Genomic DNA, 63789 nt, shown 5'->3' with positions numbered 1-63789 from the left:
GGAAAATAAGAAGAGACTTGATTTAAAATTTGAATCATTAACCTAGAGAAATTAATCTACATTTTCAAGAAGGATAGAGGATCAACAAGAGAGGAGTATTTTCTTACTTTGCCATTGAGAAATTTAACAAGAAAAGAAACTCCAATTGAGAGGTTTCATCCACTATGTTTATATTAAACTATCTCATTTCAAATGACAAAAAGTCTTGGAAGGAGGAATGCAAGAAGGGATGTTGGTTCTTTATGTGTGAACCTTGGGCTCTATTTGAAATACCCAAATTTTTTTCGATTCTACAAACTATAAAGGGATTTTACAAACAAAACTCAACATGAATGACAAGATTAAAATATGTCTTTAGTTTACTCATGGAATGTAAGGCCTAAAGTCTATTTTTCCATCCATACTCTAACTTCCCCTTTCTTGAGGTATTTTTCTCACATCCCAATTAGATCCTAGGCTCTAAACATAGCCTAGAGTATTATTTTTAAAATATCATTTTTTTTCTTTTTACTTTCCCTTTTACAAACAAACACTTGAACATTCAACACTCTTTCTTATTGGGCCCTACATTCCAACATGAACTCCGAACCTTATGTTTTAGTTCCTTGATCCCAATCTCATCATCTATTCAATCTATCTACATATTTGATCATAAGTCCTATAAAATGCTTGGAATTAAATACCTTAGACAATAATATCCTATTCCCTTTTAGAGTTTTACCCCTACCAATTATCTAATTCTCATCATTTTTGATAAAGTTTGTTCCAAGAGGGACATGGCACATAAAACTTGAGGTTTTAGTTCAAATTTTTGATCCACCCCTCAACCTTATACCTTAAATTTGATCTTAGATTTCCAAGTGGACATTCTCTCTTATGGCTTAGAACCTACTATTATGGTTTTCAATTATTGAATATTTCAAATATAGTCCTAAGCTTAGCCTATGTATTTCAAAGTTCCTTATTCAACTATGAAAAAATTAAACTATCAAATTTAATTTTAAATATTAAATATTTTAAACCCGCGTTATTGAAAAATTAAATATTTTAAACTATCAAATGCATTTTACCTATTTAAAGCCAAAATCCTCAAGACACACCCAACATCACAATTTTTGGGTTCCTTTTGAAATGTGACCATTGCAAAAAAACTAGTATTAAACTACATATTTTAAGAATACATTTGATCATAATTTGATATATATCAATGGTATATTTTCTTCCACCTAGCCACACTTACTGTAATTGAGTTCACCTAGGTCCCAATAATGAATGTTTATATTTTCTTCCATCCTTGATGTTTGTTACAACAAAATTAAGACATGGGCTAGATGCTATTTTTTTGTATAGGTAATTGGTTGAAGCCTAGATTATTATTGTTAAGAGTAATTATTATTGTGTTAATTTCAAGTAGATTTGAACCCAAGACCTCCCTGATGAGAGACTCACAATTTACCCATGTGTTGTAAGCTCTTTCCTATGGGCTAGATGTTATTATAATAACACTAGTTAGGGATTTATTTTATAGTTAATAAGGGAATATTATCTTATCATTTTTTTAAATTGGCTCAATGCATTTAATATTTATATTTATATTGATCTGAGTATGAGTATCATAAAAAGTTAGTGAAAGAGAATTGAATTAGATGCAACAAAAAAAAAAGAATACAAAAAGGGAAATTTAGCTCAATTTCTTATAAACAATATGATTGAGTTAAATAAAATATGTATTTGGTATAATGGGAATAATAAGCACTTTTAGGTAACTTGTAGGTTATAGCATATGAATTTTAGAAGCTTTATTGGGAAAAAGGGAACAACTTTGAAGATAATGGCTTATGAAACTCATATTTATTTTCACCATTTAAAAAATGATATAGAGACTTCCTTAGGTTGTGAATTTGTAACTACAATCCAATTGTCCCAAAAAATATTCTTGAGAACATTTTGAAGAGTTGGGCCAAATGCTACAAAATTCTCTATTAAAGCATGTCTCAATTCTTTTTCAAGATCAAATTATTTCATTTTAGGCTTCAAAATAAGCTTTTAGTGTTTTTTATAAACTTCTTGAATATTGTTTTTGCTTTATTTCAAGCTCTTTTATGTAACTATAATAGTAATTTAATAATTATCTTCACCTTATTTTGTTGAAATAATCAACAATTTGTATGGTCATGTGGGTTAAATGCATGATTGCCCAATATAGAGAAAACAAGGAAGCTATCAAAACTAACAGAAAGAGTAATTCTTAGATTAATAGATAGAAGTATATGATCTTATACTCTTTTATAATTCATCCTAGTTGTATTCCTTCTTATTATTTGTTGAACCTTATCAGAGTCAAAAAGATAATCATTATAAGTGATTAATGTATAACAAATGAACCTAGTGATCCAAAAAAAAGTCTTGTGACCCCTTGAAAAAAGAAGAATATTTTTTAATATTTCCAAGACTTCAATATTAGGTAGACAAAGAGAACTAAGGATCAAAGTTATAAAAGTTGCTAAAATTGGATCTATAAAACTAGCATAAGAAATTCTCATAATATTCTTTAGAAATTAAGTGAGAGGGTGGTAAAGCAATATATTTTAATCTTGTTACAAAACTATTCATTCAATCAGATTTGCAACTTTAAAATAGTCTTTTGAAATATTTTGAAATATTAAAATTGAATTAAACATTCCATAAATAATTCATAGTATTGAAACTAATTAGTCTAAATTTTTATATATAGATTTATTCAATTATTTTAATATAACTATAATTAAATGCTATTTTCCTTTGTGCTATCATTGTGCCATGAAATATTATAAAGTAATACAAGGACACATCATTCCATCACACCCATATATAAAAACCAAAACACAACTCTCTCTTTTTTAGTTCAATAGTTATGCATTCATGCCAGTGCTAATTTGACATTAACACTGACCAATCAAATCAAAATATTTAAAAGATTATATGAAATTTCAAATGTTTATATCTTTTTCTAATTTTTCATTATTTTATAAATCACATTTTTCATTCATTCTATTGGTCCATACTATTTTTGGTGGGGGAGAAAATTAATTTTCTTCAACAAAAATACAAATATTTTCTAACAACTTCATCATTCATTAATTACAACTTTATCTTTTCCACATTTGTGACAAGTTGATAAGATTTTTTTTTTCAATTATTTTATCTTCCACCTCACACAACATGTCTAATCAGTATTAATTATCACAATCTATTTTTCTTAGCAAGTTTAAATATAGAGTTAAATATTTTTAATCTCTTATTTTACATATATTTATTATTAGTTTTACATTGATGTTTATTTTTGACTATTTGATATGACTTGTTTCTAAAACTTCATGTAATGCATAAGTTAGATTATATATATATATATATATATATATATATATATATATATATATATATATATATATATATATATATATATATATATATGTATATATATGTATATATATATATATATATATATATATATATATATATATATATATATATATATATATGTATGTTATATCTTTATATTTGAATTTCTAATTTTTTTAAAGTTTTCTTTTTTAATAAAAGTAGTTAAATTATTACTATTGTTTTACTTTTATAAAAATTAATTAAACAATGTTATTTTTTAATTATATTTTATAATAGTATTTGTAATATGTATAATTGATAAGTGTTACAATTTATAAACTATATCATTTATTATTATTAATATTTTTTATTTAAACAATTTATCATTTAGTTTAAATATATTTAGAACTTAAAAATATATTTTAATATTTAATTAATAATTATATTTTATATTTAAAAAAATACTAAATGAAATAACTATAAAAAAAATAATTCAATTCTAAAATTTATATAAATTTTTATTAAGTTTTTATAAACTATGTATTAAATTTAAATAGTTATATTCTAGTTCTCATTTATAGAAATGTGAATTTTAATATAAAAATTAAATTCTTAGTTTCATTAATTAAAATATAATATATTTTTATTTTTTTATTATAACCATGATTTTATTTTAACTATTTGTTTTATTAAGAAAAATAATTATATTCAATTCTCTCTCACACACACACAATTTATGTTGATATCACTATATCTTACTATTGTCTCTCTCTTTCTCTTCCTCCTCTATATTATTTATCCTTTTTTCCTTTGCATATAGGTTTATGTTGTTATTGTTCTATACTGCTATTTATCTCTATCCTAGTTTTTGTCCAGTGCTAATGATTAAAAATAGTGTGCATTTCATTTGATAATCAAGATGAGAATAATACATAGTTGGGGAAGTTTTTCCAACTACTAATGGTTTTCTAGTAGCATGCATGGTATGCTTAAACATATAATGTGATACTCCAAATGCTTCATCACTTCCTCAAGTTCTATAATTCAAATATTGGTATGGATATCTTTCCTCATTGCACATATTTTAAGTTGTCAATATAGAAGGTGCAAATTTGTCTAAAGCATATGTATTGATCATAGTATGATATTAAGTACTTAGTGCCATGCTAGGGACTTTGGCTTCTTATTCTTGGGCTTAAATGCCCAAAGATATAATAATATAACACAAGAACTTAACAACAAAATATGAGCCATCCTATTAGATCACAAGTGCATTTCTAGGATGAGAATTTAATAACAAAATATGAGCCATCCTATCAGATCATAGGTGCATTTCTAGGAAAAAATTAATGCATTCACAATGTTAATTTAGAACTATTTAACCTTCTTCTCACTCATCTACACCTCTACAAGAATTATGTGTTAGGCAGGAACTATGACGCATTGTGTCTCTTTTTGAATAGTGATAACAATAATATTTATCTAAATTAGAAATACTGACCTTATCATCATGAAAAAAACCTCATTGGAAACCCTTATTTTGGACAGATAGTCCAAATTATTATTATTATTATTAAATATAGAAGTTAAACACACAACTTTTCAAAACTCTCCACTCCATTTTATTTAAATCTGTATATTTTTTATAATGACATAGCTATCTCGGCATGCGGATTATGATGTCTAGATCTGCTAAAGGTTACATCAGAAATAGAATATATTTGAGTGGGCCAATTTCTAGGATGATTTCAGTACAGACAAGAAAGTCCTGCCAACGGCAATTTGTATGCCACAATGTGCTTCCTTACAAGCAGGCCAAACGTCATATAAAACTAAAACTAATCAGGAGTCTTCACATCCGCAGAAAGATTAACTATTCCCTCAAAAAAACTTATTCACCTCCTTGCACTTAACTAGAATATTTCCCACCAGTGTAAGTAATCGATGGTGTTGTTATTATTATTATTATGAAATACTACTCACCATGTTGAAAGCTACACTATAATGTAGTGTTTCATTTTCAAGACATATACATATCGCCCAGTTAGTTTCACATTTACTAGTTCTGCTAATTTGTTAAAGGTGAATCGCTACAATAAAGCTAGTTTGCTAAAGTGATGCATTTAACTGTTAATAACGTCGACGTCGTTTATACATGCAACCGCTATTGCGTGGGTGTTTCGCTTTAGATGTAAGCATCCCCCTCTTAGTATAAATTCAGGCTTGCTTAATCAAAGATATATTAATAATATAAATTATACAAAATATTACTATTTTAAATTATAAATAAAAATTCTAATAATTCATTTAAATTTAATCATAATGTAAAAAATTTAGTGATGGAAAATTAAAATGGCAAGATTGTTTCATATGTATGATTAAGTTTTTTGAATTGTGATTGATACAAGAATATAAGACCGAAGTAATATTTTTACATCAACCATAATCCTAAAAATTTAATCATAACCAAACCTATGGAATAACCTTATCATTTTAATTTTATAATCAAGTTCATTAGTTTTATCTATTGAAAATGAAAAGTAATGATGCTAACCTTAACATGTAAGAAACTTCTATAATTATTATCATAATTGCGAGTTATTATAAATAGAAAAATTATTGTACTTCTATTTATACACATCATTCTAAATTTATCTTATTCAAACAAAATTAAAGGATAGACAATTGGTGAAATTAAAAATGATTGATGTTGATATTGGATAACCTCTAGACTAACAATTAACAAAAATTATAAATTCAAAATCTCACATCTAACTTTCAAACAAAAACTTGATGTATGCCAATTTAAGAACAAACAAATAATAATTAAAACAATAATTCAACAATAAGATAAGAGATAACATATCAATTCTAATATCTAACAAAATTTAGTATCGCTTTCAAATTTTTAGAAATTATTACAAATATAAAATAATAATTAAAACAATAATTCAATGATAAGATAAGAAATAACATATCAATTCTAATATCTAACAAAATTTAGCATCGCTTTCAAATTTTTGAAAATTATCACAAATATAAAATAATAATTCTCATTGATCTTTTAATATGAAAAATGATGATAAATTGACATTTAAAAAATTCAAAATAATGACTTGTTGACTAAATATAGGTAGTGATCATTTTAGAAATTGTCCTTAAAGATAGGAGCACTCAAAGTAAGGAGCACTAAGAAATATCACAAATATAAAATAATAATTAAAACAATAATTCAATGATAAGATAAGAGATAACATATCAATTCTAATATCTAACAAAATTTAGCATCGCTTTCAATTTTTTAGAAATTATCACAAATATAAAATAATAATTCTTATTGATCTTTTAATATGAAAACTGATGATAAATTGCATTTAAAAAATACAAAATAATGACTTGTTGGCTAAATATAGGTAGTGATCATTTTAGAAATTGTCCTTAAAGAAAGGAGCACTCAAAGTAAGGAGCTCTAAGAAATATCACACATACAGATTGAAGGGATACTGTTTTCCCTCCACAATAAGTAAATTCAACATTGGCATCATCTGATCTCAACAGAACCCGAGGACAATTAAACATGAAAATCGGTGTCAATACTTATCATCCTTCACAAGGATTGAGAACCAGTATAAGTGGTCAGAATATTGTGTATCATGTCGTCAACATCACGCATGGACGAGCCTTTGTCGATTCCATCTCCATGGTCCATTACTGCTCTTCTGGCAGCATCTCTCATGGCCGCTGCTCTTTCTCTCAGTCGCCCACCTCTCTCTTCCGACATCAACATCTTCACCATCCTCTCCACCTTCTCCTTCCCCAATTCTCCCTCACTTCCTCTGCACATCTCCACACACATGCCGACCTCCTCTAGAAGCTTCGAATTGAAGTATTGCTCGGCTGCGATGGGCCATCCAATCATGGGAACTCCCTGGCTCAAACTCTCCAATGTCGAATTCCACCCACAGTGACTCAAAAATCCTCCCGTCGAAGGATGGGACAAAATCACACGCTGGGGCGCCCATTTCTTAATAACCAGTCCCTGATTCTTGGCCCCCATTCGCTCTCCGAATCCATCCGGAAGAAACTCTGAGGAAAACTCTGCAGTCAATGGCACCCCAAGCGGGGGCCGTGATGTAGAGGCTAGTGGAATGTTACGATTCCTTCATAGTTTAATAACTTCTTTCCTTCTTTGTTTGATAGAAACTTTCCCCTTCTCCAATCACTGATCACTCTTGGACCCATTCCGCTCTATAGACCTATCAAAGGTCAACTCCGAACACTTTAGACTCCACTAGACTCCACATACTAATTTCTATACTATTGGAAATCTTCCTCTCATGCAACAATGCATATTTGATCATATGTATTATGACTGTCCTCGGAATACTATTGCTTCAACTTCTTCCAAAGACCTATCCACTAGAGTCAATATCAATGGACCCACTATTCCTTATCACAAATTAGGATTCTCTAAAGATCCCCATACAACATCTAATCCTTTCACAAAACTCCCTTAACACATTCATGAGAAAAGTCATCACAAATCGCCATGTCACTGCCCCTTAGATAGACCCGACAACAGTCATTCATAACTTTTGAACCAAGCTTTATTTGCTCAATCTAACCATTGATATTTGGTACAATTTGTCTTTCTCCAACATATCCAAAATTTGGCAAGATCCAACTGTTAACTTTGGAGAAATGACCCCCGCACTGAACTGCAATTTACTGAGACAAGTATTCCTTCCTCCTGCGACTATCCAGTCACTTCTCTACCCTCCAACATGACCAACCTCTCTTATTCTCCTGCAAATGGGGTTCATTCCTTCATAATCATTGTTAGAAAATTATATTACAAGTGTGGATCCATCCCCAAGAAACAATATGTACAAAAGGGGATGGATCTCATGAATCCATGACTGGCATTAAAACAAAAATTAGAGATTTCTACAAAATAATCAATCTTAATGATTGAATCTGGTATTAAAAATCACTTGGAACTAGATCTAATGGAATTAAAAAAAATCATTACACATCTATCTCCAAATCAATAGGTCAATACAACATCAAAAGACTTCAAATTTGTAAGAAAGCAACTATTATTAATTCCAATATGGACACAGTCCGTACAATCTAAAACTCCAACTTCCACCACTGTACCCTCATACCTGTTGAGGCTTACATATACTTAAAATAACTCCCTTAACCGATCTAAAGTAGTTGGATCCTCTAACAAAGCAACTAATCCTTATTTGACTATTACTTTTCAAATACTTAAATTTTAAAACTTATTTCATGTGTTCCATGCCCCTAAAATCAAACATTATGTGCTCATGCCAAGCATTAAATTTGTTAGTCTTCATGTTTATATTCCCATAGATGTGTGCAAAAGCAAAACTTGCATGGTGAACACTATCAAACTCCGACAATCCTGTCACAATAGTGTTAGAAACAAAAATAAACAAGTTTTTCTTATGCACCAAAACATATGTTTGGCAAATTGCTCCCTCCATTAGATTCACTACTTCATCCTCCTCCTCACGCACTCCTTGTGAGATTTTTTTCCTTGTAGAGAAATATGATTCCAAGGTCTCTCCATGACCATCCTCATGCCCCTGTCCTAGGCACTCTTCCACTACACCACCCTTCATTTTCCATTCTTCAACTATGGCATCCAACTCATCCCAAAAATCTATCTTTTTATCAAGTCCTTGTAGACTTGCTACTCCACCATCTTCAACACAATGTTTTACCTCACAATCATCCTCTAGAACCTTTATCTCAGTAGGTTCCCTTAGCAACTTCCTCTTCTCAGTCAGCCTCTTAATGGGCCAAACAATCTTTCTTGTCATCTTCATGTGCCAACTTGTGGCATTCTTCACCATCTCTGTTTCCAAGAGTCTAAACTCTTCATCCCTTAAGGTCCCTGTCATCCTTGAGACCTTCTTCAATTCATCTTCCCTATGCCATCCTTCTCGGTACTCAAACATGTCATCTATGGCTTGTTTAATAGCCCTATCTTCTCTATTTTTAACAGCAGCATATAAGGGACACATGACTATCCCAACTTGGATATCTCCACCCATACATTCACTCATTACCCTGGTATCTTCTACAATCTTCACCTTTATCCCTATCTTTTCGTCTTTTTGAGCCTCTCCTATTTGTGGCTCACCTATCACCATTTTCACTGTCCTATCATCTTCATACCCTGATTGCTCTTGGTTCACCTTCATAGGCTTTTCTGCTTGCTTTCTTGGCTCTTCACATGAACCTTGCTCATCCACTACTCTCTCCTCCAGGATCTTTATTGGATCTACAACTCCTTGTGCCTTATCATAGGCCTGATGTATCAAATCAATTGCTATCTTGTTGTCCACCTTGTCTTCTTCTTGTTCCCTTTGTCCTAGGAACCCCACTCTTTCAAACAAAAAATTTGTTGGCATCCTCCATGATGTTGCTTCTTCTTCCAAAGATCTCAGTATAACTTGACTTCCACCATGCTTGAAGGTGTAACTATTCAATGCCCCATCATATAATGTATGCTTCTCTACTTTCCATGACCTCCCAAGGATCAAATGGCATCCTACCAATGGAATAACATCACATAAAACAGAATCCTCATAGGTTCCAATGCTGAAAGGAACATATACTTGCCTTCTAACCTCAACTTGGTGTCTATCATGCAATCCTTGTACCATGTAAGGTCTTTTATGCACTAGTTGTTGTAGGTTCAACTTCTCAACCATCTCAATTGAAACAAAATTGAAAAATGAGCCACTGGAAATGACCATTTTGCAAACCTTACCCATACATCTGCATTGTGTTCTAAATTGTGAGTATCGATGAGTCTCAAAATCTGTAGTCATGATGGCTTCAACTTATTTTACCCTTCAATCCGACTTCCTCTACAAACTAAGATCCATCCAACTTTGAATCACCACCTTGGAATACTCTTAAAGGATAATTCAACTTCAAGGTTCAACAAGGGATTCTAAGTCTTCAAAACCTTAGTTTGCCTTCTGCTCTTCTCCCAAAGAATCTTCTGTGCTCTGATACCAATCTGATGCAGAGGCTAGTGGAATGTTATGATTCCTTCATAGTTTAATAACTTCTTTCCTTCTTTGTTTGATAGAAACTTTCCCCTTCTCCAATTACTAATCACTCTTGGACCCACTTCGCTCTATAGACCTATCAAAGGTCAACTCCGAACACTTTAGACTCCACTAGACTCCACATACTAATGTCTATACTGTTGGAAATCGTCCTCTCATGCAACAATGCATATTTGATCATATGTATTGTGACTGTCCTCGGAATACTATTGCTTCAACTTCTTCCAAAGACCTATCCACTAGGGTCAATATCAATGGACCCACTATTCCTTATCACAAATTAGGATTCTCTAAAAATCCCCGTACAACATCTAATCCTTTCACAAAACTCCCTTAACACATTCATGAGAAAATTCATCACAAACCGCCATGTCACTGCCCCTTAGATAGACCCGACAATAGTCATTCATAACTTTTGAACCAAACTTTATTTGCTCAATCAAACCGTTGATATTTGGTACAATTTGTCTCTCTCCAACATATCCAAAATTTGGCAAGATCCAATAGTAAACTTTGGAGAAATGACCCCCGCACTAAACTACAATTTACTGAGACAAGTATTCCTTTCTCCTGTGACTGTCCAGTCACTTCTCTACCCTCCAACATGACCAACCTCTCTTATTCTCCTGCAAATGGGGTTCATTCCTTCATAATCATTGTTAGGAAATTATATTACAAGTGTGGATCCATCCCCAAGAAACAATATGTACAAAAGGGGATGGATCTCATGAATCCATGACTGGCACTAAAACAAAAATTAGAGATTTCTACAGAACAGTCAATCTAAATGATTGAATTAGTATTAAAAATCACTTGGAACTAGATCTAATGGAATTAAAAAAAATCATTACACATCTATCTCCAAATCAATAGGTCAATACAACATCAAAAGACTTCAAATTTGTAAGAAAGCAACTATTATTAATTCCAATATGGACACAGTTTGTACAATCTAAAATTCTGACTTCACCACTGTACCCTCATGCCTTTTGAGACTTACATATACTTAAAATAACTCCCTTAACCGATCCAAAGTAGTTGGATCCTCTAACAAAACAACTAATCCTTATTTGACCATTACTTTTTAAATATTTAAATTTTAAAACTTATTTAAATAACTTTCTAGACTTTAGGACTTAATGTTTTTCCATGACTTTGTCAGGGTGCCCTGCACCAGGCCGGACTACCCAGATGAAGGGCTGCCCACTTGATTCCAAACCAAGTGCCAACTCTTTCATATTCGACGCAGAGATCGTGTTCTGCGAGCCGAAGGAAACGTAGATCACACTACGAACTTTCTGAGAATTGAGCCACGGCAAGCAGGAAACCGCATCGGTGGTTGCATCCTTACCTTGCAATAACTCATCAGACATAACATGGGATTGAGTGGAAGAGAGAAACTCTTGAGGAAGGAGAGGGCCAACCGCCCAGACAGGCCTGCCGGTGGATATTCTGAGATGTTCCAAATATCCGTTCTCGAGCTGTTGGAAGGAGTTGCATATAAATCCCCAGCTGCGCATATTGCGGGGTAACTGGCGAGCCTGAAACAAGCTCCAGGGATCCGTTCCTGTCGCCATTTTTATATTAGTGGGAAGCTGAGATCGGTGCAGCGAAACGTGAGGCAGATCTGGGAGGGCGAACTCTTCCGAGTGGGTCTTTGTGTGGGGCAGATGATTCCACATAGAGTAGTAAAGCAAGGTGCCATAGACGCCGCAGGTGAGGAAGAAGATTCTGGGTATTCCAAACGTGTCGGCGACGTCTTGGGTCCAGCCGAGGAACATGTCGCTGATGATGCAGAGAGGGGCGCAGCCATCTTCTTCCGAGATCTTACGGATCAGATCTTCGAAATGGGGCTGCAAATGCTCTGCGGCTTCCATGAAAGTGACGAACTGCGAATAAGGCAGCGAATCTAAGTTCTCAGTACGCGGTGTTAAGCCATGATCGGCACTGGAGAAAGGGAGCTCCGCCAGGCGAATGTCAAGAGAGGGGTCAGATTGAATGGTGGGTGCTAAGGCGTGAATGTTGAATGGTGGGTGTTGACGATGGTGATGGTGAATCCGGTTCGAGAGGCGAGGAGTTTGGAGAGGTGAAGGAAGGGAATGATGTGGCCCTGCGCCATGAATGGAAACATCACCACATGACGCCTTTAGATGTTCTCGCCCCATGGAATTCTGGAATCAGATGCAGATGCAGATGCCCCATGGAATTTTGAATTTATATGTAAACTTGATGGTAGCATTAACAAGTATATCCCCTCATGTCGGGTGTAATGTAGCGATTTATGGGACAAATAGGTGGATATCTTCATGTTTAGTTTCCCTATCTGCCAGTATTGTAGAATGGTTGCATTCTATTTTTGTTTCTTCTATAGGTAAATCTGAGTTGAAAGTGCTTGGCCAAGCCATTTTATTCTTCTAAATATTGCATATGTGACACATGTTATGGCCACAAGATCTAAACGAAAAGTTGGGTCGAGCAGTAGTGCACGGTTTGAAGAACCTAATGAGAAGTTGGATCAAATTATGGCACTATTAACCCAACAGGGGGCTTTGTTACAACAAAAAAGCTAGCGGATGGACAACCTAGAGCAAGGGGCTCGAGGTAGACAAGCCAAAGAAGAGGCCAGAAAGCGTGAGGAGGATCAACACTCTGAAGCCTTAAGTAAGCAGGAAGAGGAGCTAAGGAAGAAACGTGAAGATGAGCACATGGTTGAAGCTCTTAGGAGGTCTGAAATAGAGCAGAAAGCGTAAGCTAACCGTCAAAGTTCTCTCCTTAATTCTAATAGGATTCAGATAGTTGCTGATTTGAGCAAAGATCTCAAGAAGGTAACTCCACCCACCTTCCATGGAAGAGCTTCTGGAGAAGATGCAAAGGCTTGGATTACTAGCATGGAGAAGTACTTTCTAGTGCGAAACTACATTGGGAAATCTAGAGTAGTATGGGCCACCTATCAGCTAATGGGTGAAGCAGTCAACTGGTGGGAGAATGTTATGGCTAAAAAGAGATTCCAACATGGAGAGGTAACTTGGGAGGAATTCTTGCAGTTGTTTCGCAAATGATGGTTACCTCAGCTTTATTATGACAAGAAAACAACAGACTTCTATAAGTTAGTACAAGGGAACATGAATGTTACTCAATATCATGAGCGACTTTTCCATTTGGTGAAATATGTTCCATAGTATCAGCACGATGAACTCTTTAGAACGCGGAAGTTTGTAATGGGCTTGTGACCTAAAATTTATAGTGAGGTTGAGATGCAGGAGCCTGAAACCATGGACTTTGCATTGCGTAAAGCACTTAAGCAAGAGTAGAGGTTGAAGGATGCTTCATCCTATAAATCCTTCAACCAAAACTATAAGAGGAAGTTTCAAGATAGCAGGACATATCAGGATAACAAAGGGTATCGAGATGATGGAGCAAAAGGAAAGGAAAAGAAACAACAAATCAAGAACATGAAAGACAAAGGACACAAGAATTTTGACAGGAATAAAGAAAATTGGAACAACAATCAAAATTTTAGAAATGGTGGTGGCAGGAATGGAAACAACCGAGGAGATCAAAATAGAAGAATGCCTAGGGGAGGCTGCTACATATGTGGAGGAAACCATTATGCTGCTAAGTGTTCACAACAAATTGATAAGAAAGACTTTCCTTAGCAACATCGTATCCATGCAGCAATGGATCACTGATAGGCAGATTATCAGGCCACTCCCATTCAGATGACTAATACACTTTTCAGTTACCCTATTTCTATCTTAATAGATACTGGTGCTACTGAATGTTTTGTAGATCCTAAAATATTAACCAAGATACCTGTTAGGGCTAGTTTTATGGTAGAACCATGGATTGTAGAGTATGGTAATAGGGCTGAATGCAGGGTAGAGCAATGCTTATCTTGCAGCAAGTTGGAACTTTCTAGTTTCCGAACTGAGGTCAACTTGAATGTAGCGCCTCTAGGCTCATATGATGTCATCTTAGGTATTAATTGGTTAAGTGAGGATAAGGCCTTGGTGGACTATCGAGATAAGGTAATTAGATTTCTTGATGACTCAGGTCATTCCTTGACACTAAATGGTGTCAAATGACCTTTGGAACTGAGGCAAATTTTAGCAATGCAGTTGAAGAAGGCCAAAAGGAAGGGGTGTCAGTTATACATTGCCCATATTAAAAATCTGGATGAGACTCCACCTCAAATAGAGGATCATCCTATTTTACAAGAGTTTAGAGATGTATTTCCAGATGATTTTCTCGAATTACCCCCTAAAAGGGAGTTTGATTTCTCAATAGATCTCATACCAGGAGTAGAACCTCAATCGAAGGTTCCTTACTGCATGACATCTACAGAAATGTATGAATTGAACATTCAGTTACAAGAACTTTTAGATAAAGGATTCATACACCCTATTGTATCACCGTGGGGAGCTCCTATAATTTTTTTCAAGAAGAAGGATGGTACCTTAAGGTTGTGCATAGATTATCGTATGTTGAACAAAGTGACCATAAAGAATCGGTACCCACTACCCAGGATTGATGAACTCTTTGATTAAATGAAAGGGGCAATCATATTCTCCAAGATTGATTTGCGATCTGGGTATCACCAACTTCGAATCCGAGAGGAAGACATACCTAAGACTACATTCAGAACAAGATATGGCCATTATGAGTTTGTAGTATTACCTTTTGGACTCTCAAATGCACTAGCTTCTGTTATGAACCTGATGAATAGCATTTTTAGAGATTGCCTTGATAAATTCATGGAGATATTTATTGATGACATATTAATATACTCCAAGAATTTGGAAGAGCATGAAGAACACTTGTGAATAGTGTTGCAGTGATTAAGAGACAAGAAACTTTATGGGAAACTCTCTAAGTGTTCCTTTTATCAAAAGGAGATCCATTATTTGGGACACATTTTGTCAGCCAAAGGCATCGCCGTGGACCTTGCAAAGATCAAAGCCATCCTTCAATGGCCAACTCTGCAGAATGTCAGTGAAGTTAGGAGTTTTATGGGACTTGCAGGATATTATAGGAAATTTGTTGAAGGTTTTTCCTGCATAGCAGCACCAATTACATCTCTTTAGCGTAAGAGAAAGAGGTTTGTGTGGACGGAAGCATGTGAGAAAGCCTTTCAGTTACTCAAGGAAAAACTTACTCCAGCGCCTATTTTGATTATTTGAGACCCAAATGGGTATTTTGTTGTCACCACCGATGCCTCAGGGGATGGACTTGGGGGTGTTTTGATGCAAGATGGTAAAGTTGTGGCTTACAAATCCAGGAAACTCAAATCTCATGAAGTAAACTATGCTCCTCATGATTTAGAGTTGGCTGCGATAGTTCATGCCTTGCAGATGTGGCGACACTACCTATTGGGAAGGCCATTTGAGCTAAAGACTAATCATATGGGGTTGAGGTAAATTTTCACTCAACCAAATCTAAATGCTCGACATAGACGATGGCTCAAATTCCTCAGTGAATATGATTTCGGCATCGAGTATATAAAGGGTAAAGAAAACAAAGTAGCAGATGCACTTAGCCGCAGAAGACATATTGTTGCTATCTCTACATCTCAAACACACATGAGGGAGTATATCCTCCAATATCTTCCTGGGGATACTCATTATGAATGGGTAAAGTCAGTCTTGGATATGGATGTTGTTGATCCAAGATTTGACAACTATTCTTTGGATGAGGATGGTCTACTTAAATATCAAAACAAGATTTATGTTCTTGATCGTGAAGGATTGCAGAAAATTATACTTGAGGAAATGCATAACACTCCATTTTCAGGGCATCCAGGGGTAAATAAGATGATGGCTGACTTAAGGCCTTTGTATTTTTGGCTAGGACTCAAGAGGGATGTGACGAAGTATGTAGCCCAGTGTTTAGAATGCCAACATGTTAAGGCTGAGCATGCTCATCCAGTAGGTCTTCTGTACCCCCACAAGATTCCACAGTATAAATGGCAGGTTATTAGCATGGATTTTGTATAGGGTTTACCCATGACTCGAAAGAGGCATGATGTTATCTTAGTCATAGTTGATAAGTTGATGAAGGTTGCTCATTTTATTCATGGTAGCCTAAAGGACGAATCTCCAGTATTGGCAAGGAGGTTTGTTCAAGAGATTTTTCGACTGCATGGTATTCCTGAGACTATTATTTCTGATAGAGACACCTGGATGACTTCAAGGTTTTGGACAACCTTGAACGCTGCTTTAGGTACACGTTTGAATTTCAGTACAACATACCACCCTAAGACTGATGGTCAAATAGAGCGGGTGAATCAAATATTGGAAGATTTACTACACATGTACTGTATGGATCAACAGTACAAATGGGAGGAATATCTTCCATTAGTGGAGTTTGCCCATAATAACTCTTATCAATCATCTTTGGGTATGGCCCCATTTGAGGCTCTCTATAGACAAAGATGTCAGACTCCTATCAATTGGGATAAGGTTGAGGACAGGATTATTGTAGGTCCTGAGATGCTCAGAGAAATGGAAGAACAGGTATCTCTAATCCGCATTCGGTTGAAAGAGGTAGCAGATCAACAGAAGAGTTATGCAGACAAGAAATGCTCTTTCTGCCAGTTTCAAATTGGGGAGAAGGTGTTTCTCAGGGTTAGGCCACAAAAAAGTTCAATCTCTTTTGGCAAGAGTTCAAAGCTTGGCCCAAGATTTGTTGGTCCGTTCGAGGTTCTAGAAGTCATCAACCTAGTTGCTTATCGACTTGCTCTGTCGCTTACTTTAGCCCGCATTCATAATGTTTTTCATGTATCGTTGCTTAAATCCTATCATCTTGCTATATCTCACATTCTTGACTGGCGTGCCTTACAAGTATAGGATCCAGGGGTGATGGTAGTTCAGCCCACCCGAATCATTGAGCAACGTACCCTTAGGGTACGAGATAGGGATGTACTCTAGTATAAGGTCCAATGGGACCAGTTCAGGGTGGATAGTGCCACTTGGGAAGATGCTGATGATTTACACAAATCATTTCCCCATTTTTTTAAAACTATTTAAAACTGGATACATAATAGTTTTGGTATGTGTAAAAAAAAAAACACCATTTTTTTTGTGCAAGACATCGGGACGATGCCTTTTCCTAGTGGGAAAGGATGTCACGTCTCACCCTAGAACCTTTTTTTTTCTTGCTTATGTGGCTATGTCGAGTTGGTCAAAATTAAGACTTAATTAAAAGTTAAATGAAAGTTAATGTTTTAAATTTCTAATTGAAATGAATTATGATGATGGATACGTATGAAATATTAAATTCAATGATGATGTTATTTGATGTAATCATGATGTGATGTTCATAGTTCTGATTCAGTTAATGTTATTCTTAAAAGATGATGCAAACAAGTTGTTAATAATGATTGATATTGACTCCTTGTTATGGTTGTGAGTGTTTGAGTGGATGCAGGATTGTAATGTCCCCTTTCTAGCATTCATAGCATGATGTTGTCGTTAGCCTATTTCCCCATAGTCCTGTAGGCTAACTAGGACATTAAAGGGGCTTAGAGGCCATTTGGCCTAGACAGTTTCAGTTGCAAGTCTTTCTAAGGGGTTCTGGGGCAACTTTGGGCATACTTACTATTTATAGTAAGTCATCTTGGACATGGCCGGACATTCAGTCATAGTGGTATGTCGATGGTAATTGTTTAAAATCGACAGAAAAACTTATTTATCATTAATAAGATTTGTTATGCATTGATAAAGCCATTTTATAAAGTTAAATTTAAATATTTAACTTTATTAATGCATAGACTATAGTTTGTGGGAAATATTTAAATTAAAAGAGTTCCCTTTATTTTTATAACACAGACATAAGGTACATAAAGGGAGTTATGTTTTATCCCACATTGAGAAAACGAAGGATTGAGCTCTTGTGAGAACACTATAAAAGAAATGGAAGAGCTTTTTTTTGTATGCTTGGATGAAGATTAATGTTATGTTGTTGGATATCTGATTATCGAGCTTGGAGGATGGAATCCCTCTTTGCTAGCATTCTCTTCACTGTTGGAAGACACAGTCAGGAGGATCAATGGTGTTTTCACTTCAGGAAACACACTGGGTTTCATTTGGGGCGTTCACATAAAGAAATTTACAAGGGTTTGAGGTGGAGATCTGAAGTTAGTTATTGCTATAGTGCTGCATGAACAATATTTTTGCTACAGTCGGCATGAACAGTATTTCGCTACAGTATGGCGTGAATAGTGTTGGTATCAAGTTTACTTGTTTTTTCGGCTGATTAGAAGTTTGGAAGGCTGCCGACTACATCTGCAAAATACTACGGCAACTAATTCCAGGTTTCCTCTGTCAAATTTTGATACTTTGCATAATAATTGTTGAATACAAGTCCGAATAGTTGTTGCAGCCTTTAAGGCAGCTGTAAGTGCACATCTACATTTAAAAATCACCCTTTATCAGCATATTGAAAGAGTTTCCAGATTTTTCATATATTGTTGAATGTGTGCCAAGTGTTTTTGAAAATGTTATGATGGGTATTATGCATTTTAATGTCACTTCATAGTTGTTCGTAAACCTACTCATTGGAAAGCAATTTATTGAGGAAATCAGCTTTATGAGTTTGCATACAAAGTGTTTGACAATATTCCTTAAGTTAAATTTTTACAAGTCAAAGTTTCAAATCAGGGGAGGATATTGCAGTGGTATCAGAGCTATAAGTCCTGCCATCCTGTGGAGGTCTTATAGGAAATTTGGAATTGGTAGATAGAGGGGAAAGTGTTTGATGAAATGTCAAAACACTAAAATCAGAGCATTTATGTTTGAGCATGTGACAGGGGCCTTATAATTTCCGTAATACCAGAGCAAGACAAAGTAGGAGTTCAGACCTGCAAAGCAAACGGTCTAGTTCATCCATACAGGGGGGTATAGAATCGAGTCATACAAACACATCAGAGGTATTCTTTGATCAAGACAGCAATATGGGTGACTGAGATGACAGGAATACAAGATTAGGTGGAGGCGGGAATGCCGATCCAGAGCCTGGAGAGGAAAGATTCTTACAGTTATTAGAGACCTTGGTACAGGGTCAACGAGTAGCAGAACAAAGGGTACAAGAACAGAATCAGAGATTGGATCTTATGATGCAGATGATGGCTCGTCAAAAGGGGTTGAATGCTAACATGGGTGGAGGAAATAATCAGAATGGTAACAATCAGAATGGAAATGATCAGGATGGGACACATAATAAATTTTTTGAATTTTAAAATATTTGTAAAGTGTATGTTGATGGATAAAAGTAGAAGAAAACAATGCTTATATCAATTTATTAAATTTATTAAAATAAAAATATCTAAGTTATAAAGGGATAATTTTGAATTTATATGTAAACTTGATGGTAGCATTAACAAGTATATCCCCTCATTTCGGGTGTAATGTAGCAATTTATGGGACAAATAGGTGGATATCTTCATGTTTAGTTTCCCTATCTGCCAGTATTGTAGAATGGTTGCATTCTATTTTTGTTTCTTCTATAGGTAAATCTGGGTTGAAAGTGCTTGGCCAAGCCATTTTATTCTTCTAAATATTGCATATGTGACACATGGTATGGCCACAAGATCTAAATGAAAAGTTGGGTCGAGCAGTAGTGCACGGGTTGAAGAACCTAACAAGACGTTGGATCAAATTATGGCACTATTAACCCAACAAGGGGCTTTGTTACAACAAAAAAGCTAGCGGATGGACAACCTAGAGCAAGGGGCTCGAGGTAGACAAGCCGAAGAAGAGGCCAGGAAGCATGAGGAGGATCAACACTCTGAAGCCTTAAGTAAGCAGGAAGAGGAGCTAAGGAAGAAACGTGAAGATGAGCAGATGGTTGAAGCTCTTAGGAGGTTTGAAATAGAGCAGAAAGCGTAAGCTAATCGTCAAAGTTCTCTCCTTAATTCTAATAGGATTCAGATAGTTGTTGATTTGAGCAAAGATCTCAAGAAGGTAACTCCACCCACCTTCCATGGAAGAGCTTCTGGAGAAGATGCAAAGGCTTGGATTACTAGCATGGAGAAGTACTTTCTAGTGCGAAACTACATTGGGAAATCTAGAGCAGTATGGGCCACCTATCAGCTAATGGGTGAAGCAGTCAACTGGTGGGAGAATTTTATGGCTAAAAAGAGATTCCAACATGGAGAGGTAACTTGGGAGGAATTCTTGCAGTTGTTTCGCAAATGATGGTTACCTCATCTTTATTATGACAAGAAAACAACAGACTTCTATAAGTTAGTACAAGGGAACATGAATGTTACTCAATATCATGAGCGACTTTTCCATTTGGTGAAATATGTTCCATAGTATCAGCACGATGAACTCTTTAGAACGCGGAAGTTTGTAATGGGCTTGCGACCTAAAATTTATAGTGAGGTTGAGATGCAGGAGCCTGAAACCATGGACTTTGCATTGCGTAAAGCACTTAAGCAAGAGTAGAGGTTGAAGGATGCTTCATCCTATAAATCCTTCAACCAAAACTATAAGAGGAAGTTTCAAGATAGCAGGACATATCAGGATAACAAAGGGTATCGAGATGATGGAGCAAAAGGAAAGGAAAAGAAACAAAAAATTAGGAACATGAAAGACAAAGGACACGAGAATTTTGATAGGAATAAAGAAAATTGGAACAACAATCAAAATTTTAGAAATGGTGGTGGCAGGAATGGAAACAACCGAGGAGATCAAAATAGAAGAATGCCTAGGGGAGGCTGCTACATATGTGGAGGAAACCATTATGCTGCTAAGTGTTCACAACAAATTGATAAGAAAGACTTTCCTTAGCAACATCGTATCCATGCAGCAATGGATCACTGATAGGCAGATTATCAGGCCACTCCCATTCAGATGACTAATACACTTTTCAGTTACCCTATTTCTATCTTAATAGATACTGGTGCTATTGAATGTTTTGTAGATCCTAAAATATTAACCAAGATACCTGTTAGGGCTAGTTTTATGGTAGAACCATGGATTGTAGAGTATGGTAATAGGGCTGAATGCAGGGTAGAGCAATGCTTATCTTGCAGCAAGTTGGAACTTTCTAGTTTTCGAACTGAGGTCAACTTGAATGTAGCGCCTCTAGGCTCATATGATGTCATCTTAGGTATTAATTGGTTAAGTGAGGATAAGGCCTTGGTGGACTATCGAGATAAGGTAATTAGATTTCTTGATGACTCAGGTCATTCCTTGACACTAAATGGTGTCAAATGACCTTTGGAACTAAGGCAAATTTTAGCAATGCAGTTGAAGAAGGCCAAAAGGAAGGGGTGTCAGTTATACATTGCCCATATTAAAAATCTGGATGAGACTCCACCTCAAATAGAGGATCATCCTATTTTACAAGAGTTTAGAGATGTATTTCCAGATGATTTTCCCGAATTACCCCCTAAAAGGGAGTTTGATTTCTCAATAGATCTCATACCAGGAGTAGAACCTCAATCGAAGGTTCCTTACTGCATGACATCTACAGAAATGTATGAATTGAACATTCAGTTACAAGAACTTTTAGATAAAGGATTCATACACCCTATTGTATCACCGTGGGGAGCTCCTATAATTTTTTTCAAGAAGAAGGATGGTACCTTAAGGTTGTGCATAGATTATCGTATGTTGAACAAAGTGACCATAAAGAATCGGTACCCACTACCCAGGATTGATGAACTCTTTGATTAAATGAAAGGGGCAATCGTATTCTCCAAGATTGATTTGCGATCTGGGTATCACCAACTTCGAATCCGAGAGGAAGACATACCTAAGACTACATTCAGAACAAGATATGGCCATTATGAGTTTGTAGTATTACCTTTTGGACTCTCAAATGCACTAGCTTCTGTTATGAACCTGATGAATAGCATTTTTAGAGATTGCCTTGATAAATTCATGGAGATATTTATTGATGACATATTAATATACTCCAAGAATTTGGAAGAGCATGAAGAACACTTGTGAATAGTGTTGCAGTGATTAAGAGACAAGAAACTTTATGGGAAACTCTCTAAGCGTTCCTTTTATCAAAAGGAGATCCATTATTTGGGACACATTTTGTCAGCCAAAGGCATCGCCGTGGACCTTGCAAAGATCAAAGCCATCCTTCAATGGCCAACTCTGCAGAATGTCAGTGAAGTTAGGAGTTTTATGGGACTTGCAGGATATTATAGGAAATTTGTTGAAGGTTTTTCCTGCGTAGCAGCACCAATTACATCTCTTTAGCGTAAGAGAAAGAGGTTTGTGTGGATGGAAGCATGTGAGAAAGCCTTTCAGTTACTCAAGGAAAAACTTACTCCAGCGCCTATTTTGATTATTCGAGACCCAAATGGGTATTTTGTTGTCACCAGCGATGCCTCAGGGGATGGACTTGGGGGTGTTTTGATGCAAGATGGTAAAGTTGTGGCTTACAAATCTAGGAAACTCAAATCTCATGAAGTAAACTATGCTCCTCATGATTTAGAGTTGGCTGCGATAGTTCATGCCTTGCAGATGTGGCGACACTACCTATTGGGAAGGCCATTTGAGCTAAAGACTAATCATATGGGGTTGAGGTAAATTTTCACTCAACCAAATCTAAATGCTCGACATAGACGATGGCTCAAATTCCTCAGTGAATATGATTTCGGCATCGAGTATATAAAGGGTAAAGAAAACAAAGTAGCAGATGCACTTAGCCACAGAAGACATATTGTTGCTATCTCTACATCTTGAACACACATGAGGGAGTATATCCTCCAATATCTTCCTGGGGATACTCATTATGAATGGGTAAAGTCAGTCTTGGATATGGATGTTGTTGATCCAAGATTTGACAACTATTCTTTGGATGAGGATGGTCTACTTAAATATCAAAACAAGATTTATGTTCTTGATCGTGAAGGATTGTAGAAAATTATACTTGAGGAAATGCATAACACTCCATTTTCAGGGCATCCAGGGGTAAATAAGATGATGGCTGACTTAAGGCCTTTGTATTTTTGGCTAGGACTCAAGAGGGATGTGACGAAGTATGTAGCCCAGTGTTTAGAATGCCAGCATGTTAAGGCTGAGCATGCTCATCCAGTAGGTCTTCTGTACCCCCACAAGATTCCACAGTATAAATGGCAGGTTATTAGCATGGATTTTGTATAGGGTTTACCCATGACTCGACAGAGGCATGATGTTATCTTAGTCATAGTTGATAAGTTGATGAAGGTTGCTCATTTTATTCCTGGTAGCCTAAAGGACGAATCTCCAGTATTGGCAAGGAGGTTTGTTCAAGAGATTTTTCGACTGCATGGTATTCTTAAGACTATTATTTCTGATAGAGACACCTGGATGACTTCAAGGTTTTGGACAACCTTGAACGCTGCTTTAGGTACACGTTTGAATTTCAGTACAACATACCACCCTAAGACTGATGGTCAAATAGAGCGGGTGAATCAAATATTGGAAGATTTACTACACATGTACTGTATGGATCAGCAGTACAAATGGGAGGAATATCTTCCATTAGTGGAGTTTGCCCATAATAACTCTTATCAATCATCTTTGGGTATGGCCCCATTTGAGTCTCTCTATAGACAAAGATGTCAGACTCCTATCAATTGGGATAAGGTTGAGGACAGGATTATTGTAGGTCCTGAGATGCTCAAAGAAATGGAAGAACAGGTATCTCTAATCCGCATTCGGTTGAAAGAGGTAGCAGATCAACAGAAGAGTTATGCAGACAAGAAATGCTCTTTCTGCCAGTTTCAAATTGGGGATAAGGTGTTTCTCAGGGTTAGGCCACAAAAAAGTTCAATCTCTTTTGGCAAGAGTTCAAAGCTTGGCCCAAGATTTGTTGGTCCGTTTGAGGTTCTAGAAGTCATCAACCTAGTTGCTTATCGGCTTGCTTTGCCACTTACTTTAGCCCGCATTCATAATGTTATTCATGTATCGTTGCTTAAATCCTATCATCTTGCTATATCTCACATTCTTGACTGGCGTGCATTACAAGTATAGGATCCAGGGGTGATGGTAGTTCAGCCCACCCGAATCATTGAGCAACGTACCCTTAGGGTACGAGATAGGGATGTACTCTAGTATAAGGTCCAATGGGAGCAGTTCAGGGTGGATAGTGCCACTTGGGAAGATGCTGATGATTTACACAAATCATTTCCCCATTTTTTTAAAACTATTTAAAACTGGATACATAATAGTATTGGTATGTGTAAAAAAAAAAAAACCATTTTTTTTGTGCAAGACATCGGGACGATGCCTTTTCCTAGTGGGAAAGGATGTCACGTCTCACCCTAGAACCTTTTTTTTTCTTGCTTATGTGGCTATGTCGAGTTGGTCAAAATTAAGACTTAATTAAAAGTTAAATGAAAGTTAATGTTTTAAATTTCTAATTGAAATGAATTATGATGATGGATACGTATGAAATATTAAATTCAATGATGATGTTATTTGATGTAATCATGATGTGATGTTCATAGTTCTGATTCAGTTAATGTTATTCTTAAAAGATGATGCAAACAAGTTGTTAATAATGATTGATATTGACTCCTTGTTATGGTTGTGAGTGTTTGAGTGGATGCAGGATTGTAATGTCCCCTTTCTAGCATTCATAGCATGATGTTGTTGTTAGCCTATTTCCCCATAGTCCTGTAGGCTAACTAGGACATTAAAGGGGCTTAGAGGCCATTTGGCCTAGACAGTTTCAGTTGCAAGTCTTTCTGAGGGGTTCTGGGGCAACTTTGGGCATACTTACTATTTATAGTAAGTCATCTTGGGCATGGCCGAACATTCAGTCATAGTGGTATGTCGATGGTAATTGTTTAAAATCGACAGAAAAACTTATTTATCATTGATAAGATTTGTTATGCATTGATAAAGCCATTTTATAAAGTTAAATTTAAATATTTAACTTTATTAATGCATAGACTATAGTTTGTGGGAAATATTTAAATTAAAAGAGTTCCCTTTATTTTTATAACACAGACATAAGGTACATAAAGGGAGTTATGTTTTATCCCACATTGAGAAAACGAAGGATTGAGCTCTTGTGAGAACACTATAAAAGAAATGGAAGAGCTTTTTTTTGTATGCTTGGATGAAGATTAATGTTATGTTGTTGGATATCTAATTATCGAGCTTGGAGGATGGAATCCCTCTTTGCTAGCATTCTCTTCGCTGTTGGAAGACACAGTCAGGAGGATCAATGGTGTTTTCACTTCAGGAAACACACTGGGTTTCATTTGGGGAGTTCACATAAAGAAATTTACAAGGGTTTGAGGTGCAGATCTGAAGTTAGTTATTGCTATAGTGCTGCATGAACAATATTTTTGCTACAGTCGGCATGAATAGTATTTCGCTACAGTATGGCGTGAACAGTGTTGGTATCAAGTTTACTTGTTTTTTCGGCTGATTAGAAGTTTGGAAGGCTGCCGACTACATCTGCAAAATACTACGGCAACTAATTCCAGGTTTCCTCTGTCAAATTTTGATACTTTGCATAATAATTGTTGAATACAAGTCCGAATAGTTGTTGCAGCCTTTAAGGCAGCTGTAAGTGCACATCTACATTTAAAAATCACCCTTTATCAGCATATTGAAAGAGTTTCCAGATTTTTCATATATTGTTGAATGTGTGTCAAGTGTTTGTTAAAATGTTATGATGGGTATTATGCATTTTAATGTCACTTCATAGTTGTTCGTAAATCTACTCATTGGAAAGCAATTTATTGAGGAAATCAGCTTTATGAGTTTGCATACAAAGTGTTTGACAATATTCCTTAAGTTAAATTTTTACAAGTCAAAGTTTCAAATCAGGGGAGGATATTACAGTGGTATCAGAGCTATAAGTCCTGCCATCCTGTGGAGGTCTTATAGGAAATTTGGAATTGGTAGATAGAGGGGAAAGTGTTTGATGAAATGTCAAAACACTAAAATTAAAGCATTTATTTTTGAGCATGCGACAGGGGCCTTATAATTTCCGCAATACCAGAGCAAGACAAAGTAGGAGTTCAGACCCGCAAAGCAAAAGGTCTAGTTCATCCATACAGGGGGGTATAGAATCCAGTCATACAAACACATCAGAGGTATTCTTTGATCAAGACAGCAATATGGGTGACTGAGATGACAGGAATACAAGATTAGGTGGAGGCGGGAATGGCGGTCCAGAGCCTGGAGAGGAAAGATTCTTACAGTTATTAGAGACCTTGGTACAGGGTCAACGAGTAGCAGAACAAAGGGTACAGGAACAGAATCAGAGATTGGATCTTATGATGCAGATGATGGCTCGTCAAATGGGGTTGAATGCTAACATGGGTGGAGGAAATAATCAGAATGGTAACAATCAGAATGGAAATGATCAGGATGGGACACATAATGGAGATGAACAAGTTGGGAACAATTTCGGTCATGCACCCCAACGAGCTAGGACAGTGAGTTCAAGGCCCATGATTCCTACATTTCCTCCTAGAGCTCCAGAGCATCTCGTACCAGAGCCCCAGATTACTGATATACAGGACTAGTTGAGGAGAGATTGGGAAGTTGGAGGGCCAGATTTTACTACTGCAATTACCTTTAGGGAGTATATGGATGTGCGGATGAAACATATGCCATGTGGACATGACAGGAACCAGAGCTATGAGCTATGGAAGAAAGTATGGAGACTTGAGTTACCATATTATGATGGCTTAGGAAAGTCTACAGCAAGAGCTTGGGTTCAAAATCTTGACACATACTTTCAATTGAACCCTATGCCCAAGGAAGAAGCTATTAAGTATGCAACAATTCATCTGGATGGGTTAGCACACGAGTGGTGGCATCATGGTATGGTCACTATGGGACATGCACACATTACCTCATATGTGGAGTTTACAGAGAGGCTGATTGAACGTTTTGATAGGAAGGATCCAAAACTCCATTTCAAGGAGTTAGCTCAGCTTAAACAGTGGGGATCATTGGAAAAATACATTTTAGAGTTTCAGAAACTTGCAGTGTTAGTAATAGATGTATCTGAACGGAGGATACTAGTTCTATTTATGGATGGGTTAGCTGATCCATTGAGAGGGTGGATTAAAGCTCTCAACCCTCCCACTTTGCAGGAAGCCATTAAGAAAGCTCATGACATGGATTCCTCTTCATCTTCAAAAGATAAATTCCAGGCAAAGAGTTTCCCTTCAAGGAAAGATAAGGATAGGAAACCTTTTCATAAAGAGGTTCGGCCAGCTAAGGAGGAAAGTAAGAGGTTGGAAAATGAGACACTTAATGATCTTAGGAAGAAGAAGCTTTGTTTTCATTGCAGGGAGCCTTGGAATTTGTCACATAAGTGTCCATTGAAAGCAAAAGCTAAGCAGATGGAGTACTTTTCAGCCGAAGAGTCAGTAGATCTTCAAACAAGATATGTTTCAAGTTTAACTTCAGGTAACTCTTCTTCCTCTGATGATTCAAAAATCATAGAGCTCTCCTTGATTTCTTTTATTTCTAAAGGCCTTGATTTAACTTTCTCATGTGTATTAGGAAATTGAATCACATCTTTCTTTTCTTCTATTTGTTTTGGCTACATTGTAATAGAAGAAGATTTAGTTTCTCTAAAAATAACACTTCTTGAATAAAATACCTTTTGTTCAATAGGATTCCAAAGCTTTTATCCTTTCACACCATAGTTGTATCCATTGAAAATACATTTAACAAATTTGTTATCTAGCTTTTTCTACTTCTCCTTTGGCATATGAGCATATGCTTTGCAACCAAACACTCTTAGATGTCTAAGTGAAGGCTTGTGGCCTGACCATGCTTCCATTGGTGTCTTATCAACAAGAGCTAATGTAGGAGACATATTTATTAGGTAGCAAGTAGTGGCTACAACTTTGGCCCAGAACTTCTGTTCTAGTCCAGTACCACTTAGCATACTCCTAGCCTTCTCCATTAGGGTCCTATTCATTCTTTCTACAACTCCATTTTTCTGTGGAGAATATGGAGTTGTCTTCTCTCTTTTAACACCAAAATCTTTACAAAATGTGTCAAAATCATTGGAGCAAAATTCACCACCATTATTAATTCTCAAACATTTTATTTTCTTTAAAGTCTACAACTCAACCATTGCTTTAAATTCTTTGAAACAACTAAAAACTTCAGCTTTACTCCTAAAGAAATAAACCCATGTTCTTCTATTGAAATCATAAATAAAAGAAACATAATAAACTTGATCTACCAATAGAAGGAACATCAATTGGACCAAATATATTCAAATGGATTAGATCCAAAATAAATGAGGACTTATGAGAACTTGAATAAAACTAAATGTGGTTTTGTTTACCATAGATACAATGCTCACAAAAATCAAATTCAAGATTGCAGTCATTCAACCCATTAACAAGGTTCTTATTTTTCAAGGTTCGTAGACTATTCTCACCTATGTGGCCGAGTCTTTGGTGCCATAACATGGTCTTCTCTATAGGAAACTTTGATTTGGTAGATAGAGTACTCTTGGTTACCCAAAAACTATGACCATTTGTTGAAAGAGAAACCCTATCCTTTTCCAAAAAAGTAGTCATTGTCATAGTCTTATCAGAAGTACTATTACACTCAATCATGCATGCATCAAGCTAGTACAATGTACCCAATATACTTCTTCTTTCTATTACCATAGCACCTCTCACCATTTTCACACCTACTCCAGAAAACTATACATGTACTCCCACATCTATTAGTTTGCTAACAAATAAAAAATTCTTCACTAGTCCTGGGATATGCAAGATACCATCAAATCTTATAATTCTACCATCAAAAAATTTCACATGAATACTTCCATGATCAACAATATCAAGAATTGAGTTATTGCCCGAATACACCTTACCACCATCAAAATTTTCATACTTACTAAACCAATTTCTATTAGGAGTCATGTGGAAAAATGCACTTGAGTCTATTAACCATGTATTTTCACCTACACGAGTGGCCAAGACTATGATGAAAGCATCTCCATCTTTCTTTTCAAACTTAGAATTGTAATCTTACTTCTTTTTTTTTTTTTCTTTTCATCTTTGCAGTCCTTTTAGAAGTGTTTGGGTTTGCCATAGTTCTAGCAGATTACCTTGGACTTATCAGGAGATTTTGATCTCCCTTTATTCTTGAACTTAGAATGGCCATGTTACTTTTTTTTCTTGCCTCTTTCTTTTGGTCTTCCTTGAACACTCAAAGCCTCTTTGGCATTCAAAATTTTAAACTTAAGATAAAAACGAGAAAGGTATGTTCTTTCTAGACCAATATGAAATGGACTGTGAAAGAATCTACAAAATTGTGTTCCCATAATTGTTTCTTGCATGGTTAGAATTTTGCATCATATGTTTTTAAATTATTTTTTTATTAGTTTTTTTCTTGGTATATTTTTGGCTACTCCTATTTTCAAATAGAGAGCTTAGAGTTGTTTTCTATTTGAAATAAAAAATTATCTTTTTTTTTTTAAAGCAGAAAATGTTGAGAAAAGCTTGCTAATATAATATTCTCAAGAATGGTGCAAATAGGTCCTATATAAGCTCTTAAACATTAATTATTAGTTCATTGAATGAATTGAAACAAAATTAAAATTCTATATAAGTGCATTGATCATACCTGCCCAATACAACTAAATTTTTTAACTTAAGATAAAAGAGAGAAAGGTATGTTCTTTCTGGACCAATATGAAATGGATTTTGAAGCGATCTACAAAAACATGTTCACACAATTTTTTCTTAGGTGTTTCTTACAAGGTTAAAATTTTACATCATATGTTTTTAAATTATTTTATCTTTTATTTTTTTGCTTGGTATTTTTTTGGTTGCTCCTATTTTCAAATAGAGAGTTTAGGGTTGTTTTCTACTTGAAATAAAAAATTGCCTTTATTTGAAGGAGAAAATGTTGAGTAATGCTTGTAATAGAATAAGTGTACTAACATAGATATTTAATTACTTAAAGCTTTGTGCTTTATTAAAACTTGTTATATACCTTTGAATTGATTAGCAAAGGAGATTTGTTCTTTAATACTTCTTTCTACTATTAGAAGTATGCAATAATGTTAATTGACTTTTATGCATTGAGTATTACATTATTTTTGAAAAATTTAGTTATTATTAGGTTACCCAATATTCATGTTTAAATTATTATTCAACATCCCATGGTATGAATGAATATCAAAACTAAATATTGGAGCTACTACTATATTTTGCTAATTAATTATTATCTTGATATCATCATTTATATAACAAAAAATATTGTGGCTTAAAAGAACTAGTGCTAAAAAACAAGTCACAACTCATAGGTCACTTTAGTCTTAGTTTATTTATCCTCGCTAGTATTTAGTGATGTGACTTGTGACACTCAAATCTCTAGCCTCTACCTTTTTTATTTCTTACATTTCAAACTAACAATTCACTCAAGATATTATGGGGGCTAAGAGTCTAGGAGGTCCAAGTAAGAGAACAAGGAAGAGTATGAAGACAAAAGTTGTTGAGGCTCCTAAGGTTCCTAGGTTTGCAAAAAAAGACATCATCCAGAGCACTACGAAGGTAGGCAAGGAGTTAGCAAAAGTCATCAAAGAGCTTCTTTAGTTGCTGGTTGGGTTTGCTAGAGTGTTGGTTTCTAGTCTGTGGTTGTTTATTGGTTCTATTTATTTTTTTGTTTCCAACTTTTTGTATTAATCTCTAGGTTCCAGTTCCTTGTAAAACCTAGGTTTGTTTTTGTTTGTTTACTCTAATGGTTTCAGGTCCCTGTAAAACTTGGTCTTTTGATGTTTTGTGGTGAACTTTAGGTTTCAGGTCCTTGTAAAACCTGATGATGCTTCATGTTTATCTTTAGGTTTTGTAAAGGGTTTTGGGTCCCTTCAAAACCTATTTTTGCATCAATCTAAAACAATTCACTCAAGATGTCATACAATTAAATACAATACTTCAGTAATAGATTTTGAGTTCCTCCTTAAAAATTGTTATTCTATACAGGACTTGCTTCCACAATTCCACATATTTTATAATGTCAATTTTATATGTTCCCTATATATATACATTTATATAGACATATATATAATATTTTTAAATAAAAGACCTATCAACATACCCTTTGCACCTCCTTTGGGTGCAAGTGCTAGTAGTAGTATTCTTGTGTCCTCTAACAATAGTTAATTAAAATAATATCATATTATAAACTAAGTCACCACACCTTGTTTAAATACAATTTCTAATTAAGTCAATAGACTTCTTCTACGGATCGAACACTCCAAAATATTGTCTCATGCACAATCAGTTGTCTCACGCAAAAATTACAAAGTGTATTTTTATGCCATCACATTGTTCTGCTAATGTCTTGCTGGCATATTCAATTTGAATTCTAGAGAAGTAGTCATAAAAACTAGTGACAATAGAAGTAGTCATGGACTTGTTATCATATTTAATTCGAATTCTAAGAGAAGTAGTCATGAAATTAGTGGTAACAAGTAATAGTAACTAACTATATGTCATCTTAATGAATTGATCCATGATTTGACGCCTTTGCGTTTAGATAACCATTTTCATTGCATAGTGAATCTTTATATACTCATCACTTTCTATTCATATTTCAGCTCTTCTTAGTTGGTTTTAGACTTGAAACTTTTTTTTACTACACACCACACATGTTGTAAGCTTCATCGTGATGATCAAAAGACTAGGACATAGCTTTTCACTGTCATTTCATTTCTTTAGCATAAAATCACGTAGCTTTTTAGTGACATCCCATTTTTTGATACACTTAGAGTTTTATGGGCAGTTAACCCAATATTAACATCTAACATATCTAATAAGGCTTGGAAGGTGAGCTTGTATTATGAATTTCCATTGATTTACCAATTTAGTTCTTTCCATTCAACAAGAGTATATGCAAAATTCTTATTCAAAAGTATTATAGTAGACATCTCTAGTTTTTTTATAGAATTAATTTTAGCAAGAAATTTAGTTTTGCATGTATCTAGTTTTTTTATGCAGATACAAGTTTTATTCTATTAAGATCTAGAGTCATATTTACTTAATATTAATTTCCTAAGTATGTTAACATAATAAAAAACATAATGTATGTAATATGTTATTATTTAAACCCAATGACATGCAAATGCTTATACTTTCTTTGTTCAAGATTCATCTTAATTTCCATCCATAGTTGTTCTTTTGTTTCTTTCTTAGTGTCTCATATATATCAATTGGGACACCATTTTATAATTTGTTGAAATTAATTGAAATAGTATAAATCACTATTCCACAATATCTCTTATCATTTAAATATTGCTTTCACAACTACAACCTATCGGCATACTCCTTGCACCTTTTATGGTGCAACTGCTAGTTACAATACATGCAACTCTTGGAACCTCTTACAATACATGCCTGAGGTTGATGGATGGAAAGGACCCATGACACCTCTTCTTGAAATGCCAAATACCAAGGAATATCAATAGCTGGGAACTCTTCTCAATACTTTCCACTATTTGGAGTCAAAATTCATGGACCATTTGCGAAGCAGAAGTAGCAGACATGTCTAGATTGTGGGTCGTGTCTTCCCTAATGCTTCCAATGGAGCCCATGGTTGCTACATTGATTCTCTTATCAATGATTTTTGTGTCACATGGCTCAACTCATGTCCTCCCTCATAATTCTTTACATTTCCTTTGGCACCATGGTCAGAACCTCCTACCATCAAATGGAGACTTTGTGTAAGAACCATGTCCTAATCAAAGATGTCACATTATAGAAGAATGAAAAAAATACAAAATAGAAACCAATCACAACCAAACTTGAATTTCAAGACCTTATTCACTATCCATTAACTAATAAGATAAATATGATTAGTTTATCAACAAATTTAGCATAACACTAAGGTGTTGATATATATTGCATGACCATTATATTGTATAAACTATGGTATTGAATTACAATGTATGCCCATCTTATACATAAGGAAAAGTACATCTCAATATTTTAGTATTACATTACTCAATAATCATAGATTTATCAATTGAATGTTACCATGCATCATCACTAAGATGAAAAGTACAAGACCATCAAAATGGTTACTAAAACGTGTCATGTGTCCTTCAATGTATTTAGTCTCCAAAGTCATTAGATGTCATCCATCTTCTATCTAAGAAGGAAGTGTGGCCTAGTCACTTTTACCTCACCAACCATAGAGTGTTTACTCCCATGGGATTCTTCCTAACATGAAGAATGCCCAGACCCTAGCATGAGAACCCTAGCTTCTCAGAACAAAATGGATCAGATGGAACTAGTGCAGCCGTGAAACATACTACATGTAACCATATGCCTATTATCCTAATCACAAAATATAGTAGAAAAAACAAAAGAGCACTATACATCTACACATATGTAATGAAAGAAAAATTGTAACACATCTACCCACATGTACATTTCTTTTAAATAAATCATATCTACACATATGCAAGAAAATTTGAGCATAGTCACACACATACTACATGTCAAAATAACATACTTAAATGCAATACAAAATGACCTGGCCAAGCACAAAATTTGTTAGCATTACCAAAAAGAAAGACAAAATGTAATGAATCTTACTTTTTAAAATCTAACAGGTTGAGAGAAGTAAAAACCTAATGCATCCATCTCCACCCTCTATTTTGCCACATTTCACCCTTCCATAAAAAATATAAACATCAAATACTAGGACTAGTCATTAAGAATTTATAACTAACACTGTCATTTAGTACTCATCAACCTCATTTTTTTTTAATAAGTTTTAGTATTTCCTAATTTAGGAGGCAATATCACTTAAATCAGTACATAGACTAATAAACATTACCCATAATACAGAGTATTGGATCCTTTTAACAATAGTAAGGAACCTAAAAGATGCCTACTGTTATGAGATAGATTTTATAGAGGCATGTTCTAGTAAACTTTTTATATCTCTTAGAAGATTTTTTATTCTGAGAATTTGAAGTTAAAGATGTGAAGAAGAATGTTGTTGATAACATGGTTAAGTTCACTCATCATAATGATATGTGTACAAAAATATGTTCATGTTGCAAGGAGAAAGATTAATGTTATCACTACGTGTAATGTGTTCTTAATGTGGTCCTATAATAATTGATTGAGATGGTGTAACAACCAACTAATGAAATTGTTTCATGGATTATATACAAAGGAAGGATATTTTCCTTTATCATAATTGTGGCTATATGGAAGAGAAGTAATTGTAAGTAGCACAAAGAGCGAAATGCAAACTTGAGTAGAGTAGAGTTAAAGGGAAGGAAACTTCATTACCAAGGTTTTATTGAGTGATTTGAAGTTGGATACTTGCATCCAAGGTTCATGAATTAGTCTACAAGGTCTGGCAGTGATTGGTCCAGTTGACAACATAGAGGAAAGAAGTTTGAAGTATAGTACATACAATTATTCTATAAGGAATAATTGAGAGATCAGTTGGATAGTGAGTTCTATGGTCTTACCCCAAAAGTTGTTTGGAAAATGGGTCCTTCTATCTTCTACAACTCCTAACAAGGTTGGAATCTTCTAACAAAGATTCAAAATCTTCTAACAAGGACTCATATATACTACATGTTGTAATAGAATCCTAATAGGTTCCATCCTCTAACAAGGAATATTTATATTAGTACATCATCTAATGGGCATCATTCCCACCAGGGTTTTCCCTCTCATCAAGGGTTGCCCTAGTTAACATATGGTGCAATTGTTTGTGTGCATCTTGTTATGGTTGTTGTTTACTTTGATTGAATGGATAAGATTACTTAAGGTTGATAAATGTTTTAATTATTGGATAACTAATTCAACATCCTCCCCCCCACCCCCCTACTCAATTATCTTGGGGGACTATTATTTCTAACAATTGGTATTAGAGCTTTAGGTCCTTGAAGATAAAGTCTAACAATTTGGGAGATCCATGGAAAGCATGTTCAAGAAAGATAGTCCAAAGTTTGATGGAACAAATAATCACAATTGGAAGGAAAAGATGAAGACACGTCTATTGTGTATGGGTCCAAGATATTGGATCTTGACAAAATCATCAAAGATAGTCATTGATGAAAAAGATTTGGAAACTTTTACTAAGGAAAAAAGAGATCTGTTTATGTGCAACATGAGAGCTAGAGAAGCACTATTGATTACACTTCCTAAAATTGAATACAATTAGGTCAAGTTACTTGTTGCTTCACATTTGATTTGGAAAGCTTTGGAAACTAGGTTTGAAGGTGATGAACATTCTAAGAAATTGAGGCTACAAAGTTGGATTTGTGCATTTCAAGATGCTAAAATGATGGAAGGTGAATCAGTAAGAACATATGTAGATAGAATATCAAAAATTATTGTACATATTAAATCTCAAGGAGGAACCAAAGAAGATGATGAGATTATATGGAAGATATTGAAGAGCTTAACACCACCATTTAAGTCAGTAGCTCAAATGATACAGTTGTTGATATCTTGTACCAAAGATTTCACAAAGGAGACATTACTTAGAAGACTTGAAGTAGTTGAGAATGAGCTTAGATAGTCTGAAGAGTTGACCAAAATAGAAACAACTTTCAGTGCCTTGAATATTTGACCTATTTTATCAAGGAGCACAAGTGCTAGAGAAGACTTTGCTAGTAGCAGCAGATCTGATGAGGATAGAAAGATTAAAGAAGGAGTAGCCCTTCTATTAAGAAGAGAAAAATATGCTAAGAAAATATTTAAATGTTGGACTTGTAATGAATTTGGTCATTATGCGTCTAAGTGTCCTAAAAGAGAGAAATAGTATAGAGGAAATTTCAAACCTAGAAGAGATAGAGAATGTTTGTATGCAAATGAAGAAGATGATTCTGATGAACAAGTAGTAAGTGCTAGTGATAATAAAATTGGAGTTGTAGCTATTAAAGAAGAAAGTCCAAAGAAAGTAATTGTGGTGTCACAAGTTGAAAAAGAAATCTAATTGGATAATTGATAGTGGTTGTTCACATCATCAAACTAGTGATATGAACAAGTTTTTTGAATTCAAAACTTAGGATGGAGGCATTATCAGAGTTGGAAATAGTGCAACATGCCAAGTTAAAGGTATTGGATCTATAAATCTTGATGGTAAAACTAACACTGAGGATGTAATTAGACAACTAGTGGATAAAGGTTATCAGTTGTAGTTCACTAGTAAAGACATGCATGATCAGATAAGAACATGGAAAGGTAAATTGAACAAGAACCAGATCTAGAGGTAATATATTTCAATTGAGTCCTATTGAAATGACATGTTTGGTTGCAAAGGTAGATCACACTTGGTTATGGCATAAGAGATTTTTTCATATAAACTTTGACAGTATTGTAAAGACCAGTAGTATGTTTGTAGTTGAAGATTTTCCTAAGATTGTCAAACCTACTAACATAATTTGCAAGGAGTGTGTTTTGGCAAAGCATAACAGGACTTTTCCCTGCAGGAAGTTTATTGCTACAACAAAATTGGAGATTTTATAGACAAATCTTAGTGGTCCTATGAATACTAAAGGTTCTATGGTGAAAGTTATTTGATAAATTTAGTTGATGACTTTTCTAGAATGATGTGGGTTGCATTTCTTAAAGAAAAATATGAGGCATTTGATAAGTTCAAGACATTCAAGAATAGAGTTAATAATGAATTAGGCATGAAGAATGTTTAAGATCATATAGAAGATGAGAGTTTACTTCAAATGAGGTTAACATATTTTGTGAAGCTAATGGAATCAAAAGACATTTATGAGCTCTGAGAACCCCTAAACAAAATGGTATAGCTCAAAAAGAAGAAATGGATCAATAACATAAGTGACAAGAGCTATGTTAGCTAAGAATGACGTATCCAAGATGTTTTGGAGAGAAGCTATGAATACAATAGTCTACACTATGAATAGAGTATAGGTCAAGAAAGACACAAACAAGACCCTTTATGAACTATGGTTTGGTCACTCACCTACAGTTAAGTATTTTAGAATTTTTGGCAGTAAGTGTTATCAAAACAGATGATGATATTGGTAGGTTTGATGCTAGAAGTGATGACGGTATGTTTCTTGGTTATTAATTGAAAAGAAAGTCTTATAGATGTTATAATCTGAGAAATAAGACTATTATGGAAAGTGCAAATGTAAGATTTGATGAGAAATTCAAGATACAAGAAAGAATAGTTGATTACAATTTAGATGATGATGTTGTTATTAAACGAAGGAATGATTAAGTATTCCTTGAGTCTAACAATGATTTATAGAATGAAGGAGAGAGAACGTAGGAACAAAGCTTAGAAAACTTAAATAGAGCCAAGAGTTGAGATAACAACTCCTACTTTAGGTAAGAATATGACAAAGAATCATCCACCTGAGCAAATCATCAGAAGTAGAGATAAAAGTGTGATGACACGAAGTAGAATCAATGAAGAACTATGTTTTATATCTCAAGTTGAACCTAAGAATGCAGATGAAGCATGCAAAGATGACCATTAGAAGCAATCTATGAAAGAGGAATTGGATCAGATATTAAAGAATAAGACATAGAAATTGGTCCCCAGATCAATAGACAAGAAATTGATAGGAACTAAATGGGTATTCAGAAAAAAGATGAATGAACAAGGTGAAGTTGTAAGGAACATGGAAAGATTGGTATGTAAAGGTTACTTATAGTGAGAAGGAATAGACTATGATGAGACCTATGCTCCTATGGATAGAATAGAAGAAGGTTATTCTTAGCATATGTAGCATATAAGAAATTCAAAGTATATCAAATGGATGTCAAGTTAGCATTTCTAAATGGAGAAGTTGAAGAAGAGGTATAGATAGAACAACTTGAAGGTTGTCCTTTGACAAATGACAAGGACATAGTATGTAGACTAAAGAAAGCATTGTATGGCTTCAACAAAGCACCTAGAACCTAGTATGCAAGGTTGGACAAGAATTTTACAAAGCTTGGATATAGCAAAGGTATGGTAGATAGAAATATCTATTAGAAAGAAATTGATGATGGATTGATGATCTTGGTAATATTTGTTGATGATATCATATCTAGAGGAAATGATGATGAAAGTGACAAGTTTGTAGAAGAAATGAAGAAAGAATTTGAAATGAGTATGATAGGAGAAATGAAATATTTTTTAGGATTACAAATTATATAGGATAAAGAAGGAATATTTCTTTCTTAGACTAAGTATTTGAAAGATTTACTGAAAAGGTTTGGTTTGGAAACATGTAAACCCATTGGAACACCTATGGTAACTGGACACAAGTTATCTACAAGGGCTGAGACAACTACTATTGAGTAGAAAAAGTACAAATCTATGATCGTAGGATTGCAATATCTGACTCACACAAGGCCACTTATAGAAAATATAGTTGGAATTGTTACAAGATTCCAAGCTGATCCCAGAGAAGCACATTATGTAGTAGTCAAAAGGATATTTAGATACCTAAAGGGAACACCAAAGTTTGGATTTTGGTATGTTAAGTCTAATGATTTTACTTTATGTGCTTATACTAATGCTAATTGGGTAGGCATTATGAATGATAGAAAGAGGACTAGTGGTGAAGCCTTCTTTCTTAGAGGAAGATTGGTTTCTTGGCTAAGCAAGAAGTAGGATTGTACCTCACAAAGTATAGCAAAAACAAAATATGCTGCAACAAAAAAAAATTGTAATCAAGTTGTTTGAATGAAGCAAATGTTGAAGGATATAAGGATATAAATCAATGAACCTATTGTCATACATTGTGACAACACAAGCACAATAAATATGTCTAAGAATCTAGTGTTGCATTCTAAGACCAAGCACATTTCTATCAAGTATCACATGTTGAGAAAGAAATTTGTAGAAAAGGAAATTATATTGCAGTATGTGAGCACTAAAGAGAAGATTGCAAATATTTTCACTAAGCCTCTTCCCAAAGAGACTTTTGAGTATTTGTGAGGTATGTTAGGGGTTATGCCCCTTCCTACATTAGAGTAAAAGATGCAAGAGTGCATCAGTCCAGTGTAACAGAGCACTATTATTTTTCTAGACTAAATGTTGATGCTTCCTATATGGGGGAGTATCTATGATGGATAGATTCATCTAGGACTCTTATTGGATGTTGTTTTTGAATAGTGTCTTTGGACACTTGAGGTGAGTAAGAATCAGTTGTTGCAGAGTTTGATGGTTATTGAAACCTTTGACATTGATGTCAATGGGGGAGAAGTTTAGCATGAAAAACAATTTGAGTACATTGAAGGGAGAAGTATAGTATGGAAAATAGTTTGATGTAAAGGACATTGAGGTATATCAATGGGGGAGAATGATTGATGAAGAGGATTTGAAAAGCAAGGTTAACAGTCTTTTGCAGTTGGTATTCTTGGAACTAGATGTTTTTTTATCTATGTTGTCATCAATGCCAAAGGGGGAGATTATTGGAAGCATGAATGTCGATGATATTCCTATGGGAGAGTATTGTATAATTATGATACAATCATTATCATGATGATATGTTACATTCATGACTGTATTTGGCATTGATGTCCACATAGAAGTTTTTTGTGGTATCTAATAGAAGAACAACGGAAAGATCAAGTTGGCATAGACAAATCATTGAGTACATTAAATAGTTAGGTTAAAGAGAGATGCTACTAAGTGTCTAGTATATGTAGCTAACCTCAAAAGCATAAAATATTAAGTTTGGAAGAAGTTATGCAAGTTTTAGTAAAGATTGTTCTGAGATAGAGTTTACTGAGGCATGTTCTAGTAAACTTGTTATATTTCTTAGCATAGTTGTTATTTTGAGAAGCCAAAGTTAAAGATGTCAAGAAGACATGTTGTTGATGGTGTGGTTAAGTTTTCTCATCATAATGATACATATAGGGAAAGATATTCAAGATATAAGGTGAAAGATTAATGTTATCACTAAGTCTAACGTGTTATTAATGTGCTCCTATAATAATTAATTAAGAAGGTAACCGTCAGCTCAAGGAATTTTTTTATGGATTTGATATAAAGGAAGGACATTTTCCTTTATCATAAGTTTGGCTATATGGAAGAGAAGTAATTATAAGTAGTAAAAAGAGTAGAATATGAAGTTGAGAAGAGTAGAGTAGAAGTGAAGGAAACTTTATTGCTAAGGTTTTATTGAGTGATCTAAAGTTGGATACTTGGATCCAAGGTGTGTGACATGGTCTACAAGGTCTGATAGGTTGGATACGATAGAGGAAAAGTGTTTGAAGCATAGTACATACAATTATTCTACAAGGAAAAGTTGAGAGATCAGTTGGATAATAAGTTCAGTGGTCTTGCCCCAAAAGCTATTTAGAAAATGGGTCCTTCTATCTTTTACAACTCCTAACAGGGTTGGAATCTTCTAACAAGGATTCAAAATCTCTTAACAAGGATCATATGTACTAAATGTTGTAATAGAATCCTAACATGGTCCATCCTCTAACAAGGAATATTTATATTAGTACATCATCTTATGGGCATCATTCCCAGAAGGGTTTTCCCTCTGATCAAGGGTTTCCCTAGTTAGCATATCTAGTGTAATTGTCTATGTGCATCTTGTTATGATTGTTCTTTACTTTGGTTGAATGGATAGGATTGTTTAAGGTTGATAAATGTTTTAATTATTGGATAACTGATTCACCCCCCCTGCCCAGTTATCTTGGTGGACTATTATTTCTAACATCACTATGACAAGACTAAATGTTCTCATCAAGACCCTTGTAATACTAAAGTTTAGATATTTGAAACACAATATGTGTGACATAGTAATATAGTGGTAAAATAAAGATTCATTAAGGAATTTGATTGCAACAATAGTATAAGAGTATGGAGATTTAACACAAAGAAAAAGTCCATTTTCGTCATATCATTGTATGTGGATTTTTGATCTATAGTAGTGTTTTTGGAAGTTATAGACAATACCAAAACAAGGTATTTTGAACATGTAGCAACATAAATTGTAAGCCTATAGCTATTACATTAATATAGCAATGTTAAATACATGGTTACTAACCACAAAAGCAAAACAATACAAAGATTTCATGAAATTGGTATAACAACAATCCAATACAGCTCACATAATTTCCTTTCCTCAAATCCCCATAATAGGGGAAGAATAGAATCCAATTTAGATATTTTCCTCATAAAATTTGTGGAAGTATGTTTGGTGTTTTAAAATAAACAACTAAGTTAGTCTTGTTAATAAAAAGGTTTACTCACATTCCCATTCAAATGTCTAACGATTATATGGTAAGTGGACTTGAAAAGAGCAACCCATTGGAGTAGATGGTTGTGGATGTTTTAGATATCCTAAAACTAGCCAAAAATGAAAGCCTAAGGGTAAAGAAGACTATATTTATTCTCAGTCACTAGTGAAAAAAGGCATAGCTCAAACTCATTGCAACCCATATGCAATCAAGAAAGAAATAGTGTATAAGAAAAATAGAAAATCTTTCCTAATTTGCAGCAGACCCAAACAAGGAAAACTCAATTAGAGAGTGCTACATTTTCCTTAGGTTTTAGCAGTCACCGTTGTTGGTACTTGTTAAATCTTTGAGTCAACTGGAATGGAGACTACAAGGTAGCTTCTCTTAACCATGCCCCTTCCTAGTGAACAACCTACATACAAGAATGATAATGTACAACTATGTTTCAAAATGAATATAACATATTGAATGTTTAGTATCATACCTATAGATCCGACATTACTGTGTTGTTTGGTATTATTAAACAAATCTTTTACATTTGATATTTGTACAAGGATCCTCACAATGTATCTATTTTTACAATAGCTTAAATTTACACTCATGTGATTGAATAAAAATATTACATTGACCTCTCCAAAGTGAAATAACATAATGCTTAAAATCCTTGCAAAAACAACTAGGTGACAAATATATAGTTACAAAAATCAAAATCTTTAGAGTTTTCCATGCATTGAATAAGTAACATGTGATTAACTAGCACTTAAAGGGGAACCTGAAAAATATGTTGTCCTTCGTGCTCAATCCAAACTCCCTCTGTCTACTTCCAAATTTTTCTCCTATTGGCATCACCCCCAAAGTAAAAATAATTATTATTTTTATAATATTAGATTTTTTTTGTACCTGACACAATTGCATTATTCTTTCCTTTTCCTAAATATGTGCATAGTATTGTTAGTTATTCCCTCATATGTGTAAGATGCTTCGGATGTAAAAAGAGAAAATAAAGATATATTTTCCCACCTTTGGTTATAAAAAACCTATCAATTAATGATGTCGTAAGTAAAATAATAATAGATTATCATAGTATAAAGGAATCTTTCATTAATAACCTCTCCATTATGTTTTAAACATTCAAGAATCAAATTAACACAAAATAGAATGCAACATTATTTAAGCATCTAATTCTTAAGTGGTGTGTGGGTGCAACTGTGAGATCCTTTTACTCATCCCCTTCTAAGAGGCTAACCCTCTTTACCTCAACCACACTCTCATCCCTTTGATCCTACAACCACTCAAACACTCATAACAAGCAATAAGTTAGTAATCCAAATAGTATATTTAAATACATCATTAAATATAATCATGAGTGGCATATATCATAGCATCATATAAAATGAAATGTGACACCACATAACATCCATCTGTGCATCAATTAATCACTAATCCACCCTCAAAAGAGAAACTAAGTTACAAACTTAGGAAATCAAGTTAAATATTTCTTAATTTTTCTTCAAACAAAAGGGTTGACCAGTCTAACTTTGACTCAATCATCATATAAGCATCCAAATAAGCATTTTCAAGCATGTCGACAAGTGAGATGAAACATCCCTCCCCTCTAGGAAAAGGCATTGTCCTGATGTAAAATCACAACAAAAATAAGCATGCACACACATCCAAAATTGATATCTAGCTAAAATAAAACAAGCCATACAAAAATATGAGGAAAGGATTTCTATAAATCCTCCTCATCCTCCCAAGTGGAACTATATACACCAAATTGCTCCCATTGGACCTTATACTAGAGGACGTCCCTGTCTCGTACCTTGACGATATGCTACTCAATGAATCAGGTGGGCTTAACTACCATCACCCTGGATCATGTACCTTAAACACATGCTAGTCAAGCACATGAGATATCTCAAGATGATATGGCTTAAGCATCAACACATTGAAAAAATTATGAATGTGGGTGGAAGAAGGGGGCAAAGCAAGCTAATAAGAAACTAGGTTGATAACTTCTAAAACCTCAAAAAAGCCAACAAATCTCAGTGCAAACTTTGATCTGACAGTAGAATGTTTGATCTGACTACTTATAATCTGGTATTGCTGATTTTAGATCTCAATTTAGTCCATCTTGATCCTTTCTAATCTAATATGAAATTGATGTATCCTCGATCCTCTATTCTACAAATTGATTCTGTAATTCTATCCTTCTAAGTCACCTTGAATTTATACTGATCAATTCACCCCTTTCAATTCCTTGAAATCTTTGCTAGCATCAGCTCCTCACATACATTCTCTAATTCTCTCTCTCATACTTTAATTATGGGGCTTCATCTCCCTTTAAAAATACTTTGGTGGTTTAGGGTTAGGTATGAATCTACGATTGAGATTCATTCATTTTTTCCTACTCAATTCCTTCAATTTTTTTGATTGGTTGCATGTTGATCACATAGGGAATCCAAATAGATTTGATCTTATCTTCAAAACTTCAAGATCTATCCATTAGTTGGTGCAAAAATGATTTACATAGTTGTTTGTGCCATCATAAACAACTAGATCCATTCTGTGTTACTCAACACTTGATAATACTGATGCTCAACACATATTGTAATTCTATCTAACTCGGCACTTGAACTTTCTCTACATCTATTGTTCACTTAGCACTTGAATTGCTTGGCACTTACTATTTACTTAGCACTTGATTTACTCAGCATCTATACATATTATACTTGGCATATGTTACTAGTTGGGCATGAACTTAGTAAAAAGCTTAATTGTGTTGACACTCAATTATCAAAACCAATTTGAGATCAACAATTTTTCCAACCCTTCATGGTTGTGAAAATATATCCTATTCTAGTACTTAAGTACACCATCATCATCAAAAGAGTAATTAACAAATCTTGAATCAGAGGCATCGGTGTCCAATACTGACTTCACCTATTCGTAATGGGTATCTCCAAGAAGGTATTGAAGAATATACTCTCTCATATGAGTTCAAGATGTAGTGATAGTGGTGATATGCCTTCTACAATTAAGTGCATCTGCTACCCTTTTCTCTTTTCCTTTAATATACTCAATTCCAAAATTGTATTCACTGAGGAATTCAAGCCACTACCTCTGCTTGGCATTCAGATTAGGTTGAATGAAAATATACCTCAACCCCATATGATCAGTTTTAAGCTCAAATGGCTTCCCAAACAAGTAATGTCACCACGTCTGCAATGCACGTACTATCATAGCTAGTTCTAAATCATGAGGAACATAGTTTAGTTCATGCAATTTGAGCTTCCTAGATTCGTAGGCAACAACCTTCCTATCTTACATTAATACACCCCCAAGCCCATCTCCTAAAGCATCTATTGTGACAAAAAAGTGTCCATTAGGATTTGGTATAATCAAGATCGAAGCGGTGGTAAGCCTTTGCTTAAGCAACTGAAGGGCTTTCTCATATGCTTTTGTCCACTCAAACCTTTTGCCCTTTTCCTAGAGAGATGTGATTGGTACTACTATGCTAGAAAATCCCTCAACAAATTTCCTATAATACCTAGCAAGACCCATAAAACTCCTAACTTCAGTTATGTTCTATAGAGTTGGCAATTCAAGGATGGCTTTTATCTTTACAGATTCCACTGCTATGCCATCAGCTGATAAAATATGCCCTAGGTAGTGGATCTCTTTCTAATAAAATGAACACTCAGAGATCTTCCCGTACAATTTTCTCTCTCTCAGGTGCTCCAAGACTATATGCAAGTTTTCTTCATGCTTTTATAAATTCTTGGATTATATCAAGATATCATCAATAGATATCTCCATGACTTTGTTGAGACAGTCTCTGAATACATTGTTCATCAGGTTCATGAAAGTAGCAGGCATGTTTGTCACTCCAAAAGGTAAGACTACAAAATCATAATGCCCATACCTAGTTCTAAATGTTGTCTTAGGTATGTCTTCATCCTAAATCTGAATTCAATGATATCCAGATCTCAAATCAATTTTAGAGAATACGGTTGCTCCCTTCATCTAATCAAATAGTTCATCAATTCTTGGGAGAGGATATAAATTTTTTATGATCACCTTATTTAGCATGTGGTAATAAATGCACAACCTTAAGGTACCTTCCTTCTTCTTAATGAAAATTATAGGAGCTCCCAACGGTGATACACTAGGTCAAATGAAACCTTTATCCAAGAGTTCATGTAGTTAAGTGTTCAACACATACATTTCTATGGAAGTCATATGGTAAGGAACCTTTGAATGATGTCATGCTCCTGGCACAAGATTTATGGAGAAATTGAACTCCCTCTTAGAGGGTAGTTCAAGAAAATCATCTAGAAACATGTCTCTAAATTCCTACAAAATAGGATGATCCTCTAATCAAAGTGGAATATCTTCCAAATTCTTGACATGGACAACATATAACTGGCATCCCTTCCTCTTTGTTTTCTTCAATTGCATAGCTAAAAATTTTCTTCATTCAAATGATTGTTTGACACTATTTAGCATCACTGAGTGACCTGTGATATTATGGCATTCGATCACCTTATCCTAACAATTAACTAAGGATTTATGTTTACTTAACTAGTTGATTCCTAGGATGACATCATATGAGCCCAAAGATGCTACATACAAGTTTAACTCTATTTGAAAGCTAGGGAGTTCCAACCCACTGCAAAATAAGCATTGTTCTACCCTATGTTCAGCCCTATTACCATATTCTATAGTCCAAGGTTCAGCCATAAAACTAGCCCTAATAGGTATCTTAGCTACTATATTGGGATCTACAAAACATTCAATAGCACCAGTATCTATAAGAATAGAAATAGGGTAACCAAATAGTGTACTAGTCATCTATATAGGAGTGGCTTAAAAATTTGCTTGCCTATGATCAACTACAGCATGGATGTGGTGCTATGGTGGAAAGTCCCTCTTTTTAGATCATTATGGACACTTAGCAACAAAGTGGTTACCGCCACATACATAAAATCCTATCCTAGGGCCCCTCCTATCATCATTCCTATTCTTTTCACCCCTATCATTTGCATTCCTTCTATTTCTATTTCTTTTATTTATATTGTTTTGATTCTTGTTATTGTTCCAATTTTTCTTATTCCTATTCTTGTTAGAATTGTCCTATCCCTTATCCTTCATGTTTTTGATTTGTTGTTTCTTTCCATTTCCTTTTTTCTTGTCATCCTAATATCCCCTATTATCCTTATAAGACTTGTTGTCTTGGAACTTCCTTTTATAGTTCTATTTGGAAGATTTAGATGAGGAAGCATCCTTCAGTCTCTATTCCTTCTTAAGAGCCTTATGCAGTGCAAAATCCATGGTCTCAGACTCCTACATTTTGATCTCATTGTATATCTAAAGTCATAAACCCATCACAAATTTTCAAGCTCTAAATAGCTCATCATGTTGATATTGAGGAACATACTTCACCAAATGACAAAGATGTTCATGGTATGTGTAACATTCATGTTCCCCTAAACTAACTTGTAGAAATTTGATTATTTCTTGTCATAGAATAGCTGAGGTAACCATTATTTGTGGAAAAGATGCAAAAAAATTTCCCACATTACCTCCCCATGCTGAAATTTCTTTTTAGCCATTGCACCATCCCACCAGGTAGCTACCTCACCCATCAGCTAAAATGTGGCCCAAATTATTCTAAATTTTCCTGTATAGTTTCACACCAAGAAATACTTCTCCGTGTTGGTAATCCATGCCTCAACATCTTCCCCTAAAGCTCTACCATAAAATGTTAGTGAGGTCACTTTCTTGAGATCTTTTCTCAAGTCAGCTACTATTTATAACCTATCAGTATTAATGAGAGCAATCTAACGGTCATCATCGACCTTCTGCTCTACCTCAGACCTCCTATGAGCCTCATCCAATAGATCATCCTCAAATTTATTCCTTAGTTCCTCCTCCTACTTATGTATGGCTCTAGAGTGCTGATCTTCATCATTTTTTATTGCCTCTTCGTTAGTTTTTCTACCTTGAGCCTCATGCTCTATGTTATTGATTCTTTGGCCTTGTTGCTATAAAAAAGGCTCTTGTTGGGTCAACAATGTCAATATCTAATCTAACCTCTCATTAGGTTCCTTAGCTCATGCACCACTACTAGACCCACCTCTATGATTAGCTATTTTGGCCATGGTGATAACTCAAACACTTGACACACATGGGTGCAAGTTAGCATGGTAGCCCAAGGCCTAGGATTTAAACATAGCTCTAATACCATATGTAAGAATGATGTCCTAATAAAAAATGCCACATCACATAAGAATAAAAAATGTGAAAGAGAAACCAATCACAACTAGAGTTGAAAAGTCAAGATCTCATTCATTATCCATTAACTAATATGATAAAAACAATTAGTTTATTAACAAATTCAGTATAACACTAAGGTGCTATTTTATATCGCATGAACATTACATCATATGAAATATGGTGTTGAATTACAATGTATGTTCATCTTATACATAAGGAAAAGTACATCTCAATATTTTAGGATTGCATTACTTAATAATTAGAGATCACATCAATTGAATGTTACTATTCATCATCTCTAAGATGAAAATTGCAAGACCATAAGAAAGGTTATCAAAAAAATTCATGTGTCCTTTAGTGTATCTAGTCTCCAAAGCCATCTAATGTCGTCCATCTACTATCTAAGACAGAAGCGTCACCTAGGTGCTTTTACCTCGCCAACCACAGAGTGTATACTCCCTCAAGATTCTTCTTGACATTTATAATTCCCTAACCCCATCACAAGAAGCCTAGCTTCCTAGAACAAGATGGATCAGATAGATCTGGTGTAGCCATGAAATATACTAGATACAACCATGTGCCTATTAGCCTAATCATAGAATATGGTATGGAAAAGAAAAAAACACTACACATCTACACATATGCAGTAAAAGAAAAATTGTAACACATCTACCCACATATAAATTTATTTTAAATAAGCATATCTATACATATGCAACAAAAAGTGAGCATAGTCATGCATAGGCTATATGTCAGAACATGTTACTTAAATGCAATACAAAATGGCTTGGCCAAGCACAAAATTCATCAGTATTACCAAAAAGAGAGAGAAAACATAATAAATCCTACTTTTCAGAATCTGATAGGTTGAGAGAAGCAAAACCTAATGCATCCATCTCCACCCTCCCTTTTGCCACATTTCACCCTTCCATAAAGGATATAAACATCAAATACTAGGACTAGTCATTAAGAATTTACAACTAACATAGTCATTTAGCACTCAACAACCTCATTTTTTTTTAATAAGTTTTAGTATTTCCTAATTTAGGAGGCAATATCTCTTAAATCAGTACATAGACCAATGAGCATTATCCATAATTTAGAGTATTGGATCCTTTTAACAAAAGTAAGGAACCTAATAGTTGTCTAGTGTAACATTTAGTTTTCTTTGTACAAATTATCCTCATCTCTTACTATGGAAACACTAAATGTTCTCATCAAGACCATCGTAATACTGAATTTTAAAGATTCAAAATACAATATGTATGCCACAACAATATAGTTATAAAATAGAGATTCATTATGGCATTTGATTGCAACAATAGTATAATAGAGGCCAAGTCCATTTTGGTCACACCATTATATGTGGAGTTTTGGTCTACAGTAGTGTTTTTGGAAGTTATAGAAAACACCAACCCAAGGTATTTTGAACATGCAGCAACATAAATTGTGAGCCTACAACTAGCACATTAATATAGCAATGTTAAATATGTGATTACTAAATGAAAAAAAAAAACAATATAGAGATTTCATGAAAATGGTATAACAACAATCCAATACAACTCACATAACTTACTTTCCTCAAAACCCCATAACAGAGGAAGAATAGAATACATCTTAGATATTTTCCTCATGAAATATATAGAAGTATGATTGGTGTTTTAAAATAAGCAATTGGGTTAGTCTTATTAATAGAAAGGTTTACTCACATTTCCATTCAAATGTCTAACCATTATATGGTAAGTGGACTTGAAAAGAGCAACCCATTGGAGTACATGGTTGTGGATATTTTAGATATCCTATAGCCAGCCAAAAATAGGAGCCTAAGGGTGAAGAAGACTATATTTATTCCCAATCACTAGTGAAAGAAGGCATAGCTCAAACTCATTGCAACCCGTATGCAATCAAGAAAGAAATATCATGTAAGAAAACACAAAATCTTTCCTAATTTGTGGCAGATCCAAACAATGAAAACTCAATCAAAGGGTGCTACATTTTCCTTAGGTTTTAATGGTCACCACTATTAGTGCTTTTTAAAGCTTTGAGTCAACTATAATGGAGACTATGAGGTAGCTTCTCTTAACCTTGCCCCTTCTTGGTGAACAACCTATATACAAGAATGATAACATACAACTATGTTTCAAATAGAGGAAGCTTTCATCAATAACCTATCAATTAATGATGTAATAAGTAATATAACAATATATTATCATAGCATATAGGAAGCTTCCATCAATAACCTTTCCATTGTGTTTTAAACATTCAAGAATTAGATTAACACAAAATAGAATGCAACATTAATTAGGCATCTAATGTTAGAATAAATAATTAATTAATTGTTAATTATTTATTCTATTACTTAAGCTTACTTGGGTAAATGCATTTATATAATATTTTGTATTTAATGCATGTAGTGGTTAGTTTTTGACAACACGGGAGTTTGTTCCCTTCTAGCATGTTCCACCTTTTGTGGATGTGTGTTGAGTTGTCATTCTTATCTTCTACCACCTTCCAGCTTTTTCTACAAGCTTCCTTGAGGTCTTTACAAGTGAGCTCTCCCTCTTTGTATTTTCAACATAACATAACATAAAGGCATTGTGCATATTGTAAATACATTTTCTTCTTGTGTTTGCACATATTGTCTCTCATGTCCATTTAGGGTTTTACCCTTGCTCCATGCTCTTCCTCTCCTTGGCTTCTCTTTGACAAGTTTTTGCATGTAGGTGATCTTGGGCATCTTCGAATTTGACTTTCATCAACTCCAACATGGTATCAGAGCCTTCCTGCTACAGCTTGGTTGAAGAATTTTGAAGCCGTGATTTGAAGTCACAAACCCTAGTTTGTTTGTGCATTTTTTCTTCAAATTAGGGGATCAACAAATTTTTAGAGCACATTGGGGCAAAACAAACATCACCATTGGATCCAGAAGATCATTTGCAGTCAGGATTCATATAAAACTTGTCATTTTTTGGAGATAGAGCTCCGGGAGGTAAAAAAATTTGTTCAAGGGGCTTTCCATACAGATCGTACGGATGCATGGCAATTTTAAAAAAATTTAAAAAGGGGCGCAGGGTGCACCATCGTGGCACCGCCTAGCAGCCACCTCGGGGCTGCCCCTGCCCAACTCCTTTGGTTGCGTCTGTAACTCTTCTACTTCAGTTTCTGCCCCGCTCCGCCGTCACTAGCCCCCTCCTCTGCCTCCACTGTCTGCGCCGCTGCCCAACCTCCACCATCGGCTGGAGCTCTGTGCCACCTCACCAGCTATTCAATTTTTGATGCCACTCTACCGCTAGTTTCCCTCAGCTCCAATTGTGGCCACCTCTACCATCTACATGTCTACTCCATCAGCCCACCCACTCAGCTTTTCTACATAGTCAGTGCGCATTCTACGCGTGACACGTGGCGCAGGTGCCACGTGGCACTTGCTACATCAGCCTCTTGCCACATGGCATCCACATGCCACTACCACGTGGCTTCTTTTTTTGTGGTGACAATCACATGGTCGTCAAATTTTTTGCAGTAAAATGATGACATCAGCATGTCATCAGCATCCTTCTTGCACCTCTCCTTCAGGGTCATTTTGGACCTACTCTTTATTTTTTGGCCATAACTTGAGCATACGGAGGTATTTTTCCGATCCAAAAGAAGCACCAGAAAGCTAGTTCTAAGATGGAGACTTTGGTGCAAGAATTTTTAGGTTTTGATGCCTTTTCATTGCCAATTTTTTTAGTTAAAGTCTGAAGTTATGTTTTTGACTCCGGCAAGCATATCTTTTGCATCCCATGCCCGTTTTTTGAAAACTTTATATTTTTGGAAAGCTGGTTCTATCACCTTTTCAGAAATGTGGTCCTTTTCTTGATTTTTTTGCCCATGCTCTTTCTATCATAATTTTGGCATTTTTTTCTATATGGTGGATATTTTGAGTGTTTTAGGCCCGAGGATCATTTTCCTGGCATGGTTTCTCTTGTTTTTAGTTATACTTTATTTTGTTGCAACTTATTTTTAGTTTTGATCATTGTAGCTATCATTTTGAAGCAATTTTTTGTATGGCACTGAGATAAAGTGCCACTTTTGCATTCTGGGGATTATGAACATTGTTTTGAGTCAGTTGTACATGCACCATTTTCATAAAGCACCATGGGGTGGATAGTTGTTTGCTGTTTTAGGCATTCTCCCTTTGTCAAGTGAGTGTCCCTTCCATGACATTAGCCCCATGCAGAGTCTGTTTGATCGTGTCTTTATAGGTGTCTATACCTCTTTCCCTCTCTCGTCGTTCTTGGTTCATTTGCAGGAGACTTTGGCCCACCTTCTCAGTTGCCTGTCATCACACCCCGTCTGCATTAAGGGGGGTTATGTTATTGTTCTAATGCATCCGTGGTTTGATGGTTCAATAGTGTGAACTATGTATTGAGTAGTTGATCCTATATACAAGGCAATTATAGTGGCTGGCTACCTATGCATTTCAGTGAGATGGATCATCTACCATATAGACATGCTCAATTTGTGCCTTCTTCTTCCATGGAGGTTCTTCAGATCAGCAATTTGGCAGATTTGTGGCTTCTTCATGCTTCAGTGATGCTTCTTCATGATCACTTCTTGTTCTTGTTTTAGGGGACATTTCCCTAGTTGGAGGCTTCTTCAGTTCTTCACTAGGTTACCTATTTTTGGGGGAGGGTTTTTCCCACGTGGTTTTCTCTCTTTCCCCACTTACAAAGTTTGCATTTTATTGCATTGTACTTGGGTACCTAAAATGGCCTCATTTTCGAGACCCATTCTGCATTCATCTTAGTTTTGTGAGCTTAAGGCATTTCCCTAAGTTGCACTTAAGGGGGGGGTGTTAGAGTAAATAATTAATTAATTATTAATTATTTATTCTATTAATTAAGCTTACTTAGGTAAATGCATTTATTTAATATTTTGTATTTAATGCATGTGGTGGTTAGTTGTTGACAACACAAGAGTTTGTTCCCTTCTAGCATGTTCCACCTTTTGTGGATGTGTGTTGAGTTGTCATCCTTATCTTCTACCACCTTCTAGCTTGTTCTACAAGCTTCCTTGAGGTCTTTATAAGCAAACTCTCCCTCTTTGTATTTTCAACATAACATAACATAAAGGCATTGTGCATATTGTAAATACATTTTCTTCTTGTGTTTGCACATATTGTCTCTCATGTCTGTTTAGGGTTTTACCCTTGCTCCATGCTCTTCCTCTCCTTGGCTTCTCTTTGACAGGTTTTCGCATGCAGGTGATCTTGGGTGTCTTTGGAGTTGGCTTTCATCAACTCCAACATCTAATTCTCAAGTGGTGTGTGGGTGTGGTTTTGAGATCCCCTAACTCATCCCCTTCGGAGAGGCTAACCCTCTCTACCTCAACCACACTCTCATACCTTCAAAACTACAACCACTCAAACACTTGCAATATATAACGAATTAGTAACTCAAATAGTATAATTAAATACATCATTAGATATAATCATGAGTGACATAACCTAACATCATATAAAAATGAAATGTGACACCACGTAACATCCATCTATGCATAAATTAATCATTAATCCATCCTTAGAAATGAAATTAAGTTAGAAACTTATAAAATTAACTTAAATATTTTGTAATTATCGTCAAACAAAAGAGTTGACCAATCTAACTTTGTCTTGATCACCACATAAGGATCCAAATAAGCATGTCTATGCATGTTGACAAGAGAGACATGACACTTTGGCTTTGATCATTGAAGCTTCTTGACTGACCTTTATTTGGGCCATTCATCCTCCCATTGGAGTAACTAATGCATTGAATGACTTTCTAATAGAAGGATTTGAAGGGAGAATGATGGAGTTGAAACAAGAGCTTCTTCTAATGGGTTGGATGCTATAATTTCTTATCCTTTCTCATTATTCAACCTACAGATTTCTAAGCCATTGTGGATAGAATTCTATGCTTGAGAGCCTGAGCGAAGGTGTGCCTATGATTGGGTGGCCCATTGCATTGGATCAATTTTATAATTCTAAGCTTTTGGAGGAGGAAGTCAGCATGAGCATCAATATTTTTAGGGGCATGGAGGGATAATTTGACAAAGTAAGGTGGAGAAGATTATGAGGTTGTTCATGGATGGCTACTTGGGAAGTGAGATGCAGAAAAGGGTGAGGCAACTGAGAGATATTGTGAGGATTGTAGTTTTTGCAGATGAAAATGCATGCAAGGCTTCGTCAATTGCGAACATTGATGACTTCGTAAATGAAGTAAATCTCTTGCTTTTGTTACCTCAATCCTATAGTCCATGAAGTAGTTTTGTTGTTTTTTTCATGGGGATTTTTGTGTTTGGGATGTGGTATTAGTGAAAAGTCTTGTGATGAAATGAAACACTTTTATTAGTCCATGTCTTATCTATAAGACACAAAACTAATGTTTTTGGTTGTGGTTCAAAATTTAATTTTTTATAACTAAAGGCATGGAGTTAATATTTTTGGTTGTGGTTCACAAATTAATTTTTATACCTAAAGTTATTGTATTCTTAAATTCAAAAATTAATTTATTTTAAAATAATTTCTACCCATTAACTCATTAATTTCGATTGACTTCCCACATTTTTCTAGGGGTAAAATTAATATATTAATACAAAAATTTCTAAAAATTAAATTCCAAAAACTACTTCCAAACCTCTAGAATGTTGTTCATGTTGTTTACAGTGTTGGAAACTTGCCTCTATGATAAAACTAATGACTCATGCCTCCATGAACACATCTCCAAGCATGGAGCAATCTCATTATCGAAAAAAACAAATCACCAAATCAAATAACACATTTTCAAATCAACTCTACAAAAATATTTCAAACAAATCATTTCAAATTGACAATGTGGGAAGCTATGCAACATATTAATTTAAATCTATTCTTTTCCTCGGAGGCTTGAAAGAAATTTGAAAGTTGCACAACAAATTATTTCAAATCAATTTGTTTTAAGGATAGATTATTTTCAAATCCATTCATTTTCTCACATGCTTATGAGAGAAATTTGCAACCTTAACAAGAAAAAATCACAAAATTGTTGTAACCTCAGCAAAAAAAATACACAATTTACAAAGTTGTAGAAAATATTGTTTCAAATTCAATTTTTTTCTCACAGGCCTAAGAGAAATATGCGACTTTTCAATGTGTTAGTTCATGTATTTTTTGGAGAGTCACCTTTATTTTGATTTCTATTTCCTTTAAAACCTTTGGTTTGATTTCCCCTTTAGCCTAAATTATCCTAAGTACATAACTTGCAAGTTTTCCTAAAGCTAAATATTTCTCTTAGCTTGTTGTTAGTCAAAACTTGTTCATTTAACCAAAGTTCTAAACTTTTGAACTTTCTAAACTATCGAACTTGTTGGAACTTTTGAACCCGCTGAACCACTTTGAACTTGGTTCAAACTAGTTGAAAATAGTTTGACACTTCAAGAGCATTCTCCTAAACGATGAGTGAGACTAAGTAAAAACAAGTGTTAAAGCCAAGGGAGACTAAAAATCATGAATGTGAAAGTGGACCCTGCTTTCCTCTAGATGATGTAAGCAAAGAAATGATAGCACATGGTTTAACGATAAAAAGGTCTATTATGATGAAGTTAATTTTATTTGAAATAATTAAATGGAAATCTCCCTTAAAACAAGACTCAAGAAAATGACAAGGTAATTATGAGGAAGTAAAAAGTTGTAAGGATGAAAGGATATTCATTTATGACAATTACTACAAAGAATCTTGGTGTAATAAATTGTTAGATAAGTAAATCTTACCAAAATTTCATTCTCCATGTTGATTAATTATTCACATCCTCACAAACTCATCTTTAAAGGTGAGTTCACTTTCATTTTGAATATTATCTGTAAAGATATGTAGGATAGAGGATTCACAAGGTTGAAAAGAATTACTTTAGCAAGTTCAAAGGTGATTTTTTGATGATTCCTCACTTAAAGTTTCCCATTCTCAAAAAATTTCTCTTTGGGTTTAGTTGACTATTGTGATTTTCTTCAAGAATTGGGAAAATTGAAATCTTCCCTACATTTCTTTGGTAACCATGCTAGTATGGGTTGCAAGAGTCCCTTGTTAATTGATACACATTTAAGGGGGGTTAACACAGATGAAGTTTGTGATAAAATTCACTCAAATGTAGAAGTTGAATTCATGGGAAAAATCATGGATAGTGGGGTACTACAAATCATGATTTTCCCTCAAGTTGTTATAATCCTTGAACTAGTTCAAGAATGTGTGAACCATCATGACATTAGGTATCAATGCATTAAGAGAAATGATGGAAAAAAATTTCTTTTTGTAGACCGATGCACCACCACATCTGTGTTTGAAATACCACATGAAACTTTTTTTGATTTTACCCCTACCCAACCATAGGCCAAGTTTAATTGAAATTCTGAGAAGAATGTCATAGCTCATGATTAGACTGAAAAAATCTATAATAGAGGTTTACGACTGCCAAAGGTTTTAAGTAAAGATCATATGAAGCCTCAAATTCATGATTTAGTAGTCATATTGCATAGAATCAAAGGTTAACCTAAAGTATACCTTTTTTAAGATTGGATTTATTACTTTATTGATATTATTCTAGATGAAAAACTATATCTGGATTGGGTTGAAGTTATAGCAGGTTCTATGAGGGATCTATTGAAGCTAACACAAATCATAAAGAAATATTTCTTCATGTATTTGTACCTTATCTATTGTTTGGCCTATACTCAAGATCTCCCCCTTTGTCACATGAACCTTGGAATGAGGAAGTCTTCATATATAACTATTTCCCTTACGTATAGAGGAGCCAAGTGTTGACTAATTACAGAAAGGTTCATGATATTTTCCTAGGTAAACTATGTTTTGAACTAGTAGAAAAAGGGGAAGAAAGGGTCTCTTTAGAGGCTTTGCAATTCATAGAAGTGTATGGTAGTCTATTCACCTAGTTCCCTAGGCTTACATACCTTAGGGTAAGAGGATTTAATGAAGAACTTTTAAGGTTACCTAGATTCTCTCTTGATTGTCTCATTCTATTTGAATTCTCTCGTTAACTATCAGTGTTAAAAGTAATTTTTTAACCTAATGAAAAGAAGAACAATTTTTTTACATTAAGAATTGGAAATCTTTCATGTAAAAACCTAGAGGATGCTATAGATATTAGAACTAATTTGAGTGCTTTTGATTTCAAATTTTATCAAGCTAGTAAAGGATTCGATAATAAAGGATTTTTTGGGAGAGTTCTAGAGATAGGAGATCATTTCTCACCTATACTCCACTTATAAGATTATTGGAAATATTGCATGAATGAAAGAGAACTTCAAAAGAGGAGTCATTCTAGGATGGTGTATGTTATCACAGGTTCTTGGCTTCAAGTTAGAACTAAATCTAAAAGTGGTACAAGAGGATGGTTCAAGAGTTGTTGAACCTAAATACCTAAAGCAACAAGATTACCTTATACCTATTATTAATTGGTTTGAACTTGAAATGGATGATATAATGAAAAGAACTTATAATTTTAGTGAATATGCTAAAACATGGGTTCATCATAGGAGGAAAGAAGGAACATCTTGGTTTCAAACTTAGGATAAAACCTAAGAATCTCCTTCATCCTCTAGTTCTAATGTGATCTTTTTCACTAATTCTATAGGTAACAAAAATGGTTCGAAGGTAGTTGTTGTTGAAGTGGTTCAAAACCAACTTGTGGTATAAAAGACTAGGTCCAAGTTGAAGTTCAAGAAACAAAGTCATATGGTGTCGCATGAAAAAACTAAAATAGATCTTGATGTGGATCAAGATCAAAGTGAAGGTTCAATGGATAATGAACAACAAGTTCATACAACTTCATTTCATAGATTTTGGACTCATCGAGTACACCCATAAAAGGCCTAGTAGGGGTTGACCCTTCTTCAATGATACCAAATTGATTCACTATTTCTATTAACAAGAAAAGACATTTGGTTCTGGTCTCCATACCTAAAACTGATATGGCCCCAAAACCTTAAAGAATGAAAAAATCTACCTTCTTGATATTAGAGACCAAAACAAGGGAGGTAACAATAGAAGTTTCCCTATATAAACCCAAAAGTACTTCCACAAAATTGAATGTCATATATTTTGAGATCACAAGGGTAGGTATGGGAGTGTTAAAAAGAGAAACCAAAGAGCATTGGTTGAGTGAGTCAACTCAACATATGTTGATTAAATCCTAGAAAGATGCAAAGGAGAAGAAAGAACTGAAGCAAGTAATTAATGATGGTTAAGTATATTGATTCTTTGGATAATTCTGGTGTTCTACCCATGGCACAAGTACCCTAGAAAGCTTTAGACCAACCTCATCAGTCAATAAAATGATTTTGAACTAGGTTCAACAAGGAAAAGTCATGGTGGCTACTGTAGATGAATAGATAAATGGTGTAATCCAAAAAGGTAAAGAATTTCTCTAGCAATGTGCAACTTTCTTTAATGAGGCTCATGCTTTACTAAATGTGGTACACACACAAATACCCACCTAGGAAATAGAGGAAGGTAAATGGTTAGTTGTGGTGATACAAATCTTTGATGTGGAGCAATATGGTCTGGAAAAGATTTTGGACAAGAACTCTTTCAAGATAGTAGAATTTAGTATATTGTATGTGATAAAGAGAATCATGACTTGGAGATGCTTAATCTATAGGTTTTCTATCACCAATGCTCAAAGTATTGAAACTAAAATCAAATGCATGCATACCAAATTTACTAAAGATATGTACATAGATAATAAACCACAATGACATGATCCAATTTGATGCATGGAATTATGATATTGAACCTTTGTTCAAATATTTTGAGACTGATTTAAAAATGAGCAAGGAAATAGTCAATATCACTCATGCAAATTTTACAAAGGTAACACAAATTGAGTCTATGTTGACTCTTTGTATGGACCACTTGCCAATGTATATAAGACAACTCAACATAATGAAATGGGATCATGTCATGTGGAAGGCACAATTGATGAGCCTAAGGACTACAAATTCAACTGTGCTTCATGAGTTTGTGGGTGTCTATTATAGGTAGAAGATGATACAAGATGTAGGTGGCAACAAGGAACAAATTGGGAATGAAGCTCCTAGTTCACCGTATTAGTGCGTTTCTTTTAAAATATGAATATAATACTTTTGAACTGAAGGGAAATGTATGCTGTATTGAACTTTTCTATTTTAATAATCACCTTTGTTAACTATCAAGGGTTTTAGGTTTTGAGGGACACCCTTTATGACATATACTATTTAAGCTAGATCTGAAATACTGATAAGGGGTTACAAGAAGAAAAATGAAAACATGATGGGTTTTTGTGCTGTTTGTTAGTATATAGCCAAATATTATCTTTTTTATGGTGATAATAGAAATAATTTATTATTTAGTATGTGATGGATCTCTTTTGATTGAACTAAGAGTCATTTCAAAATGAATCAATCATAGGATTAATCTAAAACTATGCTTGAGATTTAATTGAAGAAAGTTTCTTTGAATTCTTTGGTTAATTTTAATCTTTGCTAATTAGTAATTACATGATTTGAATATCATTGTTATCTTCTAAGAACTTTGTGAATGGTTGAACATTGGAATAAATTTGTGTTTTCTTAATTAGTTTCCATTTCTGATAACTATTTGTTAATGAATTCTCATCTAAGAATGAGTTATGTTTCCTTTAATTATTTTCTATTAAAAACAAGATTATGTGTTTAGTTTGAGGATTCATTGAATATCCAATGGGGGAGTTGTACCTCATAAGAATTCAGAGGGGAGGTAGCTACTAAACCTTCCCAACTATTGTGAACCTTGTTGTCTTCAATATAGAGAGGGAGATATGGTCAATAAATAATTATTAATTAGAAGAGAAATCTTTTCACTCACACCATGAAAAACCACAATTTAGAAATGAATTTCATGTTGTTTCTATAGTAATGATTTAGATAATATCTTCCTCCTAAAAGTGAGTCACCAGAGACAGAGTCTTTAAAAAAATATTTTTTAGTCTTGATTTAATGGCCAATGAACCTAAAATAAATAAAATAAGAGTTCTAATTAAATCATGAGAAAAAGCAGTAGTGACGCCAACCACAAAGATAAGAGAAAAGTGACTTATAAAGTAGGCAAGATGCATTGATCACATCTTTAGAAAAACAAAGGATGAGCACATTTAACATCTAGAAATGGTGTTGAGGAAGCTTCAAGAGGAAAAGTTGACAGTAAACCTAGAGAAGAGTGATTTCATGAAGGAGGAGCTAGTGTATTTTGAGTTTGTAGTATCCCAAGGGAATCTAAAATGGACAAGGACAAGGTGGAGATAATCTCTAGTTGGCCTAGTCCTAGATTCGCTACTCAAGTTAGAAGTTTTCATGGCCTAGCACAGTTGTATAGGAATTTTTTGAGGAGATTTAGTGAAATTTGTGCACCAATGAACGCCACCATTAAAGGAGGCATGAAGACCAAGTTTACATGGACCAAGGCATAAATGCAAGTTTTGAGAGATTTAAGAAGGAAGTGACAACAAGACCAATATTGGTTTTTCCTAGTTTTGAGAAGCCATTTGTGGTGGAGTGCGATGTTAGAAACATGGTATTTGAGGTAGTTTTGAGCCAAGAGGGTAGACCAGTAGCATTTTTTAGTGAGAGGCTTAATGAAGCTAAGACACAGAATTTAGCATATGACTTGGATCTATAAGAACTTATCCAAGCCCTCAAGAAGTGGAGGCATTACTATTGGAAGATTGGAGAGATTGTTGGAAGATTGGTTTGATGATGATATATTACATTCATGACTGAGTTTGTCATTGATGTCAACATAGAATTTTTGATGTCTTCCATGGTATCTAACAGAAGAACAGTAGAAAGATCAAGTTGATACGGATGGCTAGTTGAGCATGATAACCACCTGGGCTTATAGGAGATACTTTTGAGTATCTAGAATATGTAGTTAAAGTTGGAAGTAGAAAGGATAAATCTAGAAGAATTTATTTAAGTTTTAATGATATCTATTCTGAGATAGAGTTTATAGAGGTATGTTCTGGTAAACTTGTTATATCTCTTAATAGAGTTGATATCTTGAGGATTGAGGTTGAGGACATGGAGAAGACATGTTGAGGATGACATGGCTAAGCTTGCTCATCATAATTGTGCACATACAAAAAGTTATTCAAGTTGCAAGGCAGAAGATTTGTGTTATCACTAAGTGTAACATGTTCTTAATGAGGACCTATAATAATTAATTGAGAAGCACTAATAGCTAACTCAAGGAATTTTTAATGGACTTGGTACAAAGGAAGGATATTTTCCTTTATCATGGTATGGATATATTTGAATTGTGAAAGTTAAAAAATAATAAAGAGTATGGAATGCGAAGTTGAGCAAAGCAATGCGGAAGTGAAGGAAACTTCATTTCCAAGGTTCTGCTAAGTGATCCAAGGTTTGGTATTTGGATTTGAGGTTTGTGATCCATTCTACTAGGTTGAACAGTGATTGGTCCAGTTGACAGGATAAAGGAAAGATCAAGGAAAGAAGAAAATAATAGTAAATTACTTGTTTGAGTAGTGAGCTCTTCTTGTAGTTGAAATTGCATGGTTGGACAGTGAGCTCATCTTGCATACTTTATATCACTACTCTTAATAGTGTTGGAATCTCCTAATAGGGATACAAAGCCTCCTAATAGGGACTCATTGTACTAAATGCTGTAATAGACTCCTAACAGGGTTCATCCTCTAACAAGGAATATTTATATTAGTACAACATCTTGTGGGCATCATTCCCACCAAATTTTTCCCTCTAATCAATGGTTTCCCTAGTCAACATATCAGGTGCAATTGTTTCTATGCATCTTTATATGGTTTCTATTTACTTTGGTTAAGTGTTTTAATTGTTAGATAACTAATTCACCCCCCCCCCCCCCCCCCCCCCCCCCTCTCTCAGTTATCTTGGTGGACTATTATTTCTAATAATTACCTATTGCCCAAGGAATTCATGGTCTTCATAGATAACCAAGCACTAAGATTTATCAACTCACATGAGAAGCTAAGTCAGAGGCATATCAAATCAATGGAGTTCTTGTAGTCCTACACTTTCTCAATCAAACACAAAAAGGGCACAAACAATAAGGTGGCAGATGCTTTGAGAAGGAGGTTGCTAAGAGTACAAGAGGTCAAGCTCCAGAGCATAGGATTGGGTGGATTTGAGGACCTATATGAGGAGGATGCTAACTTTTTAGAGGCTTGCAAGGTATGTACTAACTTTGCTAATCATTTCCATAGTGACTTTTCCAGACACACCTTGCAAAATGGGTTATTGTTCAAGGGTTATTGTTCGGTTTTAACAAGATATTAGACCTTGTGGAGAGGTTCTATTAATGTCCCAAGATGCAAAGGGATGTAAGGAGGTATGTGGAGTAGTGTGGCATATGTCAGAAGGCAAAGGATAGTTCATCAAATGCAGGACTCTACCAACCTCTACCCATTCCTAATAGGCCTTGGGAATGCATTAGCATGGAATTCATAGTGGGATTACCAAGGACTAGGATAGGGTTAGATTGTGTGTTTGTGGTGGTGGATAGGTTCAACAAAATGAGCCATTTCATCCCATGCAAGAGAACACATGATGCAAGCTGTTGGCCTAGTTTTTCACCTTGCATAATTTGGTTACACTTCATAGTGAAAGAACCAATGGTATTATATTTTCAAATGTGAGGTGTGTTAAAAACCATAGATGAAATTATTAAAATTTTATGAAACCCTTTTTTTGTGCCCTAGTTTTCAAAATTTTTGAAAATAATGTTTTATAAAAAATGTGCGAGAAGCTTTCTACCCTAAGGCTTTATATTTACTTTTTCCCATTTTTATTTTAAAATTCACTTTCCCAAAAAAAATATTTTTCGTTAAACCATGGCTTTACCCTTTGTTAACTCCTTAATATTTTATGGAATGTTTTAACCATGACAAGTTTTACATTTGCTAACTATTGATCTCAGAAATATCAATGATGAGTGCTTGCCCACAATATGAATTTGCTTGACCTTTAGAAAATGCGGGGAAGCTCCTGATTTCCACATAGCCCTTTGTGATGCTATCACCTAAATGTGTCACAAAAGAAGGAGGTGTTAGAATGGTTTTAGAACTTCCAAATGGTTGTCATAGCATGTTGGGAATTTCAAGCCATCTCATTTGTCGAGATGAGCAGTGGAGTTACCTTTTTGCAATATAACAATGCACCATCAATCTTGGGAAGATCTATAGTAGGCACATTACCACAATATAAAGATGGTCTATGTTTATGAAATGTGGAAAAGTGCCCTAGTGACATGTGTACTTGGTGAGGTGATGCACCACTAGTTTTAAAAGGGTGTTGGAACAGTTGGCAAATGTCAAACATGTTGGAAAAAGAAATGCATTTTATTGGTTACTTATGCTGACTAGATTGGAAAGGGGTAAGATATATGACACCATCAATCTTTGAAAGATCAACAGAAGGTGCTTTACCACTTCATGAAAGTGAATGAAGTTTAACTAAAGTAGGGAAGCCCTTGGTTGCTATGTGGACAAGTGGGGCCAGTCATGCAAAGGGTCACCTAGTCACACCGAGTTGGAAAGAATGCTGACATGGTACATAATGATTGGTGGAGTAGTCTACATGTTCATTGAGTTGGAAAGTGATTGTATTAGTGGGCCTAAAAATTTGAAGCCGGACTTATAAAGTTATAAGGATTTTCATGATTGTTGATCTTGGGAAGATTGATGATCAACACTTTCCTACAACATGAAAGTGCCCAAAATTCAACTAAAGTGGGGAAGCAACCTATTGACTTGTGGAAATTTCTAAAAAAAGGTTAATGCAATCATTTT

General features: G+C 34.6%; 2 pseudogenes; one reads left to right on the top strand and one right to left on the bottom strand.

The window, feature by feature from the left end:
• Positions 1–6970: 6970 nt before the first annotated feature.
• On the bottom strand, positions 6971–12717 carry LOC149577920 (UDP-glycosyltransferase 92A1 pseudogene; annotated as a pseudogene).
• Positions 12718–32841: 20124 nt separating this feature from the next.
• On the top strand, positions 32842–54205 carry LOC149577919 (UDP-glycosyltransferase 92A1-like; annotated as a pseudogene).
• Positions 54206–63789: the final 9584 nt, after the last annotated feature.

Source organism: Cupressus sempervirens, chromosome 1 (assembly GCF_028749045.1).
Source record: "Cupressus sempervirens isolate cs-2001-9-10 chromosome 1, ASM2874904v1, whole genome shotgun sequence".
Taxonomy (NCBI): Eukaryota; Viridiplantae; Streptophyta; class Pinopsida; order Cupressales; family Cupressaceae; genus Cupressus; species Cupressus sempervirens.
This window is presented reverse-complemented; position numbering and strand designations above follow the sequence as displayed.